The sequence below is a fragment of the Phyllobates terribilis genome, unplaced genomic scaffold, assembly GCF_046119375.1.
Source record: "Phyllobates terribilis strain yellow unplaced genomic scaffold, ASM4611937v1 Scaffold_117__1_contigs__length_5270597, whole genome shotgun sequence".
In the NCBI taxonomy this organism is placed as follows: Eukaryota; Metazoa; Chordata; class Amphibia; order Anura; family Dendrobatidae; genus Phyllobates; species Phyllobates terribilis.
Genome location: NW_027362877.1, coordinates 5010817 through 5077819, shown reverse-complemented (window position 1 = coordinate 5077819; position 67003 = coordinate 5010817). Strand labels below are relative to the sequence as shown.

The window sequence follows — 67003 nt, the reverse complement described above, 5'->3', positions numbered from 1 at the left end:
TAGGATTTTTTTAATTGGTGGTCCAAAGTAATACAACAATAGAACATTGTTTAACCTCCTTGTGGCAATTTCAAAGAAGAAACCGAATAAACAGCATGTGCAGCAATAAAGGCCCCCCTAAACCCCTAATTAATACTTGGCAGAAAAACAAGAACCTCCTCCAGCGGTAGCAAAAAATATAAAAAGCAAAGTTTATTGATCACATTAGAAACTGTAGTAGCAAGTCACCAAAAGAGATCCATAGATATTCTATTCTATTTTCTGCTGTTTGTCTCCACGCCCGAGACTGGGACGGCTCCGCGCGCTGCCTTACAGATGAAGACTGCTAATCAACGGTGGGTGAGCTGACTATTCCTTTACCCCATTCCCCTCTGTTCTTCAAGTAATTAATACTTGGTTGCACACCCTTTGGCATTACTGACAGCCTCCACACGTTTCTTGTAGCCATCTATAAGCTTCTTGCACTTCTCAGCTGGGATTTTCTCCCGCTCTTCCTTTGCAGTTTGTTCGAGCTCTTGAATGTTTGCAGGTTCTTTTTCCCAGCGGCAGATTTCAGCTCACCCCAAAGATTTTCAGTGGGATTGAGGTCTGGACTCGTTGCTGGCCATTATAAAACAGTCCATGTTTTTTCTTTTTCAACCATTCCTGTGTACTTTTGGATTTGTGCTTTGGGTCATTGTCTTGCTGGAGGACACATGATCTTTGACTCAAACCAAATTTTCTTTCACTGGGTAGGACATTTCTGTTAGAACCCTCCTGTTTGTTTTTTCCATCTTGTGTTTTGTGGTCATGTGACCATCTGCCTATATATTCCAGCTCCGCCCTTGTGGCTGTGCTGGACTTCAGTGTTTGACTGTTTCTCTAGCCTGGTGCTTCGGTGCCTTTCTCTGTCAAGTTCACTTGGTCCTCTGGGACCTCCAGTACATTTTTGTCAGTTTGTCTTTTTGTGTTCTGCAACAACTTCTTTGTTTAGGAGGTGTCCCATTTTTGTCCCAGTCTTTAGTGCTTTTAGGGACACCTCCCTTTTATGCTATAGGTCTTCGTTCAGACTAGCCGAGAACTAAGTCGGGTCTGTTCACTAGGAAGAGGCTGCCCGCTACATCGTAGGGATTCAGCTTAGTCTTACTGTAGGGACAGCTAAAACCTCTTGATAATTCTTTGATTTCATGATTCCTGTGATATGGTCAAGGCCTCCAGTACCAGATGCTGCAATGCAACCCCACAGCATTGTGGATCTTCCACCATGCTTAAGTGTTGGTAAGGTTTTCTTTCCTTATATCAAAAGAATCTAGTCAGCACTCCGTACAGCTGGGGTGGTGCACGTGGAAAACAGTGTTTCTAGGAAAAGTCAATCCCGGCACTCACGTATTGATGATTAATTCGTTTATTCCACAGCTCACATTGTGAGTTGTGGAATAAACAAATTAATCATTAACACGTGAGTGCCGGGATTTTCTTTCCTTATATAACCTTCATTGCGTCGTCTGTAAACAAACTGTTGCTTTGCATTGCCAAAAAGCTCTATTTTTGTTTCATCTGTCCACAGAACATTTTCCCAGAAGGATTGAGGCTTGTCAAGGTACTCTTTATCAAAGATCAGTCGTTCCTTTTTATGTCTTTTACTCAGCAATGGTTTCTTCCTTTGCCTTCCCCCATAAAGCTCTGCTTGGTTTAGTGTGCGGCGTATGGTACTTGTTTTAACCATGACCCCAGACTGTTCCAGGTTGGCCTTCAGGTCTTTGGATGTTTGACGTGATGTTTTTTTTCCACTATTTCCACCAATCTTCGAAGACCTTTTTTGCCAATTTTCCTCTTTCCAGGGAGGTTCTTGACGGTTCCATGCTTGGCAAACTTATTAATGACATTGCACACTGTTGAAACTGGGATACCAAGGTTTTTGGAGATGGCCTTCTACCCTTTGGAAGTCTTGTGTTTCCTAATAGCAGTTCTGATGTCCTCAGGCAGCTCCTTTGTCTTCACCATTGTGACAAAGGAACGGGGCCTACCATGTGGCTTTTTAAAACATTGAAGTCACCATTCATTGGCTAATTCTTGTCACATAGGCACTGACCATCACAGGAGAATCTCTTTTGTGATTTACCACAGGCGAGTCAAAATGTGTTTCCATACTAAATTAAGGTAAAGGTGGAAATACCAGTGACACAGAAAGCTTTAGATTTTTCTATTTTTCCCTCCCATTGGTTTTTGTTTTAAATTATCATTTGCTCTTTTGTATTTAACATGAGTCTCTATACAAAAAAACTGTTTCACTTTATTCATTTTTTTCAGGAGATATTCCACATTATGTACTTAAAGCGCATCTGTCAGCAGGATTGTGCTTAGTAAACTACATAGACTGTCAGGTGGGCGACATTACACTGATTAAAATGATACCTTTTTTGATGAAATCCGTCCTGTGGTTCTTGTGTAATCTTTACTTTCAGTTTGGAGATAATTATATGCCTATGCTCCAGGGCGACCTGTGGGGGGCGCTCTATCTGGTGCTCTGATTACATATTCACCTGTATGCTCTTATGGCAGCTCACTGTGCCTTCACTGACCTGCCTCCTATTTTACCTAGCCACGCACTACTAGATGCATTATGTAAAATAGGAGGCAGGTCAGTGAACGATCAGTGAGCTGTCATAAGAGCATACAGATGAATATGGAAGCAGAAACCCAGATAGAGCGCCCCCCATAGGCTGCCCCGGAGCACGAGCATATCATTATCTCCAAACTGAAAGTAAAGATTACACAAGAACCACAAGACGGATTTCATCAACCAAGGTGTCATATTAATCAGTGTAATGTCGCCCTCCTGACAGTGTATGTAGTTTACTGAGCACAATCCTGCTGAGAGGTGCGCTTTACATTTCATGGGTGTCAGCAACGATTACCAGGAATGTATCGCATATGAAGTTGTCCTCTGTTTTCATCTTCTCCTTTTATTGTAAAGACGCCGGCAGGACGAGATCCCTCCAGCTGATCCAGTGTTCATCCCTCCTTCTCCTGAATGACCCCCCGAGAATGGACGAGGGCGAGACCACCAGAAGATTATTACACTTCACCCTGGAGATCATCTCCCTGCTGAGCGGAGAGGTAACTCCTCTACATTTCTATCAGCTTTATTGTGTTATGTAACAAGTCCGACATCGGGAAGAGGAAATCCAGAAGAGGAAGAGAAGGATTCTTTACTGTAAGAGCAGTGATTGTGTGCAGCTCTCTGCCAGGAGGAGTTGTCATGGGGATTCCCTATAAGAGCTGTAGAGGGGCCTGGATGTCTGTCCTGAGTGTAATAATATTCCAGGTTATGGCCCCAGATTACTGGAGACGGTTATTGATCCCGGGATTTCTACTGATTGTCAGATCTGGAGTCGGGAAGGAATTCTTCTCCCTAAGTGTCTCTCTCCATACACAGGATTACACAATAGTGAGGAAGACACCGGGGGAGGGTGTGACTCCCATCATCCATCTCCAGGAGTCAGGAGGGCGGAGCCCGGGCCCCATCACAGAGCCTCCCCTGCACCCCCCGATACATGAGAGGAAGAGGAAGATCCTAGAGCTCAGCAACAAGATGATTGAGCTGCTGAGCGGAGAGGTGACTGCTGGGACATTATACAGGACAGCACTGGAGGATTCTGGGTGATGAGCGGAGAGGTGACTGCTGGGACATTATACAGGACAGCACTGGAGGATTCTGGGTGATGAGCGGAGAGGTGACTGCTGGGACATTATACAGGACGGCACTGAAGGATTCCGGGTGATGATAGGAGAGGTGACTGCTGGGACATTATACAGGACAGCACTGGAGGATTCTGGGTGATGAATGGTGAGGTGACTGCTGGGACATTATACAGGACAGCGCTGGAGGATTCTGGGTGATGTCCGGAGAGGTGACTGCTGGGACATTATACAGGACAGCACTGGAGGATTCTGGGTGACGACCGGAGAGGTGACTGCTGGGACATTATACAGGACAGCACTGGAGGATTCTGGGTGATGAATGGTGAGGTGACTGCTGGGACATTATACAGGACAGCGCCGGAGGATTCTGGGTGATGTCTGGAGAGGTGACTGCTGGGACATTATACAGGACAGCACTGGAGGATTCTGGGTGATGAGCGGAGAGGTGACTGCTGGGACATTATACAGGACAGCACTGGAGGATTCTAGGTGATGAGCAGAGAGGTGACTGTTGGGACATTATACAGGACAGCACTGGAGGATTCTGGGTGATGAGCGGAGAGGTGACTGCTGGGACATTATACAGGACAGCACTGGAGGATTCTGGGTGATAAGCGGAGAGGTGAATGCTGGGACATTATACAGGACGGCACTGGAGGATTCTGGGTGATGAGCGGAGAGGTGACTGCTGGGACATTATACAGGACAGCACTGGAGGATTCTGGGTGATGAGCGGAGAGGTGAATGCTGGGACATTATACAGGACGGTACTGGAGGATTCTGGGTGATGAGCGGAGAGGTGACTGCTGGGACATTATACAGGACAGCACTGGAGGATTCTGGGTGATGACCGGAGAGGTGACTGCTGGGACATTATACAGGATAGCACTGGAGGATTCTGGGTGATGAGCGGAGAGGTGACTGCTGGGACATTATACAGGACAGCACTGGAGGATTCTGGGTGATGACCGGAGAGGTGACTGCTGGGACATTATACAGGACAGCACTGGAGGATTCTGGGTGATGGCGGTGTCGTTGTTGTCAGGTTCCTATAAGGTGTCAGGACGTCGCTGTCTATCTCTCCATGGAGGAGTGGGAGTATCTAGAAGGACACCAGGATCGGTACCAGGAGGTGATGATGGAGGAGCTCCGGCCTCTGACATCACCAGGTGAGAGGAGACTCTTGTTGGCTCCGGGGGATGTGATGACGTCTCTCGGCCTCGTCCTATAATAGATGATTTTTCTCCAGACTTGCTCTGGTTTTCTCTACATTTTCTCACAGCTTTCATTCCCTGATTATTCTCTTCTGATCTGTGAGTCGCGGTTTCTCCGCTGTCGTCTTCATCAGTCTTGAGTCTTCGTCTTCGGCGGCTTCTTTCAGAATCTTTCACCTTCCTTAGAGCATCGGTCACATTTTGTCTGCAGATGTCCCAGCGCTTCTGTCCGTTCTCTCCTATGATTTCTTTCGGGACCGGAGTCTGATCTTTACTCAGCAGAGTCGGGGTTAACTTACTGATGATTTTCCCCATAATCCGCTGTCGCTCGTCCGTCCCTCTGAATCGGTGCCGGCTCAATGTCGTCATCAGTCGTGGTCGGGCGTCCGGCTTTTTGGGTTTTGTTTCTCAGCATTTATTGGGCGGTAAGAACGACGTCGCTGCCATTTTCCAGGTCAGTACAGTTACAGCAATTCCAAACTTGTCGGGTTTATTTTTTAGAATATATTTTATGGGTTAAATATTCAGAACTGTTCCTGACACCCATCACTTTATCTTCCGTTACCGGAGCTGTGTGAGGGCTTCTCTTCTTGAATGGCCGCTGACCTTTTTGTTGGTGACTTTTTTGATCGTTGTTTTTTCATTGCAGTTTTGGGGAGGTGTTTTTGATGTGTTTTTTTTCTTTTGGCGTTTACCGTGTGAGATAAATCCTGACGTGAAACTGCCAAATAATAAATATATATATATACAGTACAGACCAAAAGTTTGGACACACCTTCTCATTTAAAGATTTTTCTGTATTTTCATGACTTTGAAAATTGTACATTCACACTGAAGGCATCAAAACTATGAATTAACACATGTGGAATTATATACTTAACAAAAAAGTGTGAAACAACTGAAAATATGTCTTATATTCTAGGTTCTTCAAAGTAGCCACCTTTTGCTTTGATGACTGGTTTGTACACTCTTGGCATTCTCTTGATGAGCTTCAAGAGGTAGTCACCGGAAATGGTTTTCACTTCACAGGTGTGCCCTGTCAGGGTTAATAAGTGGGATTTCTTGCCTTATAAATGGGGTTGGGACCATCAGTTTTGTTGTGAAGAAGTCTGGTGGATACACAGCTGATAGTCCTACTGAATAGACTGTTAGCTGGCCATCATTACTTTAAGAAATGAAGGTCAGTCAGTGCGAAAAATTGGGCAAACTTTGAAAGTGTCCCCAAGTGCAGTTGCAAAAACCATCTATCGCTACAAAGAAATTGGCTCACATGAGGACTGCCCCAGGAAAGGAAGACCAAGAGTCACCTCTGCTTCTGAGCATAAGTTTATCCGAGTCAACAGCCTCAGAAATCGCAGGTTAACAGCAGCTCAGATTAGAGACCAGGTCAATGCCACACAGAGTTCTAGCAGCAGACACATCTCTACAACAACTGTTAAGAGTAGACTTTGTGCAGCAAGCCTTCATGGTAAAATAGCTGCTAGGAAACCACTGCTAAGGACAGGCAACAAGCAGAAGAGACTTGTTAGGGCTAAAGAACACAAGGAATGGACATTAGACCAGTGGAAATCTGTGCTTTGGTCTGATGAGTCCAAATTTGAGATCTTTGGTTCCAACTACCGTGTCTTTGTGTGACGCAGAAAAGGTGAACGGATGGACTCTACATGCCTGGTTCCCACCGTGAAGCATGGAGGAGGAGGTGTGATGGTGTGGGGGGGCTTTGCTGGTGACACTGTTGGGAATTTATTCAAAATTAAAGGCATACTGAACCAGCATGGCTACCACAGCATCTTGCAGCGGCATGCTATTCCACCCGGTTTGCGTTTAGTTGGACCATCATTTATTTTTCAACAGGACAATGACCCCAAACACACCTCCAGGCTGTGTAAGGGCTATTTGACCAAGAAGGAGAGTGATGGGGGGCTACGCCAGATGACCTGGCCTCCAGTCACCAGACCTGAACCCAAAGGAGATGGTTTGGGGTGAGCTGGACCGCAGAGTGAAGGCAAAAGGGCCAACAAGTGCTAAGCATCTCTAGGAACTCCTTCAAGATTGTTGGAAGACCATTTCTGGTGACTACCTCTTGAAGCTCATCAAGAGAATGGCAAGAGTGTGCAAAGCAGTCATCAAAGCAAAAGGTGGCTACTTTGAAGAACCAAGAATATAAGACATATTTTCGGTTGTTTCACACTTTTTTTGTTAAGTATATAATTCCACATGTGTTAATTCATAGTTTTGATGCCTTCAGTGTGAATGTACAATTCTCATAGTCATGAAAATACAGAAAAATCTTTAAATGAGAAGGTGTGTCCAAACTTTTGGTCTGTACTGTATGTATATATTTTATTATTTGGCAAAATAATGTATGTGTGTGTGTAAATAAATAAATATATATATTTTATACAAAAACATTTGTTCTAATTTTGGGAGACAAAGCAAAATTAATGGGGACTTCAATCTGAGATCCTGGTCTGGTGGTAATAAGTGTAAGTCTCCCTTTAAAGGGATGTTTGTTCAGAAGAATATGTATTATGGAGGTTTTCTGTGGAGTCTGACCAGACAATCTCTCCTTGGCTCCCCGTGTGCATCAGTAAGCGCCCATGACCCCGGTGCCGGCTCTCTAGTTGTCCTTTCTACACATTGATAGGTACTAACCGCTGCGTACCGGGTGCTCCCCACAACACCGTCCTTCCGGGTGCGGAGACTTCATCCGTCAGCCGTACATGTGCCCTTTTTTCCTCCTTTAGAGTCAAACGCAGAACTTGCTGCCTATTTTAGTGTTTATACCGAGGCGGATGTGGAGATTTATCTCTATTTAAAGAAGAAGAAAAATGCGGTAACTCGTCTTTTAATAGATCAGGTTCTCTCCTCTTAGTGATCCCAGAGGATCCTGTCCAGGAGGGAGGCCGTGTCCTCATGGTGACATCATGAGCTCTCAAAATACAATCACTGGTAAATGGTCACCGTCCTTCCCCCAATCTCCATACAGTGAATTAGGAGAGAAGAAACCAATGGATAGAAATGTGGAGCTTTCTCCAGCTCCTCTGTGGTTCCATCCCTGGAGACGAAACTTGGAGAAGTTGTGTTTTTTAGTACGGCTCCTCCATCTGACTGACGAGGGTCTTCTCTGTCCCTCTCCTCAGGGTCCTCATCCTCTCTGCAGAGCATTAGGTTTTGGCCTTGCTGATTATCACTTCATACTTGAGGCCCACAATGTGCTGGGACCTCGGTACCGGTGGTGAGGACCACAACAATGTAATTTAGTCCCTGATACATAAATATAGAATTACCGGTTCTGAGAGACGAGTCTCATATATAGACAGATACACGGCAGGTCATGTATTCAGTCTCTGTGTCTCCACAGATGGATCCAGGAGGAGAAATCCACCAGAGAGATGTCCCCGTCCTCTGTATCCCCAGGACTGTCCAGAGGAGGATCACAACATCCCGGAGGATCATCAGGTAGATGACACTGAAGTCCCCACAACATCTGACCATGACGTGATGGGATTTGAGCTCATGTTACATTGTTCTTTTTTAGGGTGAAGATCTGATTGATATTAAGGTTGAGGTTATACATGGAGCACAAGAGGCGACCGCAATATGGGCCGATCAGCAGGGTGAGGAGGGGAGACTGTCATGTCGGCTCTGTGGCCATCTACTACTACTCCCATCATCTCATGATCACATGATACAATCTACAGTGGCATGTAAAAGTTTGGGCACCCCTGGTCAGAATTACTGTTATTGTGACCAGTTAAGCAAGTTGAAGATGAAATGATCTCTAAAAGACCTAAAGTTAAAGATGACACATTTCCTTTGTATTACCCTTGAACATTTGTGTGCTCAGATAACTTTGACCAATGATTCAGACTTTAATTCGCCTGTTAGGGTAAGGGCTCGTTCACTATCATCGTTAGGAAAGGCCAGCTTTATAAAAACCCAGCCTACTCTAACAATGTGCCAAATAAACAGCAGCCATGGCTTCTTCTAATCCGCTGTCTAGCACTCTGAAAATGGTGGAGGCCCACAAAGCAGGAGAAGGCTATGAGCAAAGCATTTTCAAGTTGCCCTTTCCTCAGTTCAAAATGTAATAAAAAAATGTCAGTTAATAGAAACAGTGGAGGTCAAGATAAGGTCTGGAAGACCAAGCAAATTTTCAGTAAGATTGCTAGAGAGGCAAATCAGAACCCCCGCCTGACTGCAAAAGACCTTCAGAAAGATTTAGCAGACTCTGGAGTTGTGGTACATTGTTGTACTCTTCAGAGACACCTGCACAAATATGGCCTTCATGGAAGAGTCATCAGAAGAAAACCTCTCCTGCGACCTCACCATGAAATTCAGCGTCAGAAGTATGCAAAAGTACATCTAAGAAGGTCTGATGCATTTTGGAAGCAAGTCTTGTGGACCGATGAGGTTAAAATAGAGCAATGATCAAAGTTGTGTGGAGTAAAAAGGGCACAGAATTTTAGGAAAAGAACATCTCGCCAACCATCAAGCATGGTGGTGGATCAATCATGCTTTGGGGTTGTGTTGCAGCCAATGGCACAGGGGACGGGTAGAGGGAAGAATGGATTCCATTAAATTTCAGCAAATTCTTGATGCAAACATAACACCATCTGCAAAAAAGCTGGAGGTGAAAAGAGGATGGCAAATGATGATGATACTAAACACACGTCAAAAGGCGCAAGCTGAAGGTTTTACAATGGCCCTCATAGTCCCCTGATTTGAATATCATTGAAAATCTGTGGCTAGACCTCAAAATAGCAGACGATGCAAGACGACAAAAGAATCTCACGGAACTGGAAGAATTCTCCAAAGAAGAATGAATGAAAATCCCTCAAACAAGAACTGAAAGACTATTGTCCGGCTACAAAAAGCATTTACAAGCTGTGATACTTTCAGAAGGGGGCGCTACTAGCTACTAACCTTGCCGGGTGCCAAAACTTTTGCATTTGCCCATTTTCCCTTATTGAATTTTTTTTTAAATGTAAAAGATGAAAATATATATAGTTTATTATTTATTGTTTTGCCTAAAATACAAAGGAAATGTCATCTGTAACTTTAGGCCGTTTAGAGATTATTTCATCTTCAACTTAACTGTTCACAATAACAGTAATTTTGACCATTGGAGCCCAAACTTTTACATGTCACTGTATTCTGTCACTATGTGTTTCCTACAGATGGACTCATGGAAAGAAATCCACCAGAGAGATGTCCCCGTCCTCTGTATCCCCAGGACTGTCCAGAGGAGAATCACAACATCCCGGAGAGTCATCAGGTAGACGGTGCTGAGCCCTGTACCGGATCTGTATATGGGGGGACATTTCTGATCGAGGTCATAGATGTCACAGATTTTGGTGGTTTCTTGTATTGTGCTGATTGTTACATCTGATATATCAGGAGGAAGATCCAACTAAGAAAAAAGTGAAGGAAGAGACAGAAGAAGTGATGACGAGGGGGGATCAGCCGTGTGTGAGTGACGTGAAGGAGGAGATTCCTGTAGATGTTTCCACAGGTGTGTAATAATGACCGGCGTATGATGGTGATGGTGATGACCGGCGTGTGATGATGATGATGATTGGCATGTGACTATGATTAGCGGCGTGTAATGATGATGACTGGCGTATGACGATGATGATTGGCTTGTGACTATGATTAGTGACGTGTGATGATGACTGGCGTATGACGATGATGATTGGCATGTGACTATGATTAGCGGCGTGTGATGATGATGACTGGCGTATGACGATGATGATTGGCATGTGACTATGATTAGTGACGTGTGATGATGACTGGCGTATGACGATGATGATTGGCATGTGACTATGATTAGCGGCGTGTGATGATGATGACTGGCGTATGACGATGATGATTGGCTTGTGACTATGATTAGTGACGTGTGATGATGACTGGCGTATGACGATGATGATTGGCATGTGACTATGATTAGCGGCGTGTGATGATGATGACTGGCGTATGATGATGATGATTGGCATGTGACTATGATTAGCGGCGTGTGATGATGATGACTGGCGTATCATGATGATGACTGGCATGTGACTATGATTAGTGGCGTGTGATGATGATGACTGGCGTATGACGATGATGATTGGCATGTGACTATGATTAGTGGCGTGTGATGATGATGACTGGCGTATGACGATGATGATTGGCATGTGACTATGATTAGCGGCGTGTGATGATGATGACTGGCGTATGATGATGATGATTGGCATGTGACTATGATTAGCGGCGTGTGATGATGATGATTGGCATGTGACTATGATTAGCGGCGTATGACGATGATGATTGGCATGTGACTATGATTAGCGACGTGTGATGATGATGACTGGCGTATGACGATGATGATTGGCATGTGACTATGATGACCGGCGTGTGATGATGATGATTGGCATGTGACTATGATTAGCGGCGTGTGATGATGACCGGTGTGTGATATTGTATGAAGTCTCCGGTGCAGTGAAGCTTTATCCGCCGTCCACATCACAGCAGAAGCGTCCGGTGATGGCGCGGCTGCTCTTGTACAGAGTCCGGTTGCGCACCGATGAATAACTGGGCCGCATTCACACCTCTTCTTAATGATTTAATAAGCACATTTTTAATTTTTCTAATTGTGTTTTTTAATATTACTTCCATCTTTTATTTTCGTATTATTCTTACACAAGTCTCATGCTGCCATATAAATGACTGAGCTTGCGATTCGGACAGAACCCCGGGGAAGATTCCGTATAATGAGGCGCTGTGGACGCCGTCTGGCCTATGATCCAGTGATGTCCATCTTTTTCAGCGTGCATAAAAGCACAGTCGACCAGAGGCTAGACGGAGTCCGGTGTAACTCTGCTGCCTCATTATTCTGAATGGATCCCTCGGGGGTGTCATCTGAATCATGTATTTTGTAGATTTAGATGGAAACCCCGATGTACAGTGGGTGCGGAAAGTATTCAGACCTCTTTAAATTTTTCACTCTTTGTTTTATTGCAGCTATTCGGTAAGTTCTAAAAAGTTCATTTTTTTTCTCATTATAGTACACTCTGTTCCCATCTTGACTGAAAAAAACAGAAATGTAGACATTTTTGCAAATTTATTAAAAAAGAAAAACTGAAATATCACATGGTCATAAGTATTCAGACCCTTTGCTCAGTATTGAGTAGAAGCCCCTTTTGAGCTAGTACAGCCATGAGTCTTCTTGGGAATGATGCAACAAGGTTTTCACCCCTGGATTTGGGGATCCTCTGCCATTCTTCCTTGCAGATCCTCTCCAGTTCCATCAGGCTGGATGGTGAACGTTGGTGGACAGCCATTTTCAGGTCTCTCCAGAGATGCTCAATTGGGTTTAGGTCAGGGCTCTGGCTGGGCCAGTCAAGAATGGTCACAGAGTTGTTCTGAAGCCACTCCTTTGTTATTTTAGCTGTGTGCTTAGGGTCATTGTCTTGTTGGAAGGTGAACCTTCAGCCAAGTCTGAGGTCCAGAGCACTCTGGAAGAGGTTTTCATCCAGGATATCTCTGTACTTGGCTGCATTCATGTTTCCTTCAATTGCAACCAGTCATCCTGTCCCTACAGCTGAAAAATACCCCCATAGCATGATGCTACCACCACCATGTTTCACTGTAGGGATTGTATTGGGCATGTCAGGAGCAGTGCCAGGTTTTCTCCACACATACCGCTTAGAATTATCACCAAAAACTTCTATCTTCGTCTCATCAGACCAGAGAATCTTATTTCTCATAGTCTGTGAGTCCTTCATGTGTTTTTGAGCAAACTCTATGCGGGCTTTCGTATGTCTTGCACTGAGGAGAGGCTTCCATCTGGCCACTCTGCGATAAAGGCCCGACTGGTGGAAGGCTGCAGTGATCGTTGACTTTTGTGAGCTTTCTCCCATCTGCCTACTGAATCGCTGGAGCTCAGCCACAGTGATCTTGGGGTTTTTCTTTACCTCTCCTACCAAGGCTCTCCTCCCACGATTGCTCAGTTTGGCTGGACGGCTAGGTCTAGGTAGACTTCTGGTGGTCACAAACTTCTTCCATTTAAGGATTATGATGGCCACTGTGCTCTTAGGAACCTTGAGTAATGCAGAAATTCTTTTGTAACCTTGGCCAGATCTGTGCCTTGCCACAATTCTGTCTCTGAGCTCCTTAGGAAGTTCCTTTGAGCTCATGATTCCCATTTGGTCTGAAATGCACTGTGAGCTGTGAGGTCTTATATAGACAGGTGTGTGCCTTTCCAAATCAAGTCCTATGAGTTTCATTAAACACAGCTGGACTCCAATGAAGGAGTAGAACCATCTCAAGGAGGATCACAAGGAAATGGACAGCATGTGACTTAAATATGAGTGTCTGAGCAAAGGGTCTGAATACTTATGACCATGTGATATTTCAGTTTTTCTTTTTTAATAAATTTGCAAAATTGTCTGCATTTCTGCTTTTTTCAGTCAAGATGGGGTGCAGAGTGTACTTCAATGAGAAAAATAAATGAACTTTTTAGAATTTACCAAATGGCTGCAATGAAACAAAGAGTGAAAAATGTAAAGGGGTCTGAATACTTCCCGTACCCACTGTAAGTGTTCAGCGTACAGCACAGGATAAATATGATCCAAAATGTTCTGTACCCCAAAATGCCACCATTAAGAGCTTCTACTCAACCCACAAAAAACAAGTCCCCACTCAGGTTCATCATCTGTAAACAGTAATATAGGGGGTGTCCATATTACTGGTAGCACAAAGGCTCTGGAAAAGTGACTTGGCTCCCACTTAAAGAAATCCAGTGACATCTGCGCTCCCAAATCCAAATGCCCCCTCCTCCTGGGCCCCACTGTGTGCAGTTAGCATCCACATGTTTGGCATTACTGTAGCGGGGAGAGACAATTTATTTCTCCAGAAAGCACTAGCTGGGAATCATGTACTGGGCGCTACAACGTAAGGGCTCTGCAATGTACCGGACACTACAATGTACTGGCCACTATAAGGGAATATTTGCATTTTCACTTCACAACATCCATTACTGCTCGTTTCTGGAAATCACCCATGGAGTCAAATTCATCACTACACCTGTAGATACATTTCCATAGGGTGTAATTTCCAAACTGGTGTCACTTGAGGGGGGATTCTGCTCTTCTGCCACTTAGGGGCTCTGTATATGGAGTCTGCAAGCTGTTCTACTAAAGTTTGTTCTCCAAGAGTCAAATAGCGCTTCTTCCCTCCCGAGTCTCGCCATGTGGCTAAGCAGTACAGTACAGACACATATGGGGTATTGCCCCGTTCAGCAGAAATTGTGTAAAATTATGTGATCATTTTTACCCATTTTACCTTGTGAAAATGTAAGATCTGGGGCTAAAATAACATTATAGTGGAAAAATGTAATTTTTTTTTTCTTCCCCTTTCAATTGTATAACATTTTGTGAATCACAATTACCTTGTATTCATTGGGAAAGTGCGCGGTGGATGCTGGGTGTGACGCGTGGGGAAACCCCACCCACAGCCCGGCATCCACCGCGGGGATCGCATCACCGAGTCACGCCTCACTTGACGTGACATCAGGGGAAGCAAGAGCCGGCTGCAGCCGGGGGTCGCGTGATGCCGGTGAGTGGCCAGCGATAGCGCCGCTCACAGCCAATAAAGACAAAGCTAGGTAATTAGAAAAAATCTTCTCTCAACGGGTTAATTACATTGGGGGCATTTAGTAGTGGACATCTTTTTTAACTGCGTGGACACTTTTCTATACTAACGCCGAGATATGAAGCTTGAGAGAGTGAAATGGCACCGGAGGTACATTAAGGGAACCTGTCATCAGTAATTACCACTTAAAGAACTATTTGCTGTCTAATCTCTGCCGCCCCTGACTTGTGCCAATGTCACCAGTTTATAAGTGTCATTCACTTTACCCGTCATTGTGTTAATGTTATGGCATGTAGTTGTCCTCCTTATTACCGGTACTTTCACTGACGAGGGTCTTCATTGTGAGATCCAGAAAATACATTCAGAAATCTCTTTTGTGTTGAAGAAAAAACTCACATCTAATCTATCTTTCCTCCTTACAGGAAATCCTTGTGAGAATAACGGTTCATCACTAAATTGTAAAAAAGAAGATATCAGGAAACACTCTAATAGAGAAAACCTCATCACCCTTCCTGCACCTCCTGGACTTCACAGCACTTCACTTTCTTATAATCCTCCTAATCATGAGGAATCATCTCCTGAGCAATCTCGCATTATTACCAAAAGTCCAGGGGACAAAGTGGATTCAAGATTTCAGTGTGACAAGCAATTTACAAAAAGCTCAGATTTCTTAACACACAGAAAACACAAAGGTAAAAAGCCATACTCCTGTTCAGAATGTGGGAAATGCTTTACATATAAATCACAATTTGTTATACATGAGAGAATTCACACAGGAGAGAAGCCATTTTCTTGTTCGGAATGTGGGAAATGTTTTGGAAGTAAATCAGAGCTTGTTACACATCAGAGAATTCATACAGGAGAGAAGCCGTATTCATGTTCAGAATGTGGAAAGTCCTTCACAGGTAAAGGGACTCTTATTATACATCAGAGAATTCACACAGGAGAGAAGCCATTTTCTTGTTCGGAATGTGGGAAATGTTGTAGAAGTAAATCAGAGCTGGTTAAACATCAAAGAATTCACACAGGAGAAAAACCTTTTTCATGTTCGGAATGTGGGAAGTCCTTCAAACATAAAGGGAATCTTATTACACATCAGAGAATTCATACAGGAGAGAAGCCATTTTCATGTTCGGAATGTGGGAAATGTTGTAAAAATAAATCAGACCTTGTTAAACATCAAAGAATTCACACAGGGGAAAAGCCGTATTCATGTTTACAATGTGGAAGGTGCTTTACAAAGAAATCACAACTTGTTAAACATCAGAGAATTCACACAGGAGAAAAGCCGTATTCATGTTCAGAATGTGGAAAGTCCTTCACAGTTAAAGGGGATCTTATTATACATCAGAGAATTCACACAGGAGAGAAGCCATATTTATGTTCAGAATGTGGGAAATGTTGTAGACGTAAATCAGACCTTGTTAAACATCAAAGAATTCACACAGGGGAAAAACCTTTTTCATGTTTACAATGTGGAAGGTGCTTTCCAGATAAATCACAGCTTGTTCTACATCAGAGAACTCACACAGGAGAAAAGCCATATTCATGTTCAGAATGTGGGAAATGCTTTACATTTAAAGGGACTCTTATTACACATCAGAAAATTCACACAGGAGAGAAGCCATTTTCCTGTTCAGAATGTGGGAAATGCTTTACATTTAAAGGGAATCTTATTACACATCAGAAAATTCACACAGGAGAGAAGCCATATTCATGTTCAGAATGTGGGAAATCCTTTACAGATAAAAGGAGTCTTATTCAACATCAGCGACTTCACACAGGAGAGAAGCCATATTCATGTTCAGAATGTGGGAAATGCTTTGCAAATAAATGGAGTCTTATTAGACATCAGAGAAATCACACAGGAGAAAAAACATTTTCATGTTCACTATGTGAGAAGTCCTTCACAAATAAAGAGAATCTTTTTACACATCAAAGAAATCATACAGGAGAAAAAACATTTTCATGTTCGGAATGTGAGAAGTCCTTCTCAAATAAAGGGAGTCTTATAACACATCAGAGAATTCACACAGGAGAGAAACCATTTTTGTGTTCACTATGTGGGAAGACCTTCACAGCTAAAGGGCATCTTAGTAGACATCAGAGCATTCATACTGGAAAGAAGCCATATTCATGTTCAGAATGTGGGAAGTGTTTTAGTTATAAATCAGATCTTGTTAAACATCAGAGGATTCACACAGGAGAAAAGCCGTATTCATGTTCAGAATGTGAGAAATGTTTTACAAATAAAGGGAATCTTTTTACACATCAAAGAAATCATACAGGAGAAAAAACATTTTCATGTTCGGAATGTGAGAAGTCCTTCTCAAATAAAGGGAGTCTTATAACACATCAGAGAATTCACACAGGAGAGAAACCATTTTTGTGTTCACTATGTGGGAAGACCTTCACAGCTAAAGGGCATCTTAGTAGACATCAGAGCATTCATACTGGAAAGAAGCCATATTCATGTTCAGAATGTGGGAAGTGTTTTAGTTATAAATCAGAGCTTGTTACACATCAAAGAATTCACACAGGAGAGAAGCCGTATTCATGTTCAGAATGTGGGAAATCTTTTATACATAAATCACACCTTGTAAAACATGAGAGAAGTCATACGGGAAAGAAAGTGTAATTATGTTCACTGTGTTTTATAAAGTTTAATAAACATTGTTCAGCATAAATGAGTACACCCCCTTTGATGAGTAAGATTTTGTTTAATAGCTCACTGAACACAAGATCAATTTCTACAATTTTGCCAACACTAAGTTTCATAGAACATTTTTTTGTAATCAAAACATGAAAGTAAGGTTAATAATATAACTCTCATTACAAAATCTTCAGTTTTACTCAAATTAGTTGATGCAAAAATGAGTACACCCCACATCAAAAGCTACTACATCTATTATTTTGTATGGCCTCGATAATTTTAAAGGACAACACCAAGTTTTCTAGGCCTGGAATGAACAAGTTAGTGACAATACTATATCTATCTTTTATCTCTTTTTCGATAACGAGCTCTTAGAGCCTGGATGCTGGATGGAGCGATGACAACTTGTCTCTTCAGAATTCCCCATAGGTGTTTGGTTGGGTTCAGATCAGGAGACACTTGGCCACTGAATCACTGTCACCCTGTTCTTCAGAAATGTAACAGTGGCCTACCAAGGGAACAGAGTGATGGCAGCATCTTTTCTGTCACTATAGAACAGAACATCTGTGAATTCAAGATACCATCAATGAAATGTAGCTCCTCATGCAGCCGCACATAAGGACACGGCCACCACCAGGTCTCTCTGTAGACACCATGCATTCTCATTGTATTCCTCACCTCTTCAATGTTATACAGTTTTGAAGCCATCAGTTCCAAAAAAACCTTTATCTTGGTCTCATCACTCCAGAGTATAAAGTCCCAGGAGGCTTCATATGTTTCCGCATGTGTCCTGGCAGATTGTAGGGCGGCTTTTTTGTGTATGGGATTTAGGAGAGGCTTTCTATGTGGACAACACCCATGTCTGCCATTCCTCTATAGAAAAATATGTCTGCTTTCAGCTCATCTCTCAATGCTTGGATGAAAAATCACAGTTGGGAAGGAATGGACGAGACACAGAAAGTTACTGATAATCCGGCACTTGTTTTCCAGTGTGAATAACGTCAAAAACTTTTATTGAACAAATCAAATTAAAATCATAGAAACATTAAAAAACAGATAGGAGCAAAACATCTCTGCGTTTCTACCTGGTATTTGTGTTCAGTTCTTCTTCATGACATAATAAATCACCAGTAACCGGCTTCTCATACACATCATAGTGTCTAATGCACAGCGGAGACCCCCAGCCCCAAATGGACATGTGCAAGTATGTCTACATTACCCCTATGGACGATCATATGTCCACAACAAAAAGCATCCGTGCAATAGAAGAATGAAGTGTCTGCATCTATAATGTGTATATTATGTATAATTACTATAAAAGAGGAAAAGCACAATTCAGTAAATGGATACAAGGTCTGAACGAAGCTTCATATCACTGGGGAATCTGGAGTCCAATTCCAGAATCCACAAGGCTTCTCGGGGGTGTACTTTTTATACCAATCTCCCCCTTAGCTGGTCTGGTGACATATTCAATACCCACAACTGTAAAGTGATTAATCCCTATTGTGTTGTATGAGATGTTGTGATGCTGCAGATGTATTACGTGTTGTGGGGCCAAGAACGTCCCTAACGTGTCCCCCAATGCGGTGACGTAAGGGTCTGACCGTGCCCCCCACATATTGCAGCAGACAAGCTTCACATTGTATGGTGTCAATGACGTGTGGAGCTACAACTAATGAGATGTCGGATATTATAGGGTTTATTATGGTTAGTAGATGCAGACATTTTTGCTTTGTGCACAGACTTGCACAAACCACATTTATTTCTCCCACATTCAATGAAACCTTTGGTGTTTGTCCTCCACGTGTCAGTTGTCTTTCTTGTTGCTGGATCCTTGTCGGTGTATAACATAGGTAAATGTTTTCTGGTAATATTCACTATATTATAGGAATCTTCTCTGCAGCCAGTATTGAATGTAACTCTAGACTGATGGATGTTTCCTTCTTTGTGGGTTTTCGGTAATGTATGAAATATTGGACATTGTGGGTGATTTTCCTTTAATCGTTCTATTTGTTTGGCATTACGTACAGCCGATACCAAACCCTCCTCCAAAAGACAATGTAAGGGGGTATTGTATGAATTAGTAGGATCTCCATCTAGAGTGCGGCATATATTAGTATCGTCATCCATGTACATAACCTCCGGCTCATACAACCCACTATCCAGAGCTGTAATCGAGCCCCCTTTATCTGCAGCTCTAATGACTTTATTAAGGCTGTGCTCAGGGCCGTATCTGGCATTCATGCTGCTCTAGGCACTTTAAGTGGTCACGCCCCCTACTGGTAATTCATACTAAAAGTGCTCATACCCTTTAGGCCCCCTTCACACGTACCGGAGACACACACGTACACCCATTATAATCTATAGGCTGCGCACATGGTCACACGGACCGGACATGTCCGTTTTTTGCCGGCAGCTCGGACGTCAGTACGTCCTGCACACAGATGACATAAAGTGTGACATCCGCACACACGTCTGTGTGACACGTGCCGGAAGAGAGCGCAGAATAGAAATGACAGATATTTAGGTGTTAGATGTGCAAAGATCGAGATAGATGATAGATATCCGTGAGATATATAATTACTGCCCTGTGTGTGGAGTTTACTGTACTTGTGTTTAGCTAATAAATTAAAAAAGAGATGTGGAGTCCTCCCTATTTTTGATAACCAGCAAAGGTAAAGCAGACAGCTGTGAGCGGATATTATCAGGGTGGGAAGGTCCTCGGTTACTGGGCCCTTCCCAGCCTAAAAATACCAGCCCTCAGCCGCCTCAGAAATGGCGCACCAATTCAGGTGCTTTGCACGGCTCTTCACGATTGCCCTGGTGCGGTGGCAATCGGGGTAATGGTGGTTAGGGTTGATGACAGCTGTGATTTGTCATAAAACACCGCTGTCTTCAAGCCCTCAGGTTATTAATGGAGAGGGAAAGGAAAGAGATCCCGACACTCACCTGTAGTCAATCATTTATTCCACATCCACAGATCTGCAAAACGTTTCAGCTCCTCCAGAGCTTTTCTCAATTGTGGCCAATCACATAGAAATACAACATTTATATAGAAAAAAAAACAAGGAAATGACATCACAATGAAATAAAAAATGAAGAAAACTACAAACATTCATATAATCATATTAGTCTCATTATATAAAATATACACTGCTCAAAAAAATAAAGGGAACACTTACACAACAGAATATAACTCCAAGTCAATCAAACTTATGTGAAATCAAACTGTCCACTTAGGAAGCAACACTGATTGACAATCAATTTCACATGCTGTTGTGCAAATGGAATAGACAATAGATGGAAATTATTGTCAATTATCCAGACACCCTCAATAAAGGAGTAGTTCTGCAGGTGGGGACCACAGACCACATCTCCGTACCAATACTTTCTGGCTGATGTTTTGGTCACTTTTGAATGTTGGTTGTGCTTTCACACTCGTGGTAGCATGAGACAGACTCTACAACCCACAGAAGTTGCTCAGGTAGTGCAGCTCATCCAGGATGGCACATCAATGCGAACTGTGGCAAGAAGGTTTGCTGTGTCTGTCAGCGTAGTGTCCAGAGGCTGGAGGCGGTACCAGGAGACAGGCCAGTACACCAGGAGAGGGGAGGGGAGTGGAGGGGGCCGTAGGAGGGCAACAACCCAGCAGCAGGACCGCTACCTCCGCCTTTGTGCAAGGAGGAGCACTGCCAGAGCCCTGCAAAATTACCTCCAGCAGGCCACAAATGTGCATGTGTCTGCACAAACGGTTAGGAGCCGACTCCATAAAGGTGGTATGAGGGCCCGACGTCCACAGATGGGGGTTGTGCTCAGAGCCCAACACCATGCAGGACGCTTGGCATTTGCCATAGAACACCAGGATTGGCAAAGTCGCCACTGGCGCCCTCTCCTCTTCACAGATGAAAGCAGGTTCACACGAAGCACATGTGACAGACGTGACAGAGTCTGGAGACGCCGTGGAGAGCGATCTGCTGCCTGCAACATCCTTCAGCATGACCGGTTTGGCAGTGGGTCAGTAATGGTGTGGGGTGGCATTTCTTGGAGGGCCGCACAGCCCTCCATGTGCTCGCCAGAGGTAGCCTGACTGCCATTAGGTACCGAGATGAGATCCTCTGACCCCTTGTGAGACCATATGCTGGTGCGGTTGGCCCTGGGTTCCTCCTAATGCAGGACAATGCCAGACCTCATGTGGCTGGAGTGTGTCAGCAGTTCCTGCAAGATGAAGGCATTGAAGCTATGGACTGGCCCGCCCATTCCCCAGACCTGAATCCGATTGAGCACATCGGGGACATCATGTCTCGCTCCATCCACCAACGTCACGTTGCACCACAGACTGTCCAGGAGTTGGCGGATGCTTTAGTCCAGGTCTGGGAGGAGATCCCACAGGAGACCATCCGCAACCTCATCAGGAGCATGCCCAGGCGTTGTAGGGAAGTCATACAGGCACATGGAGGCCACACACAATACTGACCCTCATCAGGAGCATGCCCAGGCGTTGTAGGGAGGTCATACAGGCACGTGGAGGCCACACACCATACTGAGCCTCATTGTGACTTGTTTTAAGGACATTACATTAAAGTTGGATCAGCCTGTAGTGTGTTTTTCCACTTTCATTTTGGGGGTGACTCCAAATCCAGGCCTCCATTGGTTAATAAATGTGATTTCCATTGATGCTTTTTGTGTGATTTTGTTATCAGCACATTCAACTTTGTACAGAACAAAGTATTCAATGAGAATATTTCATTCATTCAGATCTAGGATGGGTTATTTCAGTGTTCCCTTTATTTTTTTGAGCAGTGTATATACACAAAAATGAAAAAACGTCCATAACAAAGTATATTAACTATCAAATAAAATATGTAATTTTACACCAATACACATCGCCACAAATATATATATAGGAAATGCGAAAAAAACAATCATTTTTATTTATATAGCGCCAACATATTCCGCAGCACTTTACAATTAAGCGGGGACATGTACAGACAATAAATTCAATACAAGGTAAGACAGTTTAAACAGTTACATTAGGAGCGAGGGTCCGGCCGCTCGCACGCTTACAATCTACAAGGGAATGGGGGGGGACACAATAGGTGAAAAGTGCTTGTTATTTCAGGTCTGACAATTATAATAAATAGGGATTTTCATATAAAGCTGCATGATCCGGTCATCAGCCCGTATGTATAAGTGCAATAATCAAGTATCGAGTGCAGTTATCGTGTGCATGGAGGGTGTGGAGACAGATGAATAGTAGGGAGCAGATTCTGAATAATATTTAGAAGGAGGGGACAGGGGAAAGTTAATTTACTGAGTAGTTGAGGTGGTTGGCTTGTTTAAAGAGATGGGTTTTAAAAGCGCGCTTGAAGACATGGGGGCTAGGCATCAGTCGGATCGTCTGGGGTAGAGCATTCCAGAGAACTGGTGCAGCATGAGAGAAGTCTTGGAGACGGAGGTGCGAGGTTCGGATTATGAGGGATGTTAGGTCATTTGTAGAACGGAGGGCACGTGTAGGGCGATAGATAGAGATGAGAGAGGAGATATAAGGCGGTGCAGAACTGTGGAGAGCTTTGTGGGTGAGACCGATGAGTTTATATTTGATCCTGTAGCGAATGGGTAACCATTGTAATGACTGGCACAAGATGGAAGCATCGGTGAAGCGGCTGGACAGAAATACGACATTGGCTGTCGCATTCGGGACGGATTGGAGAGGAGAAAGTTTGGTAAGAGTGAGACCGATCAGAAGAGAGTTGCAGTAGTCCAGACGGGAGTGAATAAGAGCGACAGTAAGAGTTTTAGCAGTTTCAAAGGTGAGAAAAGGAAGGATTCTGGAGATGTTTTTAAGATGCAGGTGACAAGAGCGAGTGAGTGATCGGATATAGGCAGTAAAGGAAAGGTTAGTGTCGAATATGACTCCAAGGCAGCGGCCGTGCTGCTTGGGGGTTATGGTTGAACCATCCAAGGTAATTTCGATGTTAGGTAGAGTTGGGTTAGTAGAGGGGAGAAACACAAGAAGTTCAGTTTTGGAGAGATTCAGTTTAAGATAGAGGGAGGACATGATGTTAGAGACAGCAGACAGTCAATCCTTGGTATTTTGTATTAGGGTAGGGGTGATGTCAGGTGAAGAGGTGTATAGTTGGGTGTCGTCAGCATAGAGATGATACTGGAAACCAAATCTGCTGATTGTTTGTCCAATAGAGGCAGTGTATAGAGAGAAGAGGAGGGGGCCTAGGACTGAGCCCTGCGGGACCCCGATAGTAAGGGGATGAGGAGGGGAAGAGGAGCCAGCAAAAGATACAGTGAAGGAGCGGTCAGAGAGGTAGGAGAACCAGGAGAGAACAGTGTCCTTGAAGCCGATAGAGAGGAGCATAGTGAGGAGAAGCTGGTGATCCACAGTGTCAAATGCAGCAGAGAGATCCAGGAGAATCAGCAGGGAGCAGTGACCTTTGGATTTAGCTGTTCGTAGATCATTAGAGACTTTGGTGAGGGCAGTTTCAGTGGAGTGTAAGGAGCGGAAACCAGATTGTAGAGGGTCGAGGAGAAAGTTATCTGAGAGATAGCGGATTAGACGGGAGTGGACCAAGCGTTCCAGGAGTTTAGAGATGAAAGGAAGATTAGAGACGGGTCTGTAGTTAGCAGTGCAGTTCTGGTCCAGGGATGGCTTTTTAAGTAAAGGGGTTATGATAGCATGTTTAAATGAGGAGGGAAAGATACCTTACGAAAGAGAGAGGTTAAATATTTTAGTCAGGTGAGTGGTGACCACCGGTGAGAGAGACTGCAGGAGATGTGAGGGAATGGGGTCACTGTTGCAGGTTGTAGGTCGAGAAGAAGTGAGAAGCTGGGTAACTACTTCTTCTGTAACAGGCTCAAAGATGGCTAGTGAGCTTGAAGTGCGGCAGGGAAAGGGATCCAGGCACTGAGGAGATTGGGCTGAGATGTCCTGATGGATGTGGTTGATTTTTTCTAGGAAATAAGTGGCCAGATCCTCACCGCTGAGGTTGGTGGTGGGGGCCTGTGCATTAGGTTTCAGGAGGGAGTTTAAGGTTTCAAAAAGTCATTTTGGATTGTTGGACAGTGAAGTGATGAGGGTGGTGAAGTAGGATTGTTTGGCCAGATGAAGGGCAGAGTTATAGGTTTTGAGCATGAATTCATAGTGGATGAAGTCCTCTGCTAAAAGAGATTTTCTCCACTGAAGCTCAGCACACCTTGAGCAACGCTGAAGAAAACGTATTTGCATTGTGTGCCAGAGCTGCCGTTGTCTGTGTCGGGTCTTTCTGCGTGTAGAAGGTGCTGCTTCATCTAGGGCGCTCTTCAGTGTATTATTGTAGTGTGACAATGCCAAGTCCGGGCAGGAGAGGGAGGAGATGGGGGCTGAAGATGTGTGGAGATTGTCCATAAGCTGCTGGGTATTAATGGTACGTATATTCCTATAAGTGAGGTAAGTGGGGGTGTCCCGGGTGAGGAGACGGTTCTTGACAGAGAAGGAAAGAAGGTTGTGGTCCGACAGCGGGAGAGGGGAGTTAGTAAAGTCATGCAGCGAGCAGAGACGGGAGAAAACCAGGTCCAGAGTATTCCCGTCTTCATGCGTAGCAGAGTTAGTAACCTGTGAGAGGCCGAATGAGGGGGTTAGAGAAAGTAGATGAGAGGCAGATTGGGAGAGGGGATCATTGATGGGGATGTTAAAGTCTCCCATGATGATGGTGGGGATGTCACAGGATAGAAAGTGAGGAAGCCAGGTGGCAAAGTGATCCAGTAACTGGCGGCAGGAGCCTGGAGGGCGATACACAACCGCCACTCACAGGGAGAAGGGTTTTAAGAGTCTGACGGTGTGGACTTCAAAGGAAGGAAACATAAGTGAGGGAACTGGGGGGATGACCTGGAAAGCACATTGTGGTGAAAGGAGCAAACCAACACCTCCACCTTGTCTGTTCTCAGGTTTGGCGGTATGCAAAAATTTCAGCCCACCAAATGAGAGAGCAGCAGCTGCGGTGGTGTCTGAATGCTGGATCCAGGTTTCTGTAATAGCCAGAAGGTGAAGGGAATTAGAGAGGAAAAAATCGTGAGTGTAAGTTAGTAACACACAGACCGTGCGTTACAGAGAGCATAGTGGAAAGCAATAGGAGAGGGCATGCACTGAATGTTAATAAGATTAGCAGGGTTTCTATATGCCGCTGGAGGAGAGTGGTGTATGCTAGTACACGGAGGCCCAGGGTTGGGAGAGATGTTGCCAGCGACTAGGAGAAGGAGAAAAAAGAGAAAGAGCAGGTGGTGCAATGATTTGTATGAACATTTTGCGTGCTGTATGGAGGTAGTGGATGGTTTGGAGTGGGTGAGAAATGTCAGTAGAGCTTCAGAGTTATACATGGGAGAGGGGAGAAGGGAGGGGTGGATATGGAGAGAGTGCACAGAATGTGTTAAAGGGCGGACGAGATGTGAGAAAGCAGAAGTTAAAACAAGTAAGATAATAATCATCGTACCATTTAACAGTGATCAGGTCATAGAAGGGTTATGGATTTAGAATTGCTTTCATTTGTCATTGGGTGAATATTTTAATATCTGAACGGACGACTAAATTATCAGCATTAGAACATTTTAATAACATTTTATAAAATTAAAAAAATAGGAGAAAAAAATAATAATTAAAATATTAAAAATTTGCCAGACCCTCATCACAAGATGGCGCTGAGAACTCTGCACAACAACATGGAGAGGAGGAGATGGCGCGGGAGGATGCTGAGGCTGAGTCGCACCCGGAAGAACCTGAGCCTACGTAAAGACAGGTATCTGTACAACTCCGCTCTGCTATACAAGACAGGCAGAGTCGCACCCGGGAGAACCTGAGCCTACGTAAAGACAGGTATCTGTACAACTCCGCTCTGCTATACAAGACACAGACGTATCTCTTAGGCCGGGGTCCCACTAGCGTACGGTATGCGATGCGAGACCCCCCGATGCGATATGCTAATGACACTCGCTGCTGCTCTGCTGCGAGCGGGAGCCGAATGTCAGTGCTCCATGCTCTGATCCTCTCGCACGGCTGCGGAGGGGACGGGGAAATCACTATCTCCATCTCCTCTGCTGCTGGCATTGGCGGGAATCGCACTGCATTCGGGTGGTATCTGAGTGCAGCACGATGTTTCACACGCAGCTGTAGATTATATGGGTGCGTGCGATCCGATCGGAGCTGGAAAACAAAACGCCGCTGAGCAGAGAATCCGAGGATTACTGGGTACGGACGCAGTCTGGGGTTTTATCGGATTGAAGTGAGAGCGAGCCCTGACTGGGGAAACAGGTGAACTTACTATAGATGTGGACCTGATGAGACTACTGGACTTACAAAACCTCCGGGAGCAGAGAAATCCTCATCACTGGAGAAAGCGGCCACTATGTGACGTCAGAGGGAGGAGGAGTCGGAGGAGCGACTGCGCCGGGATCATCTGCAGATCTGGGCGGGGCAATGACCCCTGAGGGGGAGGAGCTGCGGTGACGTCATCACTGTCACATGACCGCAGCCTCATCACAGCTCCTTCACCATTATAATAACTTTATAGTTTATAGAATCATTACAGTCTGTGAGGAAACACTGCGAGAGCCAATCACCACCCGAAGCCCCGCCCCCTGATCACATGGCGGTGACGTCACCACAGGTCCTTCACCGCTTCTCTCCTGAGCTCCACCCCCTGATCACATGGCGGTGACGTCATCACAGTTCCTTCACCACTTCTCTCCTGAGCTCCGCCCCCTGATCACATGGCGGTGACGTCAACACAGGTCCTTCACAGCTTCTCTCCTGAGCCCCGCCCCCTGATCATATGGCGGTGACGTCACCACAGGTCCTTCACCACTTCTCTCCTGAGCTCCGCCCCCTGATCACATGGCGGTGACGTCACCACAGGTCCTCCCGCTCTCAGTGCAGCAGCTCCGTCCTGGCTGTGCGCAGCTCTTGCTCTCTGGTATCAGCCAGCAGCAGGTTTCCGCTTCCCGCCATTCCGGTGAGATTACAGGGAGGGTTTGTGGTGAATCTGTGAGAGGAGAGTGTGGGGTGAGATCAGAGCTGTTCCTGTGGAGGCTCCTGCTCCATGTGACTGCGGCTCCTCAGTGTTGTATGGGGGATGTGCAGCGGCTCCTCCTCACCTCACCGCCCCCGCTGGAGGTGGAGTTACCACGGTGACCGCCCCCGCTGGAGGTGGAGTTACCACGGTGACCGTCCCCCGCTGGAGGTGGAGTTACCACAGTGACCGTCCCCCGCTGGAGGTGGAGTTACCACGGTGACCGTCCCCCGCTGGAGGTGGAGTTACCACGATGACCGTCCCCCGCTGGAGGTGGAGTTACCACGGTGACCGCCCCCCGCTGGAGGTGTAGATACCACGGTGACCGTCCCCCGCTGGAGGTGGAGTTACCACGGTGACCGTCCCCCGCTGGAGGTGGAGTTACCACGGTGACCGTCCCCCGCTGGAGGTGGAGTTACCACGGTGACCGTCCCCCGCTGGAGGTGGAGTTACCACGGTGACCGTCCCCCGCTGGAGGTGGAGTTACCACGGTGACCGTCCCCCGCTGGAGGTGGAGTTACCACGGTGACCGTCCCCCGCTGGAGGTGGAGTTACCACGGTGACCGTCCCCCTCTGGAGGTGGAGTTACCACGGTGACCGTTCCCCGCTGGAGGTGGAGTTACCACGGTGACCGTCCCCCGCTGGAGGTGGAGTTACCACGGTGACCGCCCCCGCTGGAGGTGGAGTTACCACGGTGACCGTCCTCCGCTGGAGGTGGAGTTACCACGGTGACCGTCCCCTGCTGGAGGTGGAGTTACCACGGTGACCGTCCCCCGCTGGAGGTGGAGTTACCACGGTGACCGTCCCCCTCTGGAGGTGGAGTTACCACGGTGACCGTCCCCGCTGGAGGTGTAGTTACCATGGTGACCGTCCCCCGCTGGAGGTGGAGTTACCACGGTGACCGTCCCCGCTGGAGGTGGAGTTACCACGGTGACCGTCCCCCGCTGGAGGTGGAGTTACCACGGTGACCGTCCCCCGCTGGAGGTGGAGTTACCACGGTGACCGTCCCCGCTGGAGGTGGAGTTACCACGGTGACCGTCCCCGCTGGAGGTGGAGTTACCACGGTGACCGTCCCCCGCTAGAGGTGGAGTTACCACGGTGACCGTCCCCGCTGGAGGTGGAGTTACCACGGTGACCGTCCCCCGCTGGAGGTGGAGTTACCACGTTGACCGTCCCCCGCTGGAGGTGTAGTTACCACGTTGACCGTCCCCCGCTGGAGGTGTAGTTACCACGGTGACCGCCCCCGCTGGAGGTGGAGTTACCACGGTGACCTTCCGCCGCTGGAGATGGAGTTACCACGGTGACCGTCCCCCGCTGGAGGTGGAGTTACCACGGTGACCGTCCCCCGCTGGAGGTGGAGTTACCACGGTGACCGCCCCCGCTGGAGGTGGAGTTACCACGGTGACCGTCCCCCGCTAGAGGTGGAGTTACCACGGTGACCGTCCCCCGCTGGAGGTGGAGTTACCACGGTGACCGTCCCCGCTGGAGGTGTAGTTACCACGGTGACCGTCCCCCGCTGGAGGTGGAGTTACCACGTTGACCGTCCCCCGCTGGAGGTGTAGTTACCACGGTGACCGCCCCCGCTGGAGGTGGAGTTACCACGGTGACCTTCCCCCGCTGGAGATGGAGTTACCACGGTGACCGTCCCCCGCTAGAGGTGGAGTTACCACGGTGACCGCCCCCGCTGGAGGTGGAGTTACCACGGTGACCGCCCCCCGCTGGAGGTGTAGTTACCACGGTGACCGTCCCCCGCTGGAGGTGGAGTTACCACGTTGACCGTCCCCCGCTGGAGGTGGAGTTACCACGGTGACCTTCCCCCGCTGGAGATGGAGTTACCACGGTGACCGCCCCCCGCTGGAGGTGGAGTTACCACGGTGACCATCCCCCGCTGGAGGTGGAGTTACCACGGTGACCGCCCCCGCTGGAGGTGGAGTTACCACGGTGACCGTCCCCCGCTGGAGGTGGAGTTACCACGGTGACCGTCCCCCGCTAGAGGTGGAGTTACCACGGTGACCGTCCCCCGCTGGAGGTGGAGTTACCACGGTGACCGTCCCCCGCTGGAGGTGGAGTTACCACGGTGACCGCCCCCGCTGGAGGTGTAGTTGCCACGGTGACCGCCCCCGCTGGAGGTGTAGTTACCACGGTGACCGACCCCCGCTGGCGCTGTAGTTACCACGATGACCGCCCCCGCTGGCGCTGTAGTTGCCACGGTGACCGCCCCCGCTGGAGGTGTAGTTACCACGGTGACCGACCCCCGCTGGCGCTGTAGTTACCACGATGACCGCCCCCGCTGGCTGTGTAGTTACCACGATGACCGTCCTTCTGCGAGGCTGATAATGAGCGGTCAGATCGGCGGAGGAGGTCGCGGTGGAGTTTGTGGCTTTTCCTCCAGATTCTTCCTGATAAATGTCGGATATTTAGGGCAGAATTCAGTGATTGTTGTTATATCGTCCCCTGTGATCTCCATCTTCTCCTTTATCATGAAGACGCCGGCAGGACGAGATCCCTCCAGCTGATCCAGTGCTCATCCCTCCTTCTCCTGAATGACCCCGAGGATGGACGAGGACGAGACCACCAGAAGATTATTACACTTCACCCTGGAGATCATCTCCCTGCTGAGCGGAGAGGTAACTCCTCTACATTTCTATCAGCTTTATTGTGTTATGTAACAAGTCCGACATCGGGAAGAGGAAATCCAGAAGAGGAAGAGAAGGATTCTTTACTGTAAGAGCAGTGATTGTGTGCAGCTCTCTGCCAGGAGGAGTTGTCATGGGGATTCCCTATAAGAGCTGTAGAGGGGCCTGGATGTCTGTCCTGAGTGTAATAATATTCCAGGTTATGGCCCCAGATTACTGGAGACGGTTATTGATCCCGGGATTTCTACTGATTGTCAGATCTGGAGTCGGGAAGGAATTCTTCTCCCTAAGTGTCTCTCTCCATACACAGGATTACACAATAGTGAGGAAGACACCGGGGGAGGGTGTGACTCCCATCATCCATCTCCAGGAGTCAGGAGGGCGGAGCCCGGACCCCATCACAGAGCCTCCCCCGCACCCCCTGATACATGAGAGGAAGAGGAAGATCCTAGAGCTCAGCAACAAGATGATTGAGCTGCTGAGCAGAGAGGTGACTGCTGGGACATTATACAGGACAGCACTGTAGGATTCTGGGTGATGAGCGGAGAGGTGACTGCTGGGACATTATACAGGACGGCACTGGAGGATTCCGGGTGATGATAGGAGAGGTGACTGCTGGGACATTATACAGGACAGCACTGGAGGATTCTGGGTGATGAGCGGAGAGGTGACTGCTGAGACATTATAGAGGACAGCACTGGAGGATTCTGGGTGATGACCGGAGAGGTGACTGCTGGGACATTATACAGGACAGCCCTGGAGGATTTTGGGTGATGACCGGAGAGGTGACTGCTGGGACATTATACTGGACGGCACTGGAGGTTTCTGGGTGATGACCGGAGAGGTGACTGCTGGGACATTATACAGGACAGCACTGAAGGATTCTGGGTGATGACCGGAGAGGTGACTGCTGGGACATTATACAGGACAGCACTGGAGGATTCTGGGTGATGACCGGAGAGGTGACTGCTGGGACATTATACAGGACAGTACTGGAGGATTCTGGGTGATGAGCGGAGAGATGACTGCTGGGACATTATACAGGACAGCACTGGAGGATTCTGGGTGATGAGCGGAGAGGTGACTGCTGGGACATTATACAGGACAGCACTGGAGGATTCTGGGTGATGACCGGAGAGGTGACTGCTGGGACATTATACAGGACAGCACTGGAGGATTCTGGGTGATGACTGGAGAGGTGACTGCTGGGACATTATACTGGACAGCACTGGAGGATTCTGGGTGATGGCGGTGTCGTTGTTGTCAGGTTCCTATAAGGTGTCAGGACGTCGCTGTCTATCTCTCCATGGAGGAGTGGGAGTATCTAGAAGGACACCAGGATCGGTACCAGGAGGTGATGATGGAGGAGCTCCGGCCTCGGACATCACCAGGTGAGAGGAGACTCTTGTTGGCTCCGGGGGATGTGATGACGTCTCTCAGCCTCGTCCTATAATAGATGATTTTTCTCCAGACTTGCTCTGGTTTTCTCTACATTTTCTCACAGCTTTCATTCCCTGATTCTTCTCTTCTGATCTGTGAGTCGCGGTTTCTCCGCTGTCGTCTTCATCAGTCTTGAGTCTTCGTCTTCGGCGGCTTCTTTCAGAATCTTTCACCTTCCTTAGAGCATCGGTCTCATTTTGTCTGCAGATGTCCCAGCGCTTCTGTCCGTTCTCTCCTGTGAGATCTTTCGGTACCTGAGTCTGTCGTGGATTGTTACTCAGCAGAGTCGGGGTTAATTTACTGATGATTTTCCCCCTAATCCGCTGTCGCTTGTCCGTCCCTCTGAATCGGTGCCGGCTCAATGTCGTCATCAGTCGTGGTCGGGCTTCTGGCTTTTTGGGTTTTGTTTCTCAGCATTTATTGGGCGGTAAGAACGACTTCGCTGCCATTTTCAGAACTGTTCCTGACACCCATCACTTTATCTTCCGTTATCGGAGCTGTGTGAGGGCTTCTCTTCTTGAATGGCCGTTGACCTTTTTATTGGTGACTTTTTTTGATCATTGTTTTTTCATTGCAGTTTTGGGGAGGTGTTTCTGATGTGTTTTTTTCTTTTGGCGTTTACCATGTGCAATAAATCCTGACTTGAAAATGCCAAATAATAATATATATATGTGTGTGTGTATATGTATGTAGATAGATTAGATAGGTAGATTTATTTTTATAAAACAAAAACATTTGTTCTAATTTTGGGAGACAAAGCAAAAATAATGGGGACTTCAATCTGAGATCCTGGTCTGGTGATAATAAAAAGTGTAAGTCTCCCTTACAGGGATGTTTGTTCAGTAGAATATGTATTATGGAGCTTTTCTGTGGAGTCTGACCAGACAATCTCTCCTTGGCTCCCCGTGTGCATCAGTAAGTGCCCATGACCCCGGTGCCGGCTCTCTAGTTGTCCTTTCTACACAGTGATGGGCACTAACCGCTGTGTACCGGGTGCTCCCCACAACACCGTCCTTCCGGGTTCTGTGACTTCGTACGTTAGTCGTACATGTGCCCTTTTTTCCTCCTTTAGAGACAAACGCTACATTTGCTGCCTATTTTAGTGTTTATACCGAGGCGAATGTTGAGATTTATCTCTATTTAAAGAAGAAGAAAAATGCGGTAACCCGTCTTTTAATAGGAGGAAGTCAGGTTCTCTCCTCTGAGTGATCCCAGAGGATCCTTTCCAGGAGGGAGGCCGTGTCCTCATGGTGACATCATGAGCTCTCAAAAATACAATCACTGGTAAATGGTCACCGTCCTTCCCCCAATCTCCATACAGTGAATTAGGAGAGAAGAAACCGATGGATAGAAATGTGGAGCTTTCTCCAGCTCCTCTGTGGTTCCATCCCTGGAGACGAAACTTGGAGAAGTTGTGTTTTTTAGTACGGCTCCTCCATCTGACTGACGAGGGTCTTCTCTGTCCCTCTCCTCAGGGTCCTCATCCTCCGAGTGCAGGGCATTAGGCTTTGGCCTCGCTGATTATCACTTCATACTTGAGGCCACAATGTGCTGGGACCTCGGTACCGGGGGTGAGGACCACAACAATGTAATTTATTCCCTGATACATAAACATAGAATTACTGGTTCTGAGAGACGAGTCTCATATATAGACAGATACACGGCAGGTCATGTATTCAGTCTCTGTGTCTCCACAGATGGATCCAGGAGGAGAAATCCACCAGAGAGATGTCCCCGTCCTCTGTATCCCCAGGACTGTCCAGAGGAGATTCACAACATCCCGGAGGATCATCAGGTAGATGACACTGAAGTCCCCACAACATCTGACCATGAAGTGATGGGACCTGAGCTCATCTTACATTTTTCTTTTTAGGGTGAAGATCTGATTGATATTAAGGTTGAGGTTATACATGGAGCACAAGAGGCGACTGCAATATGGGCCGATCAGCAGGGTGAGGAGGGGAGACTGTCATGTCTGTTCTGTGGTCATCTACTACTACTTCCATCATTGCATGACACAATCTACAGTGGAATGTAAAAGTTTGGGCACCCCTGGCCAAATTCCTGTTATTGTGACCAGTTAAGCAAGTTAAAGATGAAATGATCTCTAAAAGACCTAAAGTTAAAGATGACACATTTCCTTTGTATTACCCTTGGACATTTGTGTGCTCAGATAACTTTGACCAATGATTCAGATCTTACTTAGCCTGTTAGGGTTATGGCTCGTTCACTATCATCGTTAGGAAAGGCCAGGTGATGCAAATTTCCAGCTTTATAAAAACACAGCTTACTCTAACATTGTGCCAAAATAACCGCAGCCAGGGCTTCTTCTAATCCGCTGTCTAGCACTCTAAAAATGGTGGAGGCCCAGAAAGCAGGAGAAAGCTATGAGCAAAGCATTTTCAAGTTGCCCTTTCCTTGGTTCAAAATGTAATAAAGAAATGGTAGTTAACAGAAACAGTGGAGGTCAAGATAAGGTCTGGAAGACCAAGCAAATTTTCAGTAGGATTGCTAGAGAGGCAAATCAGAACCCCCACTTGACTGAAAATGACCTTCAGAAAGATTTAGCAGACTCTGAAGTTGTGGAACATTGTTGTACTCTTCAGAGACACCTGCACAAATATGGCCTTCATGGAAGAGTCATCAGAAGAAAACCTCTCCTGCGACCTCACCATAAAATTCAGCGTCAGAAGTATGCAAAAGTACATCTAAGAAGGTCTGATGCATTTTGTAAACAAGTCTTGTGGACCGATGAGGTTAAAGTAGAGCAATGATCAAAGTTGTGTGGAGAAAAAAGGGCACAGAATTTTAGTAAAAGAACATGGTGGTGGATCAATCCTGCTTTGGGGTTGTGTTGCAGCCAATGGCACAGGGAACGGTTAGAGGGAAGAATGGATTCCATGAAATTTCAGCAAATTCTTGATACATACATAATACCATCTGCAAAAAAGCTGAACGTAAAAAGAGGATGGCTTCTACAAATGGATAATGATACTATACTAAACACATGTCAAAATCCACAATAGACGACCTCAAAAGGCGCAAGCTGAAGGTTTTACAATGGCCCTCACAGTCCCCTGATCTGAACATCATTGAAAATCTGTGGCTAGACCTCAAAATAGCAGACGATGCAAGACGACCCAAGAATCTCACAGAACTGGAAGAATTCTCCAAAGAAGAATGAATGAAAATCCCTCAAACAAGAATTGAAAGACTATTGTCTGGCTACAAAAAGCATTTACAAGCTGTGATACTTTCAGAAGGGGGGCGCTACTAGGTGCTAACCTTGCCGGGTGCCAAAACTTTTGCATTTGCCCATTTTGCCTTATTGAATTTTTTTTTAAATGTAAAAGATGAAAATATATATAATTTATTATTTATTGTTTTGCCTTAAATACAAAGGAAATGTCATCTGTAACTTTAGGCCGTTTAGAGATTATTTCATCTTCAACTTAACTGTTCACAATAACAGTAATTTTGACCATTGGTGCCCAAACTTTTACATGTCATTGTATTCTGTCACTATGTGTCTCCTACAGATGGACTCATGGAAAGAAATCCACCAGAGAGATGTCCCCGTCCTCTGTATCCCCAGGACTGTCCAGAGGAGAATCACAACATCCCGGAGAGTCATCAGGTAGACGGCGCTGAGCCCTGTACCGGATCTGTATATGGGGGGACATTTCTGATCGAGGTCATAGATGTCACAGATTTTGGTGGCTTCTTGTATTGTGCTGATTGTTACATCTGATATATCAGGAGGAAGATCCAACTAAGAATAAAGTGAAGGACGAGACAGAAGAAGAAGCGATGACGAGGGAGGATCAGCCGTGTGTGAGTGACGGGAAGGAGGAGATTCCTGTAGATGTTTCCACAGGTGTGTAATAATGTCCGGCGTGTGATGATGATGATGACCGGCGTGTGATGATGATGATTAGCGGTGTGTGATGATCATGACTGGCGTATGACGATGATGATTGGCATGTGACTATGATTAGCGGCGTGTGATGATGATGACTGGCGTATGACGATGACGATTGGCATGTGACTATGATTAGCGGCGTGTGATGATGATGACTGGCGTATGACGATGATGATTGGCATGTGACTATGATTAGCGGCGCCTGATGATGACCGGTGTATGATATCGTGTGAAGTCTCCGGTGCAGTGAAGCTTTATCCGCCGTCCACATCACAGCAGAAGCGTCCGGTGATGGCGCGGCTGCTCTTGTACAGAGTCCGGTTGCGCACCGATGAATAACTGGGCCGCATTCACACCTCTTCTTAATGATTTAAGAAGCACATTTTTAATTTTCCTAATTGTGTTTTTTAATATTACTTCCATCTTTTATTTTCATATTATTCTTTCACAAGTCTCATGCTGCCATATGAATGACTGAGCTTGCGATTCGGACAGAACCCCGGGGGAAGATTCCGTATAATGAGGCGCTGTGGACGCCGTCTGGCCTATGATCCAGTGATGTCCATCTTTTTCAGCGTGCATAAAAGCGCAGTCGACCAGAGGGTAGACGGAGTCCGATGTAACTCTGCTGCCTCATTATTCTGAATGGATCCCTCGGGGGTGTCATCTGAATCGTGTATTTTGGAGATTTAGATGGAAACCCCGATGTACAGTGGGTACGGAAAGTATTCAGACCCCTTTACATTTTTCACTCTTTGTTTCATTGCAGCTATTTGGTAAGTTCTAAAAAGTTTATTTTTTTCTCATTATAGTCCACTCTGCACCCCATCTTGACTGAAAAAAACAAGAAATGTAGAAATTTTTGCAAATTTATTAAAAAAGAAAAACTGAAATATCACATGGTCATAAGTATTCAGACCCTTTGCTCAGTGTTGAGTAAAAGCCCCTTTTGAGCTAGTACAGCCATGAGTCTTCTTGGGAATGATGCAACAAGTTTTTCACCCCTGGATTTGGGGATCCTCTGCCATTCTTCCTTACAGATCCTCTCCAGTTCCATCAGGTTGGATGGTGAACGTTGGTGGACAGCCATTTTCAGGTCTCTCCAGAGATGCTCAATTGGGTTTAGGTCAGGGCTCTGGCTGGGCCAGTCAAGAATGGTCACAGAGTTGTTCTGAAGCCACTCCTTTGTTATTTTAGCTGTGTGCTTAGGGTCACTGTCTTGTTGGAAGGTGAACCCTCGGCCAAGTCTGAGCTCCAGAGCACTCTGGAAGAGGTTTTCATCCAGGATATCTCTGTACTTGGCTGCTTTCGTGTTTCCTTCAATTGCAACCAGTCATCCTGTCTCTGCAGCTGAAAAATACCCCCATAGCATGATGCTGCCTCCACCATGTTTCACTGTAGGGATTGTATTGGGCAGGTCATGAGCAGTGCCAGGTTTTCTCCACACATACCGCTTAGAATTATCACCAAAAAGTTCTATCTTCGTCTCATCAGACCAGAGAATCTTATTTCTCATAATCTGTGAGTCCTTCATGTGTTTTTGAGCAAACTCTATGCGGGCTTTCATATGTCTTGCACTGAGTAGATCCTTCCATCTGGCCACTCTCCCATAAAGGCCCGACTGGTGGAGGGCTGCAGTGATCGTTGACTTTTGTGAGCTTTCTCCCTACTGCATCGCTGGAGCTCAGCCACAGTGATCTTGGGGTTTTTCTTTACCTCTCCTACCAAGGCTCTTCTCCCACGATTGCTCAGTTTGGCTGGACGGCCAGGTCTAGGAAGACTTCTGGTGGTCCCAAACTTCTTCCATTTAAGGATTATGAAGGCCACTGTGCTCTTAGGAGCCTTGATTAATGCCGAAATTCTTTTGAAACCTTGGCCAGATCTGTGCCTTGCCACAATTCTGTCTCTGAGCTCCTTGGGCAGTTCCTTTGAGCTGATGATTCTCATTTGGTCTGACATGCACTGTGAGCTGTAAGGTCTTATATAGACAGGTGTGTGTCTTTCAAAATCAAGTCCTATAAGTTTAATTAAACTCAGCTGGACTCCAATGAAGGAGTAGAACCATCTCAAGGAGGATCACAAGGAAATGGACAGCATGTGACTTAAATATGAGTGTCTGAGCGAAGGATTTGAATACTTATGACCATGTGATGGGGTGCAGAGTGTACTTTAATGAGAAAAATAAAGGAACTTTTTAGAATTTACTAAATGGCTGCAATGAAACAAAGAGTGAAAAATGTAAAGGGGTCTGAATACTTCCCGTACCCACTGTAAGTGTTCAGCGTACAGCACAGGATAAATATGATCCAAAATGTTCTGTACCCCAAAATGCCACCATTAAGAGCTTCTACTCAACCCACAAAAAACAAGTCCCCACTCAGGTTCATCATCTGTAAACAGTAATATAGGGGGTGTCCATATCACTGGTAGCACAAAGGCTCTGGAAAAGTGACTTGGCTCCCACTTAAAGAAATCCAGTGACATCTGCGCTCCCAAATCCAAATGCCCCCTCCTCCTGGGCCCCACCGTGTGCAGTTAGCATCCACATGTTTGGCATTACTGTAGCGGGGAGAGCCAATTTATTTCTCCAGAAGGCACTAGCTGGGAATCATGTACTGGGCGCTACAACGTAAGGGCACTACAATGTACCGGACACTACAATGTACTGACCACTATAAGGGAATATTTGCATTTTCACTTCACAACATCCATTACTGCTCGTTTCTGGAAAGCACCCATGGAGTCAAATTCATCACTACACCTATAGATACATTTCCATAGGGGTGTAGTTTGCAAACTGGTGTCACTTGAGGGGGGATTCTGCTCTTCTGCCACTTTGGGGCTCTGTATATGGAGTCTGCAAACTGTTCTACTAAAGTTTGTTCTCCAAGAGTCAAATAGCGCTCCTTCCCTCCCGAGTCTCGCCATGTGGCTAAGCAGTACAGTACAGCCACATATGGGGTATTGCCCCGTTCAGCAGAAATTGTGTAACAAATTATGTGGTCATTTTTACCCATTTTCCTTTGTGAAAATGTAAAATCTGGGGCTAAAATAATATTATAGCTGTAAAAATGTAATTTTTTTTTCTTCACCGTTCAATTGTATAACATTTTGTGAATCACAATTACCTTGTATTCATTGGGAAAGTGCGCGGTGGATGCTGGGTGTGACGCACGGGGAAACCCCACCCACAGCCCGGCGTCCACCGCGGGGATCGCATCACCGAGTCATGCCTCACTTGACGTGACATCAGGGGAAGCAAGAGCCGGCTGTAGCCGGGGGTCGCGTGATGCCGGTGAGTGGCCAGCGATAGCGCCGCTCACAGCCAATAAAGACAAAGCAAGATAATTAAAAAAAATCTTCTCTCAATGGGTTAATTACATTGGGGGCATTTTTAATAGTAGTGGACAACTTCTTTAATTACGTGGACACTTTTCTACACTGAGGGCAAGATACGAAGCTTGAGAGAGTGAAATGGCACCGGAGGTACATTAAGGGAACCTGCCATCAATAATTACCACTTAAAGAACTATTTGCTGTCTAATCTCTGCCACCCCTGACTTGTGCCAATGTCACCAGTTTATAAGTGTCATTCACTTTACCCGTCATTGTGTTAATGTTATGGCATGTAGTTGTCCTCCTTATTCCCGGTACTTTCACTGACGAGGGTCTTCATTGTGAGATCCAGAAAATACATTCAGAAATCTCTTTTGTGTTGAAGAAAAAACTCATATCTAATTTATCTTTCATCCTGATAGGAAATCCTTGTGAGAATAACGGTTCATCACTAAATTGTAAAAAAGAAGATATCAGGAAGCACTCTAATGGAGAAAACCTCATCACCCTTCCTGCACCTCCTGGACTTCACAGCACTTCACATTCTTATAATCCTCCTAATCATGAGGAATCATCTCCTGAACAATCTCACATTATTACCAAAAGTCCAGGGGGCAAAATGGATTCAAGATTTCAGAGTGACAAGAAATTTACAAAAAGCTCAGATTTTTTAACACACAGAAAACACAAAGGAAAAAAACCGTACTCCTGTTCAGAATGTGGGAAATGCTTTACATATAAATCACAATTTGTTATACATGAGAGAATTCACACAGGAGAGAAGCCATTTTCTTGTTCGGAATGTGGGAAATGTTTTGGAAGTAAATCAGAGCTTGTTAAACATCAAAGAATTCACACAGGAGAAAAGCCATTTTCATGTTCGGAATGTGGGAAGTCCTTCAAACATAAAGGGGATCTTATTACACATCAGAGAAATCATACAGGGGAGAAGCCATTTTCATGTTCGGAATGTGGGAAATGTTGTAAAAATAAATCAGACCTTGTTAAACATCAAAGAATTCACACAGGAGAAAAGCCGTATTCATGTTTACAATGTGGAAGGTGCTTTACAGAGAAATCACAACTTGTTAAACATCAGAGAATTCACACAGGAGAAAAGCCGTATTCATGTTCAGAATGTGGAAAGTCCTTCACAGGTAAAGGAAGTCTTATTATACATCAGAGAATTCACAGAGGAGAGAAGCCATATTCATGTTCAGAATGTGGGAAATGTTGTAGAAGTAAATCAGACCTTGTTAAACATCAAAGAATTCACACAGGGGAAAAACCTTTTTCATGTTTACAATGTAGAAGGTGCTTTACAGATAAATCACAGTTTGTTATACATCAAAGAATTCACACAGGAGAAAAGCCGTATTCATGTTCAGAATGTGGGAAATGCTTTACATTTAAAGGGAGTCTTATTACACATCAGAAAATTCACACAGGAGAGAAGCCATATTCCTGTTCAGAATGTGGGAAATGCTTTACATTTAAAGGGAGTCTTATTACACATCAGAAAATTCACACAGGAGAGAAGCCGTATTCATGTTCAGACTGTGGGAAATCCTTTACAGATAAAAGGAGTCTTATTCCACATCAGCGACTTCACACAGGAGAGAAGCCATATTCATGTTCAGAATGTGGGAAATGCTTTACAAATAAATGGAATCTTATTAGACATCAGAGAAATCACACAGGAGAAAAAACATTTTCATGTTCACTATGTGAGAAGTCCTTCACAAATAAAGGGAGTCTTATAACACATCAGAGAATTCACACAGGAGAAAAACCATTTTTGTGTTCATTATGTGGGAAGACCTTCACAGCTAAAGGGCATCTTAGTAGACATCAGAACATTCATACTGGAAAGAAGCCATATTCATGTTCAGAATGTGGGAAGTGTTTTAGTTATAAATCAGATCTTGTTAAACATCAGAGAATTCACACAGGAGAAAAGCCGTATTCATGTTCAGAATGTGGGAAATGCTTTACAAATAAAGGGAATCTTATTACACATCAGAAAATTCACACAGGAGAGCAGCCGTATTTATGTTCAGAATGCGGGAAATCTTTTATGTGTAAATCAAATCTTTCTGCTCATAAGAGAATTCATACAGGAGAAAAGCTATTTTTTTGTTCAGAATGTGGGAAATGTTTTATATATAAATCAGCGCTTGTTACACATCAAAGAATTCACACAGGAGAAAAACTTTTTTCATGTTTTCCATGTGGAAGATGCTTCGCAAATAAATCAGAGCTTGTTATACATCAACGAATTCACACAGGAGAAAAGCCGTATTCATGTTCATTCTGTGAGAAATGCTTTACAAAAAAAAATTATCTTGTGCAGCATGAGAGAAGTCACACAGGAGAGAAGCCGTATTTATGTTCAGAATGTGGGAAATCTTTTATACAAAAATCACACCTTGTAAAACATGAGAGAAGTCATACGGGAAAGAAAGTGTAATTATGTTCACTGTGTTTTATAAAGTTTAATAAATATTGTTCAGAATAAATGAGTACACCCCCTTTGATGAGTAAGATTTTATTTAATAGCTCACTGAACACAAGATCAATTTCTACAATTTTGTCAACACTAAGTTTCATAGAACATTTTATTGCAATCAAAACATGAAAGTAATAATATAACTCTCATTACAAAATCTTCAGTTTTACTCAAATTAGTTGATGTAAAAATGAGTACACCCCACATCAAAAGCCACTACCATCTATTATTTTGTATGGCCTCGATAATTTTAAAGGACGGCACCAAGTTTTCTAGGCCTGGAATGAACAAGTTAGTGACAATACTATATCTATCTTTTATCTCTTTTTCGATAACGAGCTCTTAGAGCCTGGATGCTGGATGGAGCGATGACAACTTGTCTCTTCAGAATTCCCCATAGGTGTTTGGTTGGGTTCAGATCAGGAGACATTTGGCCACTGAATCACTGTCACCCTGTTCTTCAGAAATGTAACAGTGGCCTACCAAGGGAACAGAGTGATGGCAGCATCTTCTCTGTCACTATAGAGCAGAACATCTGTGAATTCAAGATACCATCAATGACCTGTAGCCCCTCATGCAGCCGCACATAAGGACACGGCCACCACCAGGTCTCTCTGTAGACACCATGCATTCTCATTGTATTCCTCACCTCTTCAACGTTATAAAGTTTTGAAGCCATCAGTTCCAAAAAAACCATTTATCTTGGTCTCATCACTCCAGAGTATAAAGTCCCAGGAGTCTTCATATGTTTCCGCATGTGTCCTGGCAGATTGTAGGGCGGCTTTTTTGTGTATGGGATTTAGGAGAGGCTTTCTATGTGGACAACACCCATGTCTGCCATTCCTCTATAGAAAACATTGTCTGCTTTCAGCTCATCTCTCAATGCTTGGATGAGAAATCACAGTTGGGAAGGAATGGACGGGACAAAGAAAGTTACTGATAATCCAGCACTTGTTTTCCGATGTGAATAAAACCAAAAACTTTTATTGAACAAATCAAATTAAAATCATAGAAACATTAAAAATCAGATAGGAGCAAAACATCTCTGCGTTTCTACCTGGTATTTGTGTTCAGTTCTTCTTCATGACATAATAAATCACCAGTAACCGGCTTCTTCTACACATCATAGGGTCTAATGCACAGCGGAGACCCCCAGCCCCAAATGGACATGTGCAAGTATGTCTACATTACCCCTATGGACGATCATATGTCCACAACAAAAAGCATCCGTGCAATAGAAGAATGAAGTGTCTGCATCTATAATGTGTATATTATGTATAATTACTATAAAAGAGGAAAAAACACAATTCAGTAAATGGATACAAGGTCTGAAGGAAGATTCATATCACTGGGGAATCTGGAGTCCAATTCCAGAATCCACAAGGCTTCTCGGGGGTGTACTTTTTATACCAATCTCCCCCCTTAGCTGGTCTGGTGACATATTCAATACCCACAACTGTAAAGGGATTAATCCCTATTGTGTTGTATGAGATGTTGTGATGCTGCAGATGTATTACGTGTTGTGGGGCCAAGAACGTCCCTAACGTGTCCCCCAATGCGGTGACGTAAGGGTCTGACTGTGCCCCCCACATATTGCAGCAGACAAGCTTCACATTGTATGGTGTCAATGACGTGTGGAGCTACAACTAATGAGATGTCGGATATTATAGGGTTTATTATGGTTAGTAGATGCAGACATTTTTGCTTTGTGCACAGACTTGCACAAACCACATTTATTTCTCCCACATTCAATGAAACCTTTGGTGTTTGTCCTCCACGTGTCAGTTGTCTTTCTTGTTGCTGGATCCTTGTCGGTGTATAACATAGGTAAATGTTTTCTGGTAATATTCACTATATTATAGGAATCTTCTCTGCAGCCAGTATTGAATGTATCTCTAGACTGATGGATGTTTCCTTCTTTGTGCGTTTTCGGTAATGTATGAAATATTGGACATTGTGGGTGATTTTCCTTTAATCGTTCTATTTGTTTGGCATTAAGTACAGCCGATACCAAACCCTCCTCCAAAAGACAATGTAAGGGGGTATTGTATGAATTAGTAGGATCTCCATCTAGAGTGCGGCATATATTAGTATCGTCATCCATGTTCATAACCTCCGGCTCATACAACCCACTATCCAGAGCTGTGATCGAGCCCCCTTTATCTGCAGCTCTAATGACTTTATTAGGGCTGTGCTCAGGGCCGTATCTGGCATTCATGCTGCCCTAGGCACTTTAAGTGCTCACGCCCCCTACTGGTAATTCATACTAGAAGTGCTCATACCCTTTAGGCCCCCTTCACACGTACCGGAGACACACGTGTACACCCATTATAATCTATAGGCTGCGCACATGGTCACACGGACCGGACATGTCCGTTTTTTGCCGGCAGCTCGGACGTCAGTACGTCCTGCACACAGATGACATAAAGTGTGACATCCGCACACACGTCTGTGTGACACGTGCCGGAAGAGAGCGCAGAATAGAAATGACAGATATTTAGGTGTTAGATGTGCAAAGAGCGAGATAGATGATCGATATCCGTGAGATATATAATTACTGCCCTGTGTGTGGAGTTTACTGTACTTGTGTTTAGCTAATAAATGAAAAAAGCGATGTGGAGTCCTCCCTATTTTTGATAACCAGCAAAGGTAAAGCAGACAGCTGTGAGCGGATATTATCAGGGTGGGAAGGTCCTCGGTTACTGGGCCCTTCCCAGCCTAAAAATACCAGCCCTCAGCCGCCTCAGAAATGGCGCACCAATTCAGGTGCTTTGCACGGCTCTTCCCGATTGCCCTGGTGCGGTGGCGATCGGGGTAATGGTGGTTAGGGTTGATGACAGCTGTGATTTGTCATAAAACACAGCTGTCTTCAAGCCCTCAGGTTAGTAATGGAGAGGGAAAGGAAAGAGATCCCGACACTCACCTGTAGTCAATCATTTATTCCACATCCACAAATCTGCAAAACGTTTCCGCTCCTCCAGAGCTTTTGTCAATTGTGGGCAATCACATAGAAATACAACATTTATATAGAAAAAAAACAAGGAAATGACATCACAATGAAATAAAAAATGAAGAAAACCACAAACATTCATATAATCATATTAGTCTCATTATATAAAATACCGTATTTTTCGGACCATAAGACACACTTTTTTCCTCCAAAATTTTGGAGGAAAATGGGGGGTGCGTCTTATAGTCCGAATGTTGGGGGGTGTGTATATTTATGTGGGGTGTGGGGGGAGCGGTATCGGTGGAGGAGTGGGCACAGGAGGCAGCAGCCGCCCGCTGCAGCCTACACTGTCCCCGCTGCTAAAGAAAATGAATATTCACTGCTCCCCACGACCATGAGCGTGGGGAGCACTGAATATTCATGCTCCTTAATAGCGATATACAGTGTAGCCGCGCTGCGGCTGCTGCCGGCTATCTCCTGTGCCCGCTGTTAAAGGGCATGAATATTCAACCTCTCTCCATGCCCATGGGCGTGGGGAGGGGGTGAATATTCATGCCCTTTAATGAGCATCGCGGCTCCGCTGTGTGCCGGCTATGAAGGAGAGTGAAGTCACTGCTCCTCGCGCACACAGACCCGGCGTGGGGAGCAGTGACTTCCGGCAGCTGATCTCTCCTTGTGAGCCGCGCATGGCAGTGACGTCATGCTCGGCTCACATGGAGAGATCAGTGCAGGCAGACAGGACGCAGCGCTGGAGGAGAGAGAAGAGAGGTGAGTAGGAGTGTTTATTTTTTATGTGCACCTTGATGGGGATTAGGGGGACCATGCATACTAGGACAGGGATTAGGGGTGCCATGCATACCAGGACAGGGATGAGGGGTGCCAATCATACCAGAACAGGGATGAGGGGTGCCAATCATACCAGAACAGGGATGAGGGGTTCCATGCATATCAGGACAGGAATTAGGGGTGCCATGCATACCAAGACAGGGATGAGGGGTGCCATGCGTACCAGGATAGGGATTAGGGGTGCCTGCATACCAGGACAGGGATGAGGGGTGCCATGCATACCAGGACATGGATGAGGGGTGCCTTGCATACCAGGACAGGGATGAGTGGTGCCATGCATACCAGGACAGGGATTAGGGGTGCCATGTATACCAGTACAGGGATGAGAGGTGCCATGCATACCAGGACAGGGATTAGGTGTGCCATGCATACCAGGATAGGGATTAGGGGTGCCATGCATACCAGGACAGGGATGAGGGGTGCCATGCATACCAGGACAGGGATTAGGGGTGCCATGCATACCAGGGTAGGGATTAAGGGTGCCATGCATACCAGGACAGGGATGAGAGGTGCCAAGCATACCAGGACAGGGATTAGGGGTGCCATGCATACCAGGATAGGGATTAGGGGTGCCATGCATACCAGGACAGGGATGAGGGGTGCCATGCATACCAGGATAGGGATTAGGGGTGCCATGCATACTAGGATTTGGGATGAGTGGTGCCATGCATACCAGGATGGGGATGGAGACCACATATAAAAGGAAGGGGGACGGCATATATACCAGGATGGGGGATATTGTCAGAATTGGGGGACATTACCCCTATACCAGTGTCAGCAGAAGACCCCCTCCCCCTTAAAAGTGCATCATGACCACATTTTTTGCTTAAATTTTTATTTTTCTATTTTCCTCCTCTAAAACCTAGGTGCGTCTTATGGTCTGAAAAATACGGTATACACTGGTCAAAAAAATAAAGAGAGCACTTAAACAACAGAATATAACTCCAAGTCAATCAAACTTCTGTGAAATCAAACTGTCCACTTAGGAAGCAACACTGATTGACAATCAATTTCACATGCTGCTGTGCAAATGGAATAGACAATAGATGGAAATTATTGGCAATTATCAAGACACCCTCAATAAAGGAGTGGTTCTGCAGGTGGGGACCACAGACCACATCTCAGTACCAATGCTTTCTGGCTGATGTTTTGGTCACTTTTGAATGTTGGTTGTGCTTTCACACTCATGGTAGCAGGAGACGGACTCTACAACCCACAGAAGTTTCTCAGGTAATGCAGCTCATCCAGAATGGCACATCAGTGCGAGCTGTGGCAAGAAGGTTTGCTGTGTCTGTCAGCGTAGTGTCCAGAGGCTGGAGGCGCTACCAGGAGACAGGTCAGTACACCAGGAGACGTGGAGGGGGCCATAGGAGGGCAACAACCCAGCAGCAGGACCGCTACCTCCTCGTTTGTGCAAGTAGGAACAGGAGGAGCACTGCCAGAGCCCTGCAAAATGACCTCCAGCAGGCCACAAATGTGCATGTGTCTGCTGCACAAAAGGTTAGAAACCGACTCCATGAGGGTGGTATGAGGGCCCGACGTCCACAGATGGGGGTTGTGCTCACAGCCCAACACCGTGCGGGACGCTTGGCATTTGTCACAGAACAACAGGATTGACAAAGTCGCCACTGGCGCCCTGTGCTCTTCACAGATGAAAGCAGGTTAACACTGAGCACATGTGACAGAGTCTGGAGACGCCGTAGAGAGCGATCTGCTGCCTGCAACATCCTTCAGCATGACCGGTTTGGCAGTGGGTCAGTAATGGGGTGGGGTGGCATTTCTTTGGAGGGCCGCACAACCCTCCATGTGCTCGCCAGAGGTAGCCTGACTGCCATTAGGTATCAAGATGAGATCCTCAGACCCCATGTGAGACCATATGCTGGTGTGTTTGGCCCTGGGTTCCTCCTAATGCAGGACAATGCCAGACCTCATGTGGCTGGAGTGTGTCAGCAGTTCCTGCAAGATGAAGGCATTGAAGCTATGGACTGGCCGCCCGTTCCTCAGACCTGAATCCGATTGAGCACATCTGGGACATCATGTCTCGCACCATCCACCAACGTCACGTTGCACCACAGACTGTCCAGGAGTTGGCGGATGCTTTAGTCCAGGTCTGGGAGGAGATCCCACAGGAGACCATCCGCAACCTCATCAGGAGCATGCCCAGGCACTGTAGGGAAGTCATACAGGCACATGGAGGCCACACACAATACTCAGCCTCATCAGGAGCATGCCCAGGCATTGTAGGGAGGTCATACAGGCACGTGGAGGCCACACACAATACTCAGCCTCATCAGGAGCATGCCCAGGCGTTGTAGGGAGCTCATACAGGCACCTGGAGGCCACACACAATACTCAGCCTCATCAGGAGTATGCCCAGGCGTTGTAGGGAGGTCATACAGGCACGTGGAGGCCACACACAATACTCAGCCTCATCAGGAGCATGCCCAGGCGTTGTAGGGAGGTCATACAGGCACGTGGAGACCACACACAATACTCAGCCTCATCAGGAGCATGCCCAGGCATTGTAGGGAGGTCATACAGGCACGTGGAGGCCACATACAATACTGAGCCTCATCAGGAGCATGCCCAGGCATTGTAGGGAGGTCATACAGGCACGTGGAGGCCACATACAATACTGAGCCTCATCAGGAGCATGCTCAGGCGTTGTAGGGAGGTCATACAGGCACGTGGAGACCACACACAATACTCAGCCTCATCAGGAGCATGCCCAGGCATTGTAGGGAGGTCATACAGGCACGTGGAGGCCACATACAATACTGAGCCTCATCAGGAGCATGCCCAGGCGTTGTAGGGAGGTCATACAGGCACGTGGAGGCCACACACAATACTCAGCCTCATCAGGAGCATGCCCAGGCGTTGTAGGGAGGTCATACAGGCACGTGGAGGCCACACACAATACTCAGCCTCATCAGGAGCATGCCCAGGCGTTGTAGGGAGGTCATACAGGCACGTGGAGGCCACACACAATACTCAGCCTCATCAGGAGCATGCCCAGGCATTGTAGGGAGGTCATACAGGCACGTGGAGGCCACACACAATACTCAGCCTCATCAGGAGCATGCCCAGGTGTTGTAGGGAGGTCATACAGGCACGTGGAGGCCACAAACAATACTCAGCCTCATCAGGAGCATGCCCAGGCGTTGTAGGGAGGTCATACAGGCACGTGGAGGCCACACACAATACTCAGCCTCATCAGGAGCATGCCCAGGCGTTGTAGGGAGGTCATACAGGCACGTGGAGGCCACACACCATACTGAGCCTCATTGTGACTTGTTTTAAAGACATTACATCACAGTTGGATCAGCCTGTAGTGTGTTTTTCCACTTTAATTTTGGGGGTGACTCCAAATCCAGGCCTCCATTGGGTAATAAATGTGATTTACATTGATGATTTTTGTGTGATTTTGTTGTCAGCACATTCAGCTTTCTACAGAACAAAGTATTCAATGAGAATATTTCATTCATTCAGATCTAGGATGGGTTATTTCAGTGTTCCCTTTATTTTTTTGAGCAGTGTATATACACAAAAATGAAAAAACGCCCATAACAAAGTATATTAACTATCAAATAAAATATTTAATTTTACACCAATACACATTGCCACAAATATATATATAGGCGTATATAGGAAATGCAAAAAAAAACATAATAAGTTTTATTTATATAGCGCCAACATATTCCGCAGCACTTTACAATTAAGCGGGGACATGTACAGACAATAAATTCAATACAAGGTAAGACAGTTTAAACAGTTACATTAGGAGCGAGGGTCCGGCCGCCCGCACGCTTACATTCTACAAGGGAATGGGGGGACACAGTAGGTGGAAAGTGCTTGTTATTTCAGGTCTGACAATTATAATAAATAGGGATTTTCATATAAAGCTGTATGATCCGGTCATCAGCCCGTATGTATAAGTGTAATAATCAAGTATCGAGTGCAGTTATCTTGTGCATGGAGGGTGTGGAGACAGATGAATAGTAGGGAACAGATTCTGAATAATATTTAGAATGAGGGGACAGGGGAAAGTTGGTTACTGAGTTGTTGAGGTGGTAGGCTTGTTTAAAGAGATGGGTTTTTAAAGCGCGCTTGAAGACATGGGGGCTAGGCATCAGTCGGATCGTCTGGGGTAGAGCATTCCAGAGAACTGGCGCACCACGAGAGAAGTCTTGGAGACGGAGGTGCGAGGTTCAGATTATGGGGGATGTTAAGTCCTTTGTAGAACGGAGGGCACGTGTAGGGCGATAGACAGAGATGAGAGAGGAGATATAAGGCGGTACAGAACTGTGGAGAGCTTTGTGGGTGAGAGCGATGAGTTTATATTGGACCCTGTAGCGAATGGGCAACCAGTGTAATGACTGGCACAAGATGGAGGCATCGGTGAAGCGGCTGGACAGAAATACGACCCTGGCTGCCGCATTCAGGATGGATTGGAGAGGAGAAAGTTTGGTAAGAGGGAGACCAATCAGAAGAGAGTTGCAGTAGTCCAGACGAGAGTGAATAAGAGCAACAGTAAGAGTTTTAGCAGTTTCAAAGGTGAGAAAAGGTCGGATTCTGGAGATGTTTTTAAGATGCAGGTGACAAGAGCGAGTGAGTGATCGGATATAGAGAGTAAAGGAAAGGTTAGTGTCAAATATGACCCCCATGCAGCGGCCGTGCTGCTGGGAGTTATGGTTGAACCATCCAAGGTAATTTCAATGTCAGGTAGAGTTGGGTTAGTAGAGGGGAGAAACACAAGAAGTTCAGTTTTGGAGAGATTCAGTTTAAGATAGAGGGAGGACATGATGTTAGAGACAGCGAACAGACAGTCCTTGGTATTTTGTATTAGGTTAGCGGTGATGTCAGGTGAAGAAGTGTATAGTTGGGTGTCGTCAGCATAGAGATGATACTGGAACCCAAATCTGCTGATTGTTTGTCCAATAGGGGCCGTGTATAGAGAGAAGAGGAGGGGGCCTAGAACTGAGCCCTGCGGGACCCCGATAGTAAGGGGAAGAGGAGTCGGCAAAAGATACAGTGAAGGAGCGGTAAGGAGGAGAACCAGGAGAGAACGGTTTCCTTGAGGCCGATAGACCGGAGCATAGTGAGGAGGAGCTGGTGATCTGACGCGCCCCCTGGGCCATGTTGTGTAGCGTTGCGCACGCGGGGAATACCCGGAGCCGGATCCGATCGGGTTAGTAGTCCTCGTGGCGGTGACCCGGTCCGTGCCCAGGGTGTCAAACTAAGTGGCGGAATTTAGCAGAAGATGCTACAGTGTTCGACTACGCCACCCGTTGAATGCGGTTATGAAGCCGCCGCTGCAGGGCAGACCGCTGAGGCCGGTGGTACAGTTGTGCAGCGTGGGTAGTATAACCCCCAACGGGAGGGGTATGGCCTCAGGGCAGCAGACGTGGATGATGGGGATAGCAGAATTGCACGCAGGCACCAGGAACCACTCAGAGACGGTGCGGTGTAGTTCAGGGTCTTTACTGGTGGCAAAGGTAGACCCTCCCGGGAGTACTGGCTAGCGATCGGGGCCTGGTCAGTCCGTGAGCAGATAGGATCTCCCCCGGCCAGGCGGAGTTGTAGGCCTCCCCAACTAATTGTACTCTTCCTGGCTACCTTGCTAGAAGCGGGTAAAAGTAGCCCACGTCCCTGAGTGTACCGTGTAGTGCTCACCCGTATGGCCGGTGACTCGGGGCCTTCTGGTAGCCTCCGCTCCACGACGGCGGTGCTGGTCCCTTGCGTGTGACCGTGCCTTCGGGTTTCTTGGCCAGAGGACCTGAAATCCCCTGCCGGTCGGTTTCTGCTGCTGGGTATGGAACAGTCCCCACAGCCTCGGACTCCGTGTCCGGTGAGATCTCTTCAGTCAGGACGAGCTCTACAGCTTCCAGTCCCTGACCCCTTTTATCACTGCTCCCACAGAGCTCCTGATCTTGCTCTCCCTGTATCTGCTCCACTCCAGACCAGACTGTGTCTCTGTCTGGGACTCCTCTCCTTCTTTCTAACCCCACCTCAGCCCCAGTTTATATAGGGGAAGTTCTTCCCCTCCCAGGACTGGGCAGGAGGTGTGGCATGCTTAGGGTTCCTGACCAGGAGACCTCCCACCTGCTCACAGACGTAATATTGCTATTACTGTGGTAACCAGAACCCTGGGGTGCCACATTCCCCCCTAGTAAAATTTAGTACTCCGGGACTAAACATATTTTTGAAAACATAACAGGGTATAAACAGGAACAATACAATAAGGAAAAACACGTTAAGGTGGTCACGGCGTGTCCGCAACCGGGTGCGATTTTTGAAGCAAAAAGGGTGTCCATTTCACCAAAGAACAGGGAGCCGTAACCAGGTAGGGGTCTGTCCTGCCCCGAGTCTTTAACAGTCTTTAGTCCGTTCCTGGGTTACTCTCCAAACATATATACAACAGAGTTCCGGTTAATCCACAAAAGACACCTATAAAATAACTGGAAAAACGTAATTATTAACAAGCAACAGTAAACAGGTAAATACCAATAAGACAGTCTAAACACTTTAGATCCTCCAACGTACGGGCAACTGGCCTCTATTGGCCCTAGTAGACCTACGGAGCTTACTGACCGGTCCTGAGCTACAGGGTGTAGGAGCTATCAAAGGTAAGCTGGGCAGCTGTCTACGGACTCTTTGGCTCACTAGGGGCACGGCAGGCTCACTATAAGCAGAGGGTCGATTCTCCTGGTCTGCTTGTGTGGGGTCCTCTGCCTCCTGGACCGGCTGCTCTTCCAGCTCTACCTGTTTTTCCGTAGGCACTTGGGATGCTGGCTGGAGGAAGGTGAGGACGGGTACCACAACAGCGCCATTTACCTGTGTCCAAGACCGAGGGAAGTCTCCGAGTACAGTACTGACCATCTCTTCCCTTTCCTCTGCGGGTCGAGGGTTTTCTTGATCTTCTTCAGGGTTTCGTAGCTGCTCGGGACACTTCTTCAGGTGATCTCGGGAGACAATGGCTGTGGTTTCTCCTCCATCCTTACTGATTGTGCAGATTTTTGGGTTTTCATGGCTTGATGGCAGTACGGTGTACGGGTCCTTCTCCCACTGGTCGTCCAACTTGTGGAGCCGTCTTTTCCTCTTCAAGACCTGCTCTCCAGGTACCAGGGGATCAGCGGGAGCATACTGGTTGTAAGTCTTCTCCTGTCTTTCTCTTGCTTGACGGAGACTTCGCTCAACGCTCTCCTGCACTTTCCGGTACTGCTGCTGCCTCTCTGTGTCCCAGTCTGCTTCTGGTGAAGTGTCCTCGGGTGTCAGGACTCCCATATCCAGATCAACAGGCAGCTTACCAGGTCTTGCTCTCATTAGGTAAGCCGGGGTACAGTTGGTAGAACCTACAGGGATGTGGTTGTATAGGTCCACCAGATCAGGCAGTTTCTCAGGCCACAGACTGCGTTCTTCCAGGGGCAATGTTTTCAGAAGGTCTATCACCACCTGGTTCATCTTCTCGCAGAGTCCATTGGTTTGCGGATGATAGGGTGTTGTTCTTATCTTCCGGCAGCCATACAGAGTGCAGAACTCCTGGAAGACTTCCGCTTCAAAGGCAGGTCCTTGGCCCGTCAGCACCTGCTCTGGGTATCCGTGTGGACGGCAGAAGTGCTGCTGGAAGGCTCTAGCTGCTGTTTGAGCCGTTAAGTCCCTGACGGGGACTACAACCAAGAACCGGGAGTAGTGATCCACGATGGTTAACGCATAGACGTAGCCACTTCTGCTGGGGGTCAGTTTTACATGGTCCAAGGCTACCAGTTCCAACGGCTGCCTGGTGATGATGGACTGCAGGGGAGTCTTCTGGCTGGCACGGTCCTTCCTTCTTAGGTTGCATGGGCCACAGTCTCTGCACCACCTCTCGATGGTTCCTCTCATGCCTACCCAGTGGAACCGCCCGCGCAGCAGGAACTCCAGCTTCTTCCATCCGAAGTGCCCAGCTCCGTCGTGGTATGCCTCCAGCACCATAGCCGCGTCTCTTCTTGGCACCACTACTTGCCAGATCAGTTCATGCGTCCGGGAGTTAACCATTCTGCGGCACAACTTCCCCTTGTAAAGGAACAGTCGACTCTTCTCAGCCCACAGTTGCTTGGTCTCCTCCGGAGCGTCTGGGTCAAGGCGGGCATCTGGCCGAGTCAGCATCTCCTTCACTAGTCGGACGGCGGGGTCACTGTCTTGTGTTTCCGCCCAGTTGTAATGAGGTAAGGGGTTGAACGTAGCGGATTGCTTACCCCTTACACGGTGGGAATACTGGGTAGTCCCATGACGGTGAAACGCGGGGAGTTCAACTTCTTCCAGTTCCTCTGGATCTTCCTCTACGTCCGGTAGGTTTGGCATTCTGGACAAGGCATCCGCGTTGGTATTGGAGCGTCCTGCCCGGTATTTGATCGTGAACTCATAGTTGGACAGGCGGGCCATCCATCTCTGCTCCAGGGCACCGAGTCTTGCAGAGTCCAGGTGTGTCAACGGGTTGTTATCCGTGTACACGGTGAACCGGGAAGAGGCGAGGTAGTGCTTAAAGCGTTCGGTGACTGCCCACACCACTGCCAGGAACTCTAGCTTGAATGAGCTGTAATTCTCAGGGTTTCTTTCGGTGGGTCGCAGTTTTCGGCTGGCGTAAGCAATTACCCGTTCTCTCCCCTGCTGGATCTGGGACAGTACGGCTCCTAGCCCGATGTTACTTGCGTCGGTGTAGAGGATAAAGGGCTGGCTGTAATCAGGGTACGCCAGGATTTCATCCCCCGTGAGGGCCATCTTCAGCTGGCGGAAGGACTCTTCTTCCAGCTTCTCCCATCTGAAGGGCGGCTTCTGGTTCTTGGCCTTCCTGGACTGGCCTATCAGGAGGTCCTGCATAGGAGCTGCCTTTTTGGTGAAACCGGGAATGAATCTTCGGTAGTAGCCTACCAACCCGAGGAACTGCCGCACTTCCTTTATGCTGGAGGGTCTTGGCCATTCCTTAATCGCGGTGATCTTATCAGGGTCGGGAGCCACTCCGTCAGCACTCACCACGTGTCCCAGGTACTGCACTTTTGGTTTTAGCAGGTGACACTTCGACGGTTTCACCTTCAGACCGTAGTTTGCCAGGGCTTCAAACATTTCCGCCAGGTGTTTCAGGTGGTCCTCGTAGGTTTTGGAATAAACTATAACATCGTCCAGGTACAGCAGGACCGTCTCAAAGTTCTGGTGTCCCAGACAGCATTCCATCAATCGTTGGAAGGTTCCTGGTGCGTTGCAGAGTCCGAACGGCATGCAGGTAAACTCGCTAAGTCCCATCGGGGTGGTGAATGCGGTTTTCTCCCGATCCGCCTCTGCTACAGGAACCTGCCAGTACCCGCTAGTGAGATCCAAAGTGGAGAAGAAGTTAGCAGATTTTAAAGCAGCCAAAGACTCCTCTATCCTTGGTAAGGGGTACGCATCTTTGTGTGTGATACGGTTGATTTTCCGGTAATCTACACACATTCTCATGGTGTTGTCTTTCTTTTTAACCAAGACTAGTGGAGCTGCCCAGGGGCTACAGCTATCCCTGATTACCCCAGCCTCCTTCATGTCTCTAAGCATCCCCTTGGCGTGTTGGTAATGTGCAGGGGGTACGGGACGATACCTCTCCTTTATGGGAAGATGGTCTCCCGTGGGGATGTGATGTTCCACTCCCTTTACTCGCCCGAAGTCTAGCGGGTGTTTACTGAACACTCTCTCGTATTCCTGGATCACCCGGTAGACTCCCTGCTTTTGGTGAGCGGGTGTGGAGTCAGTACCCAAATGCAGTTGCTGACACCAGTCCTCCATTTGTTGCTTAGAGCCGTTACCTTCCTCTGGATGAGATGGAGGCAAGGGTTCCACGGACTGTACAGAATTTTGGTTGATGGTATACAATTTGGCTAGCGTAGCATACCGGGGCAGGTACACTTCCCTCTTGCCGATATTTATTATGCGAACGGGCACCCTCCCATGGCGTACATCAACCACCCCCCGTGCCGTCAAAATGGTGGGCCTACTATCTGAGTAGACTGGTTCTACCATTGCCTGGTAATCTCTACCTCTCAGACCAATAGCTGCCCGGCACCAAATCATCATTTCACTTCTCGGGGGCATGGCAATAGGGAAAGGGTCACACATTCTCACGCAACCAATTTCACCACCGGAGAGTTCCACCTGTTGCCGTCGCATCAGTGCCCGGATCTCTTTTTGGAGCACTCGCTGCTGGCCGGAGCTGGCGTTCTTGGCAACCTGCTGTAAAATGAGAATCACCTCTGCAAGACAATTTTCAATCACATTAGTTCCTAGAGTTATCTTTGGGTGACTCTCGCGCTTGTCAATGTCCACAATGATCAGTCCCTGTGCTGCCAGTTCGACTTTACCGATTTTAATGGTCATCTCTTTAAATCCGATCTGTGGCACGGGCTGACCATTGCTGGCGATGATACTCAAGTCGTCGTCTGGGTAGCGGGTTATATCCGAGTCATTCCAGTACTGCTTGAAGAGCACGTACGGGATGGTGGTGACCTGTGACCCGGTGTCAAGTAGGGCACTCATAGGAATGCCATCCAGTACTACAGGCAAGACTGGACGTCCTCCCACGTATTTGTCACGCCAGTTCGATGGGCCTGGTGATCTTATTCCTAGGGGTTGGCCCTCTACCCCAGGTTGTGCCGGTTTAAAGGACAGTACCTTGCCATATGTCCGGGTTGATTGCAGCGGCGGCAGATGGGTTGTCCGTCCTCGTTGTATCGGTCGCTGGGTCTTCCTCTGGCCGGTGGGGTCCTCCTTGGTCGGCGCCACGGGATATCCTCCGGTCCGGATGCCAGCTGGATCTTCCCTGGAGTAGAAACCTGTAAAGACTGCACAGTTCGGGTTAGCGCGGCAACGCTTTTAGTTAGCTCTTGGACCTGATGGTGCAGGTCTGTAGCCGGGTCATTGTTTAAAGCCTGCGCATCAGCTCCCACAGGCCCTGCCGACAAGGGCGCCGTCTCCTGGTGGTAAGTGGTAGCAGGGCGTTTGTGGGTCACAGCGCCACCTGGTGCCGGTTCTCGGAGCACCCGGATGGCTCTGTCCTTGAACTGTGCAAAGTCCAGATGAGGGTCCTGTAAGGCCATTGCCCGCAACTGGGTTCGGTGGGCATTGCAATGTAGACCCTCTATAAATTGTTCAGTCAACAGCTTGTCTTCGTTTCCCACGCCGTCAGGGTCGGCCTGCTTAATGGCTCTCAGGGCCTCTTGTAGGTTTAGTGCATAGTCCCTTATATTCTCATGTGCTCGCTGCTTGCACCCGTAGAATCTAAGCTTGATCTCGGCTGAGGTACGGGTATCAAAGGTGTCCTTCAGCCGGGCTAGTATCTCTGCGACAGTCCTCCTCCTCCCAAGTGGCCAGGACTTTACCTCCCTTTGGGCTGCCCCTGTTAATTGAGCCACCAGGATGCTCACTTTTTGCTCTTCTGTGAGGGGGTACACCTGGAAGAGGCTATCCAGCCTTTCTCTGAAGTCATTTAGGGTATGTGACTCCCCTGAGTACTGGGGTAGCCAGGCTGCCCCCGGGATGTAGGGCATGGTGAAAGGCATGACCTCAGCAGCGGTGGTGCTGGCGGTGGCGGTGGCAGTGAAGCTCTCCTCCGTATCCGACATCCTCCTCCCCCCTAGTGGACCGTGGCCTACCTTGCGATGATCCTCTTCTGTAGGCCGCGGCTCCGCAGTGGATCGTCAGGGTTGAGGACCTTCCGTCGCGCTCTTGTGATGTCGGCGTCTGCTGGGCTCCTTCCAGGACCTTACGCAACGTCCGGACGTGAGGCGGGGCTTCAGTTCTCGCGCGCTTTCGGAGTCCACGCCCCTCTTCTTCCCGCGCGGCGTCCTCGAGATGGCGTCCAATGGCGGGAAAACTCCACGGATGGCGGGAAGAAGGCAAAAGATGGCGTCGGATGGCGGGAAAACTCCACGGATGGCGGGAAGAAGGCAAAAGATGGCGTCGGATGGCGGGAATCTTCACCACAGGTAAGTTTAACAGTCTTTTTCAGGCACGCAGTACCCGGTGGTTGCGGGCACGGGATCCTGCCGGCTACGCCAAAAGTTGACGCGCCCCCTGGGCCATGTTGTGTAGCGTTGCGCATGCGGGGAATACCCGGAGCCGGATCCGATCGGGTTAGTAGTCCTCGTGGCGGTGACCCGGTCCGTGCCCAGGGTGTCAAACTAAGTGGCGGAATTTAGCAGAAGATGCTATAGTGTTCGACTATGCCACCCGTTGAATGCGGTTTTGAAGCCGCCGCTGCAGGGCAGACCGCTGAGGCCGGTGGTACAGTTGTGCAGCGTGGGTAGTATAACCCCCAACGGGAGGGGTATGGCCTCAGGGCAGCAGACGTGGATGATGGGGATAGCAGAATTGCACGCAGGCACCAGGAACCACTCAGAGACGGTGCGGTGTAGTTCAGGGTCTTTACTGGTGGCAAAGGTAGACCCTCCCGGGAGTACTGGCTAGCGATCGGGGCCTGGTCAGTCCGTGAGCAGATAGGATCTCCCCCGGCCAGGCGGAGTTGTAGGCCTCCCCAACTAATTGTACTCTTCCTGGCTACCTTGCTAGAAGCGGGTAAAAGTAGCCCACGTCCCTGAGTGTACCGTGTGGTGCTCACCCGTATGGCCGGTGACTCGGGGCCTTCTGGTAGCCTCCGCTCCACGACGGCGGTGCTGGTCCCATGCGTGTGACCGTGCCTTCGGGTTTCTTGGCCAGAGGACCTGAAATCCCCTGCCGGTCGGTTTCTGCTGCTGGGTATGGAACAGTCCCCACAGCCTCGGACTCCGTGTCCGGTGAGATCTCTTCAGTCAGGACGAGCTCTACAGCTTCCAGTCCCTGACCCCTTTTATCACTGCTCCCACAGAGCTCCTGATCTTGCTCTCCCTGCATCTGCTCCACTCCAGAACAGACTGTGTCTCTGTCTGGGACTCCTCTCCTTCTTTCTAACCCCACCTCAGCCCCAGTTTATATAGGGGAAGTTCTTCCCCTCCCAGGACTGGGCAGGAGGTGTGGCATGCTTAGGGTTCCTGACCAGGAGACCTCCCACCTGCTCACAGACGTAATATTGCTATTACTGTGGTAACCAGAACCCTGGGGTGCCACAGATCCACAGTGTCAAATGCAGCAGAGAGATCCAGGAGAATCAGCAGGGAGCAGTGACCTTTGGATTTAGCTGTTAGTAGATCATTAGAGACTTTAGTGAGGGCAGTTTCAGTGGAGTGTAAGGAGCGGAAATCAGATTGTAGAGGGTCAAGAAGAGAATTATCTGAGAGATAGCAGATTAGACGGGAGTGGACCAAGCGTTCCAGGAGTTTAGAGATGTAAGGAAGGTTAGAGACGGGTCTGTAGTTAGCAGTGCAGTTCTGGTCCAGGGATGGCTTTTTAAGTAAAGGGGTTATGATAGCATGTTTAAATGAGGAGGTAAAGATACCTGAAGAAAGAGAGAGGTTAAATATTTTAGTCAGGTGAGTGGTGACCACCGGTGAGAGAGACTGCAGGAGATGTGAAGGAATGGGGTCACTGTTGCAGGTTGTAGGTCGAGAAGAAGTGAGAAGCTGGGTAACTTCTTCTTCTGTAACAGGCTCAAAGATGACTAGTGAGCTTGAAGTGCGGCAGGGAAGGGGATCCAGGCACTGAGGAGATTGGGTTGAGATGTCCTGATGGATGTGGTTGATTTTTTTCTAGCAAATAAGTGGCCAGTTCCTCCCCGCTGAGGTTGGTGGTGGGGACCTGTGCATTAGGTTTCAGGAGGGAGTGTAAGGTTTCAAAAAGTCATTTTGGATTGTTGGACAGTGAAGTGATGATGGTGGTGAAGTAGGATTGTTTGGCCAGATGAAGGGCAGAGTTATAGGTTTTGAGCATGAATTTATAGTGGATGAAGTCCTCTGCTAAAAGAGATTTTCTCCACTGACGCTCAGTACACCTTGAGCAACACTGAAGAAAACGTGTTTGCATTGTGTGCCAGGGCTGCCGTTGTCTGTGTCGGGTCTTTCTGCATGTAGAAGGTGCTGCTTCATCTAGGGCGCTCTTCAGTGTATTATTGTAGTGTGACAATGTCAAGTCTGGACAGTAGAGGCAGGAGATGGGGGCTAAAGATGTGTGGAGATTGTCCATAAGCTGCTGGGTATTAATGGTACATGTATTCCTATAAGTGAGGTAAGTGGGGGTGTCCCGGGTGAGGAGACAGTTCTTGACAGAGAAGAAAAGAAGGTTGTGGTCCGAGAGCGGGAGAGGGGAGTTAGTAAAGTCATGCAGCGAGCAGAGACGGGAGAAAACCAGGTCCAGAGTATTCGCGTCTTCATGTGTAGGAGAGTTAGTAACCTGTGAGAGGCCGAATGAGGAGGTTAGAGAAAGTAGATGAAAGGCAGATTGGGAGAGGAGATCATTGATGGGGATGTTAAAGTCTCCCATGATGAGGGTGGGGATGTCACAGGATAGAAAGTGAGGAAGCCAGTTGGCAAAGTGATCCAGGAACTGGCGGCAGGAGCCTGGAGGGCGATATACAACTGCCACTCACAGGGAGAAGGGTTTGAAGAGTCTGACGGTGTGGACTTCAAAGGAAGGAAACATAAGTGAGGGAACCGGGGTGGGTGGTGACCTGGAAAGCACATTGTGGTGAAAGGAGCAAACCAACACCTCCACCCTGTCTATTCTCAGGTCTGGCCATATGTGAAAATTTCAGGCCATCAAATGAGAGAGCAGTAGCTGCGGTGGTGTCTGAATGCTGGATCCAGGTTTCTGTAATAGCCAGAAGGTTAAGGGAATTAGAGAGGAAAAAATCGTGAGTGTAAGTTAGTTTGTTACACACAGACCGTGCGTTCCAGAGAGCACAATGGAAAGCAATAGGAGAGGGCATGCACTGAATGTTAATAAGATTAGCAGGAATTCTATATGCAGCTGGAGGAGAGTGGTGCATGCTAGTGCAGGGAGGCCCAGGATTGGGGGAGATGTCACCAGCAACTCGGAGAAGGAGAAAAAAAAGAGAAAGAGCAGGTGGTGCAATAATTTGTATGAACGTTTTGAGTGCTGTATGGAGGTAGTGGATGGTTTGGAGGGGGTGAGAAATATCAGTAGAGCCTCAGAGTTATACATGAGGGAGGGGAGAAGGGAGGGGTGGATATGGAGAGAGTGCACAGAATGTGTTAAAGGGCGGACGAGATGTGAGAAAGCAGAAGTTAAAACAAGTAAGATAATAATCATTGTACCATTTAACTATACGCACCAAAGTCTAAAAAATAAATATCATAATTCACCCACAACACATTCTAATTCTCCTCTGTATATCATAAATGGGAAGGAAAAATGATTGACCTAATTTATATATTGTTTATTTTACATTTTTTGCAATCTCCACTTTTAAATCTGTATCTGCCGCCTGCAGTCTATCAGCAGTCAACAAGATTAAATCCAGGGAACACTTATTAATCTGCTCGAATTGATCGCACAAAGTCCCATCCTCTGAAAACAGAGTGGGCGCAGATGGACTCGCAGTCCTCGCGATAGGCGTTTTTCTCCACAGTATTCCATTAGAGTTGCAGCATGAAGTTCATAGGAGACTCACCTTTTGGTTTCTTTTCCCAGTCACGTCTCCTGAATTCACTTGTGGATATTTTGAGAAAGTCCGTAGATATCGTTGTCTGAGACAAAATACCAAGTGATAGAACAAGTGAGTGCTCCTAGGAGAGGAGGCGGCATTAAGAGAAGGTTATTAAGGAGGGAAGCCTTCTGGATATTGACTGTAAATCGTCTGTCTCCTAAAGGCCTGAATCTAGAGTATAATGTGAGTCCGTCAGTAGAGCTGGGGGACAAATGTCCCCTTTCTCTTCTTTCTTCTTGCAGACAGTACAGACACGGTGGTCTCGCTGGAGCAGATACCGCATTGTGCAGTAACACATCTATGGTTATAGAAATGATCGGGGTCAGGAATGAAGTTGAGATTTGATTAAGGTTTTTTATGGATAGAGCAACATTGGATTCCGGGGAAGAAGCTTTCACATTACTATTTGTGGCTTCGGCTCTTATGTTGTGATAATGTCGGTATACTCATTGTTTTTTCAGTATGTAGACAGTGATCAGGTCATAGAAGGGTTATGGATTTAGAATTGCTTTCATTTGTCATTGGGTGAATATTTTAATATCTGAACGGACGACTAAATTATCAGCATTAGAACATTTTAATAAAAAATTTTAAAATTAAAAAAATAGAAAAAAAATGATAAATAAAATCTGAAAAATTCTCCAGACCCTCATCACAAGATGGCGCCGAGAACTCTGCACAACAACATGGAGAGGAGGAGATGGCGCGGGAGGATGCTGAGGCTGAGTCGCACCCGGGAGAACCTGAGCCTACGTAAAGACAGGTATCTGTACAACTCCGCTCTGCTATACAAGACACAGACGTATCTCTTAGGCCGGGGTCCCACTAGTGTACGGTATGCGATGCGAGACCCCCCGATGCGATATGCTAATGACACTCGCTGCTGCTCTGCTGCGAGCGGGAGCCGAATGTCAGTGCTCCATGCTCTGATCCTCTCGCACGGCTGCGGAGGGGACGGGGAAATCACTATCTCCATCTCCTCAGCTGCTGGCATTGGCGGGAATCGCACTGCACTCGGGTGGTATCTGAGTGCAGTGCGATGTTTCACAGGAACCCGTAGATTATATAGATGCGTGCGATCCTAATCCACCATGCTGCGATTTTTTTCCAGCCCGATCGCAATCCGATCGGAGCTGGAAAAAAAAACAGCACTGAGCACAGAAACATAGGACTAAATGGGTACAATGGAGTCTGATGTTTTATCTGATTGCATTCATCCGATTTAATCACAAGTGAGAGCGAGCCCTGACTGGGGAAACAGATGAACTTACTATAGATGTGGACCTGATGAGACTACTGGACTTACAGAACCTCCGGGAGCGGAGAAATCCTCATCACTGGAGAAAGCGGCCACTATGTGACGTCAGAGGGAGGAGGAGCCGGAGGAGCGACTGCACCGGGATCATCTGCAGATCTGGGCGGGGCAAAGACCCCTGAGGGGGAGGAGCTGCGGTGACATCATCACTGTCACATGACCGCAGCCTCATCACAGCTCCTTCACCATTATAATAACTTTATAGTTTATGGTTGCGTCTAGTTTGGAGGTGATTTTTTGAGGCCTCATTTTATCAGCTCCTCTCTAGGCGGCTCACCCCGGAAGTGACTGGATCGGGGGGATACTTTGTGGTCCTCATTCCAGCATCTCCCCTCTAGACGGTTCACTGGTGAGGTGACTGGATTGGAGTTGAGTTTTTGAGGCCTCACTGTAGTCACATGTTTTTGAGGACCTCATTTTAGCGTCTCCCTCTCGCTGATCACTGGGGAGGTGACTGGATCGGAGTGGATCTTTTGATGATCTCTCTGCAGCTTCTCCATTCTAGACAGTTCTGTTTCTACAGTGATGTTCCTCAAAAAATCATCTCCAATGTCCAGAATGGAGCAGATTCCCGAATCCTCATAGACTGCAATGTAGTGGAATTGAAATGTACACACATTGTATATACAGTACAGACCAAAAGTTTGGACACACCTTTTCATTTTAAGATTTTTCTGTATTTTCTTGACTATGAAAATTGTACATTCACACTGAAGGCATCAAAACTATGAATTAACACATGTGGAATTATATACTTAACAAAAAAGTGTGAAACAACTGAGAATATGTCTTATATTCTAGGTTCTTCAAAGTAGCCACCTTTTGCTTTGATGACTGCTTTGCGCACTCTTGGCATTCTCTTGATGAGCTTCAAGACATGTTAATTCATAGTTTTGATGCCTTCAGTGTGAATGTACAATTTTCATAGTCATGAAAATACAGAAAAATCTTAAAATGAGAAGGTGTGTCCAAACTTTTGGTCTGTACTGTAGCGGTTCTCTGCACCATCATTCCTTCTACTCATTCTCTATATGTCAACCAGGGCTGCTTCTGTCATGAGGTGAGATGAACATCTTGCCCCAGGCGCTTGTTGGAGCTGTGTGAGAGGGGTGGCAGAATGCTGCTGCTGCCCCCTCAGAGACACCAGACACAGGCCTGTAGGCTGCTGCTGCCCCCTCAGAGACACCAGACACAGGCCTGTAGGCGGCTGCTGCCCCCTCAGAGACACTAGACACAGGCCTGTAGGCTGCTGCTGCCACCTCAGAGACACCAGACACAGGCCTGTAGGCGGCTGCTGCCCCCTCAGAGACACTAGACACAGGCCTGTAGGCGGCTGCTGCCCCCTCAGAGACTCTAGACACAGGCCTGTAGGCGGCTGCTGCCCCCTCAGAGACACTAGACACAGGCCTGTAGGCGGCTGCTGCCCCCTCAGAGACACTAGACACAGGCCTGTTGGCGGCTGCTGCCCCCTCAGAGACACTAGACACAGGCCTGTAGGCAGCTGCTGCCCCCTCAGAGACACTAGACACAGGCCTGTAGGCGGCTGCTGCCCCCTCAGAGACACTAGACACAGGCCTGTAGGCGGCTGCTGCCCCCTCAGAGACACTAGACACAGGCCTGTAGGCGGCTGCTGCCCACTCAGAGACACTAGACACAGGCCTGTAGGCGGCTGCTGCCCACTCAGAGACACTAGACACAGGCCTGTAGGCGGCTGCTGCCCCCTCAGAGACACTAGACACAGGCCTGTAGGCAGCTGCTGCCCCCTCAGAGACACTAGACACAGGCCTGTAGGCGGCTGCTGCCCACTCAGAGACACTAGACACAGGCCTGTAGGCAGCTGCTGCCCCCTCAGAGACACTAGACACAGGCCTGTAGGCGGCTGCTGCCCCCTCAGAGACACTAGACACAGGCCTGTAGGCGGCTGCTGCCCCCTCAGAGACACTAGACACAGGCCTGTAGGCGGCTGCTGCCCCCTCAGAGACACTAGACACAGGCCTGTAGGCGGCTGCTGCTCCCTCAGAGACACTAGACACAGGCCTGTAGGCGGCTGCTGCCCCCTCAGAGACACTAGACATAGGCCTGTAGGCGGCTGCTGACCCCTCAGAGACACTAGACACAGGCCTGTAGGCAGCTGCTGCTGCCCCTCAGAGACACTAGACACAGGCCTGTAGGCAGCTGCTGCCCCCTCAGAGACACTAGACACAGGCCTGTAGGCAGCTGCTGCCCCCTCAGAGACACTAGACACAGGCCTGTAGGCGGCTGCTGCCCCCTCAGAGACACTAGACACAGGCCTGTAGGCGGCTGCTGCCCCCTCAGAGACACTAGACACAGGCCTGTAGGCGGCTGCTGCCCCCTCAGAGACACTGGACACAGGCCTGTAGGCAGCTGCTGCCCCCTCAGAGACACCAGACACAGGCCTGTAGGCAGCTGCTGCCCCCTCAGAGACACTAGACACAGGCCTGTAGGCGGCTGCTGCCCCCTCAGAGACACTAGACACAGGCCTGTAGGCGGCTGCTGCCCCCTCAGAGACACTAGACACAGGCCTGTAGGCAGCTGCTGCCCCCTCAGAGACACTAGACACAGGCCTGTAGGCGGCTGCTGCCCCCTCAGAGACACTAGACACAGGCCTGTAGGCAGCTGCTGCCCCCTCAGAGACACTAGACACAGGCCTGTAGGCAGCTGCTGCCCCCTCAGAGACACTAGACACAGGCCTGTAGGCAGCTGCTGCCCCCTCAGAGACACTAGACACAGGCCTGTAGGCGGCTGCTGCCCCCTCAGAGACACTAGACACAGGCCTGTAGGCGGCTGCTGCCCCCTCAGAGACACTGGACACAGGCCTGTAGGCAGCTGCTGCCCCCTCAGAGACACCAGACACAGGCCTGTAGGCAGCTGCTGCCCCCTCAGAGACACTAGACACAGGCCTGTAGGCGGCTGCTGCCCCCTCAGAGACACTAGACACAGGCCTGTAGGCGGCTGCTGCCCCCTCAGAGACACTAGACACAGGCCTGTGGGCAGCTGCTGCCCCCTCAGAGACACTAGACACAGGCCTGTAGGCGGCTGCTGCCCCCTCAGAGACACTAGACACAGGCCTGTAGGCAGCTGCTGCCCCCTCAGAGACACTAGACACAGGCCTGTAGGCAGCTGCTGCCCCCTCAGAGACACTAGACACAGGCCTGTAGGCAGCTGCTGCCCCCTCAGAGACACTAGACACAGGCCTGTAGGCGGCTGCTGTCCCCTCAGAGACACTAGACACAGGCCTGTAGGCTGCTGCTGCCCCCTCAGAGACACTAGACACAGGCCTGTAGGCGGCTGCTGCCCCCTCAGAGACACTAGACACAGGCCTGTAGGCAGCTGCTGCCCCGTCAGAGACACCAGACACAGGCCTGTAGGCGGCTGCCAGTCACAGTGTATCAGACAGAGGGGCAAGATCGCAGAGCAGAGGGGGGCGCTCCAATGCTAGCTCCATACTCAGGTGCAGCCTCGTACTGCTGAGCCTTGGGCCCACCAGAGGAAATTATTCCTGGGGCCCAATATGTAACTACATAGAAATAATACAAGCCCACCAATTGTGAGATAAAATATGCTAGTATTGTGGTGTAACATAAAAACACAATGGTTCACATTTATCAAAAATGGCATAATTTGAGCAAAATCCTTTATACTCACTTCAACTCCATTATTCCATATTTATCACATTTCGTCACTAATGATACATCTGGTGCAAATTATTTAAGCAGAACATTTTAAGCATGGTAGCACACGTCTCAATGCTAAAAAAGAGCTGACATCCAGTGGGTCAAATGTTGCATAGTAATATAATTTTGTACAAATTGCAACTTTTTATGCAACTAAAAATGGTTTTAATATGAATGCATTTGTTCCGTGCCTTTTTTAAGACAGCCGGTGCCAGGGTGCTCCTGTCCCCAGCACATACATAAAATCAATTAGAAATATATTAATCCCTTGGCACAGATGAACATACAGTACCAGTACGTCCACAGCAGGGTCCACGTGTGTGGAGTTGGCTCAGGAGTGGAGACCACTTCACACGCAACATACAGCGGGCATGTGCCTGTATGGTGACCATTCAGCTGTGCACACGCAACATACAGCGGGCATGTGCCTGTATGGTGACCATTCAGCTGTGCGCAAGCAACATACAGCGGGCATGTGCCTGTATGGTGACCATTCAGCTGTGCACACGCAACATACAGCGGGCATGTGCCTGTATGGTGACCATTCAGCTGTGCACACGCAACATACAGCGGGCATGTGCCAGTATGGTGACCATTCAGCTGTGCACACGCAACATACAGCGGACATGTGCCTGTATGGTGACCATTCAGCTGTGCACACGCAACATACAGCGGGCATGTGCCTGTATGGTGACCATTCAGCTGTGCACACGCAGCATACAGCGGGCATGTGCCTGTATGGTGACCATTCAGCTGTGCACACGCAACATACAGCGGGCATGTGCCTGTATGGTGACCATTCAGCTGTGCACACGCAACATACAGCGGGCATGTGCCTGTATGGTGACCATTCAGCTGTGCACACGCAACATACAGCGGGCATGTGCCTGTATGGTGACCATTCAGCTGTGCACACGCAACATACAGCGGGCATGTGCCTGTATGGTGACCATTCAGCTGAGCACACGCAACATACAGCGGGCATGTGCCTGTATGGTGACCATTCAGCTGTGCGCTCCCATCTTGATACTCCTGTGATATCCAGCATTAGGCTGGATTCATATGGGATCATTATTTCCACTATATACTGCAATACTGTTACTGTTATATTAAAACATACAAAACAAGCAGGGGCGTAATGATCGCGGTCATAGAGGGTACAACCGGGACCAGACCCGTGCTTGTGCGCGGCCCGACGACACCAATTTCACCTGGATGTGCATTCTCTGACACACATTCTGCTGAAATGTATTGTGACGCAGAGACCCGCCGGCTCCCTGCACTTCAAGATATGCGGCCAGCCAATCAGAGGCAAGCAGCAGGTGTTGGCGGCCCGCAGAAGTCAGCTACCGGCTGGGGGAACATTATACCAGGATGGCGGACTTTATACCAGGATGGCAGACCTTATACCAGGATGGCGGACCTTATACCAGGATGGCAGACCTTATACCAGGATGGCGGACCTTATACCAGGATGGCGGACCTTATACCAGGATGGCAGACCTTATACCAGGATGGCGGAC

The 67003-nt window shown here is 47.7% G+C and overlaps 2 protein-coding genes across 3 annotated transcripts; both read left to right on the top strand.

Moving 5' to 3' along the window:
- Positions 1–13816: 13816 nt before the first annotated feature.
- Positions 13817–17644, top strand: LOC141201520 (uncharacterized). The gene is made up of 2 exons (XM_073663523.1): positions 13817–13835; positions 14957–17644. The coding sequence occupies exons 1-2, from the start codon at positions 13817–13819 to the stop codon at positions 17170–17172; spliced, it is 2235 nt and encodes a 744-aa protein (XP_073519624.1). The 3' UTR covers positions 17173–17644.
- A 12135-nt stretch (positions 17645–29779) lies between these two features.
- Positions 29780–41096, top strand: LOC141201534 (uncharacterized). 2 transcript variants are annotated; one of them, XM_073663534.1, is made up of 9 exons: positions 29780–29863; positions 30183–30362; positions 31140–31263; positions 33010–33107; positions 33186–33264; positions 34852–34949; positions 35072–35189; positions 38993–39496; positions 39581–41096. In XM_073663534.1, exons 1-9 carry the CDS (start codon positions 29780–29782, stop codon positions 41038–41040), a joined length of 2745 nt encoding a protein of 914 aa, XP_073519635.1. In that variant the 3' UTR covers positions 41041–41096. The 2 variants fall into 2 exon arrangements, with proteins under 2 accessions (XP_073519635.1, XP_073519636.1); XM_073663535.1 differs by lacking the exons at positions 33186–33264; positions 34852–34949 and having other exon boundaries at positions 38993–39464; positions 39633–41096.
- Positions 41097–67003: the final 25907 nt, after the last annotated feature.

Coding starts and splice junctions, on each gene's coding strand:
- LOC141201534 (XM_073663534.1), top strand. CDS start 29,780: ATGACCCCGAGGATGGACGAGGACGAGACCACCAGAAGATTATTACAC. Junction 31,264..33,009: donor CCGGCCTCGGACATCACCAG/GTGAGAGGAGAC, acceptor GTGTCTCCACAG/ATGGATCCAGGAGGAGAAAT. Junction 34,950..35,071: donor ACATCCCGGAGAGTCATCAG/GTAGACGGCGCT, acceptor CTGATATATCAG/GAGGAAGATCCAACTAAGAA.